Source organism: Castanea sativa, chromosome 1 (genome assembly GCF_040712315.1).
Source record: "Castanea sativa cultivar Marrone di Chiusa Pesio chromosome 1, ASM4071231v1".
Classification (NCBI taxonomy): Eukaryota; Viridiplantae; Streptophyta; class Magnoliopsida; order Fagales; family Fagaceae; genus Castanea; species Castanea sativa.
This window is the reverse complement of record NC_134013.1, coordinates 28,205,533-28,277,621: the sequence shown is the minus strand read 5'-3', so window position 1 is coordinate 28,277,621 and position 72,089 is coordinate 28,205,533. Positions and strand designations below refer to the sequence as shown.

Sequence of the window (72,089 nt, the reverse complement as noted above, 5' to 3'; positions counted from 1 at the left end):
TGAGCAGCAAAAATGTTTTGTTTTAGTAATGTCAAGACTTTAGACCTAGTCCTAAGAAGGTGATCCACTACCTTAACCTTGGTGGTACCAGGATTGTAATCCAATTGTCTTGGAGGAGGACAACCATACAATGCTTCATAAGGAGTGAATTTGGTAGAGGTGTGATAATTAGTGTTAAACCAAAATTCTGCCAAATGCAACCACTCAACCCAAGAGTTAGGCTTATCACATACAAAGGCCCTAAGATACTGCTCTAAACTCCTATTAACCACCTCAGTCTGATCGTCTATCTGAGGATGGTATGCTGAAGACATGGTTAAGGTACTACCCTGAAGTCTAAAAAGTTCCTGCCAAAATTTGGAAGTAAACACTGCATCTCTATCACTTACAATGGACTGTGGCATGCCATGAAGCCTAAAAATCTCCTTCATAAACACAGCAGCCACCTTAGAAGTAGTGTAAGGATGAGAAAGAGGCATGAAATGCACAAATTTGGTCAATTTATCCACCACCACCATAATAACCTTAAATCCATGAGACTTAGGAAGACTCTCCATAAAATCCAAGCTAATTTCAATCCAAGGCTTGGAAGGAATTGGCAAAGGCTGTAACAAACCCCCTGGCTTGGTAGTCTCAACCTTAATTCTTTGACACACTTCACAATACTTCACATGCCTTTTAACATCAGACTTCATTCCCTTCCAAAATGAGTCTTGCTTGACCCTATATAAGGTCTTCAAATAACCAGAATGACCACCAATGGGACTGTCATGCATATGCTGAAGAACCAAGGATTTCAATGGAGAGGTAGAGCTCAAGAACACCTTATCCTTATAAAGAAAAAGACCATTCTGCAGAGAAAATTTAGAGGAATTGGAAGAGCTGCCAGAAAGAAAAGTGAATAACTGCTGATATTCAGCATCCTCATTGTAGCTATCTTTCAAAATAGTCAACCAGATAGGGTAAGGAAAAGAAATAAAAAACAAGGAACCAACATCCATTGAAGAGGAAACAAAACCATCCCCTAGTTGCATAGTAGAACTCTCTTCTTTTTTAGACAAGGCATCAGCTGCCTTATTTTCCTTACCCTTCTTATACTCCACAATGAAAGAGTAACCAAGCAATTTGGTGAACCAATTTTGTTGAGCAGGTGTCCCAATCCGTTGCACTAAAAGAAATTTGAGACTTAATTGATTAGTCTTGATCACAAAGGGCCTTCCTACCAAGTATAGTCTCCATTTCTTCATAGCAGTGACCAATGCCAATAATTCCTTCTCATAAGTTGACAAAAGCAAGCTTTTGCCCTTAAGAGCTTGGCTGTGGAAAGCTAATGGCCTATGATTCTGCATGAGGACAGCCCCCAAACCAGTACCTGAGGCATCACACTCAACAACAAAAGGCTTAGTAAAGTCAGGTAAGGCTAACATTGGTGGTTGTGGCATAGCTTGCTTGTGAGTATTGAAAGCTAATTCAACCTGAGCAGACCATTGGAAGGAGTCTTTCTTCAATAGGGCAGTAAGTGGAGCTGCAATCAAGCCATAATCCTTCACAAATTTCCTATAATAGCCTGTCAACCCCAAAAACCCTCTCAAGGCCTTAATAGAAGTAGGGACAGGTCACTGCAACTTGGCTTCAGTCTTCTGCAACATAGCTTTAGTCTTCCTAGGGTCTATTCTAACTCCCTGACCAGAAATCAAATGACCACTCCACTTCCACACAACCAAAAACACACTTGCTTCTCTTTGCATACAACTTATTGTTAAGCAACACAGTAAGCACCACTCTCAAATGAGATAAGTGAGATGTCAAATCCTTACTAAACACCAAAATATCATTAAAAAAAAAAAAACAAGAGCAAACTTCATTAGGTAGGGTTTAAAAATCTAGTTCATGAGTAATTGAAAGGTTGAAAGGGCATTTGTCAAACCAAATGGCATGACCAAAATTTCATAATGGCCTTCATGGGTTCTAAAGGCAGTTTTCTCAATGTCCTCATCCTTCATTTTGATTTGGTGGTAGCCTGATTTAAGGTCCAACTTAGAAAAAATGGAAGAACCATGGAGTTCATCCAACAACTCATCCACCAGACGAATAGGATGTTTATCCTTGATTGTAGCCTTGTTAAGGGCCCTATAATCTATACACATACGCCAACTACCATCTGCCTTTCTCACTAACAACACTAATGAAGAGAAAGGACTTTGACTAGGCCTAATGGATCCAACCTCTAGGAGTTCATGCACAATTTTCTCAATTTCAGATAAAAAGGGTACCTGTAGGGCCTTTCACTGATGGCTTGAGTCCCTTCCTTAAGCAAAATATGATGCTTATGGCCTCTCAAGGGTGGCAAACCAGATGGAACAGCAAAAACTGCACTACATTCAGTCAAAAGGTCTTCAATTTCCAGCTGAATTTGTTTTGGAACTAAAGAAGGAATTGGGGAGATAACTTGAAGACACAACCCCTTCTTGACAACAGGTTTGAAGAACTTCATAGAGTCCTGAAAATCAAGACTAGAGGGCTGTAAACCCTTGAGCAAAACTGGCTTGCCATCTAAAACAAACTCCATAGTCTGGTGCTGGAAGTCCCACTGGATCGGTCCCAAAGTGTACAACCATTGAGTGCCTAAGACAACATCACACCCTCCTAAGGACAAAACATTGATATCCATAAGGAATGTATGCCCTTGAAGCTTAAGTTGGACTGCATGACAAGCACCCCTAGTCTGCACCAATGCACCATTGGCAACCTTAACCTCAAAGCTATCTTCAACAACTGTGGGAAACTTCAGCAACATCCAAATGGAGGTGTCTAAGAAGTTATGAGTGCTACCTGTATCAATTAGGATCACCAATTCTTGATGATTTATTCTTCCAAGTACTCTTAAGGTGCCTAGAGATGGACTGCCTAACAAGGCATACAATGTGATCTCAGTAGTAGAATTGATCAAGTCAAAAGACACATTAGAACCAATGAACTCCTCCACTTACTCCACATGCATCTCCTCAGAACAGACCTCTACTTCAGACACAGAAGCTTGCACCCCTTCCATCATAAAAAACTTTGGAGTCTTGTACTTATGACCAGTAACCCATTTCCCATCACAGGAAAAGCATAATCCTTTCCTTCTTCTTTCTTCAATTTTAGCAGTTGGGATCTTCTGAAATGGTGGTTTAGAAGTCTTGAAGTCAGTCTTGGAAGGTGGAGGACCAAGAATTAAGGGTCTTGCTACCTGAGCTTCACCCTATGATTTAGTACATTTCTTGCTAGCATTGAGGTACTCTTCTTGAATTTTAGCCAATCCAAAGGTAGCACCAAGATTTGGAGGGTTGAACATCTTCACAAAAAGCCTAATCTCTTCTTTTAAGCCATTCAAGAAGCAAGAGAACTTATGCTTGTCTGGAAGTTCCTTAATACGATTGGATAAGGCTTCGAATTGCCCTTTGTAATGAGCTACTGAACTGACTTGCCTCAATTTAGACAAAGCTTCCATGGGGTCATCATAGGCTGAAGTGCCAAATCTGATATGCAAAGCCCTAATGAATGCATCCTTGCTATTGAATTGACCTGCATCCATAGCATCCTGAAACCATACCAAAGCCTCATCCCCCATGTTGTAAGAAGCCAACAAGATCCTCTGATTAAATGGTACATTGTACAAATGGAAAAATTGCTGAGCTTTGTACACCCAACCCGAACAATTTTCCCCTTTATATCTTGGAAATTCAAATTTTACAGTCCTAGTGGTTAAAATTGAATCTTGGTGTGCTTGCACTCTTGGAGACACAGCCCTTGTTGGAGAATTTGGCCTAGCTTGCCATTTGTTTCCAGCTTCAAAGAAGGTTTGGATTGTCTTTGATAAGGTCTACAACATGTTTGTCATGGCATCCATCTTTTGGCGCAAAACTTGGAATTCATTGTCATGTTGCTCTGTAGTCTTGGATAGAGCATTGAACCTTTCTGTGAGGGTAGCTATGGATCGAGTTTCTGTCATGGTTACAGAAATGGGCTCTAATACCAATTGATAAGATTCTGATAGTTCAGTGGAAGAAAGGGAAGAAGAAATTAAGAATTGGAACAAGGAACAAGGTAGAGAGAAAGAATAGGGAAGTAAAACAATGAATTCTTATCTGCACTACACCCCTTTACAATCCTTTACAATCCTTACCCTTTCTCTATAAGCACTACACCCCGTAACCAACTAACTACCTACTTGACACCCTTGCCCAACCAACTAACAGCCCATAATAGTAGTACACTAATAGAACAGTTTATCTGCAGTAGTCACTAAACACTCCCACGCACCCCCATGCAGGCACACACGCACACCCTTGCAGGTATATACGCACCACCTTGCACACACACACGCACACCCTCCTGCACACCCTTACACACTACAACTGTCACACCTACTTACAAATATCAACAATAGCATACACTGTCACAATGCCTACTTACAAATATCTACAAATATTTGCAATAGCCTACAACCACTGTCACAATACAATATCTATCATAAGTTGCCAACTTACCTGAGGTATGTTGCACGGATAATTCATGTATGATTTCCAGGAGATTCCTAGAACCACAAGAAAGTTCCAAAACATGTAAGAAGGTTGAAGATCTTTATCTCCATGGTAGTGATGGGGTTCTTACCTCACCTCTGTCGCATTAAATACATGTAAGAGTAAGACAGCCTGAACAGGCAACATGACAACATGACAGGGTGGGGAGGAATCCAATAAAGTTGAGAAAAATATCCCTAAGGCTCTAGCAGGCAACATAACAGCTGTAGTGATAAGAGCAAGGATGGAAGCTATTTAAGGGGGAGAAGAAGCAAAATAGAGGGGATTTGAAAAAGAAAGGAGGGATAACTTAGGCAAAGAAAAGAGTGCAAAGCACCACAGGTACTAGTGAGGGTAGAAAAAATTGTACTAGTGATACCATTGTAATATGTTCTTTGCTAATGAAACCAATCGTTTGAGCTTCCCATTGTAGAATGATTATTCCCTGTCATACTATTATATATAGATTGTGTGAGAACTATTAGCTCTTTTCTGTGGAGGTCCACTAGGACTAGTTTTTGTTTGGCCACAATAATAATGTTCAAACATGTAATATAATAAGTGTTGATTATAAAATAAAATAAAAAGATTAGCTTCTTTCTCAAATGCATGCATTGCTTAGAGAATTTCTCCCAACACTTGTTACAACTACTTTTGTAAAAATAAGTTTTTCAAAATTAAAATTGATAAAATATTATTTAGAATTGATTATATTACAAGAAGAAATAGTAGAGTAGCTATTAAAAATTGTAAAAAAGATGTTAGTAAAACCTTAATACAAAAGCTTAATTATTTGCATTTCAAAAAATAAGAAGAATACATTTAATTAAAAAAATTAGAAAATAAAAATTTAAATATATATTATTTAATTGGAATTTATATATATATATATATATATATATATAACAAATCATCTAAATTCATTACATTAGACTTCAAATTGTCTTCAACCAACACTGACTATGCCCGAGTTACTTTGAATTTTATTGATTGCAACACCATTGGATTAGGCTAAACTAAACTATCATTACAAAAATTGTGATGTAGAGTAGTTAAGAGTTAAGACCCAAAAAAGAAATTCAAGTAGCTAACAACCCTAGGTTCCACCAAAATAGAAGTAGTTAAGCCTTTGTCTAAATCCAAACCAACCTCCATTTGAGACTAGCCAGCTGAAACAATAGTATAATGCCTTTGATGTTCTATGGGATCACCATCATTCATGATCAATATGCTCATTTTATCATTTATAAGGGTTTTTGTTTTTTGTTTTTTTAATGTGATATGTATATTTTATCCAAGATAGAATTCTACTTTATTCTAATCTTATCTAAGTGTAGGTGTTTAAAGTTTCCTCATGAAAACTTGAAACCCGGTTCTTCCCTCTATACTCCATAAACACCTATATTTATGGAGTAGCTATCACACCAATGATGCATGATGGTAATATAATAAAAGAGTAATGCTATAAACAAACTATTTTACAACATTTTTACAAATTGCTAATGTTGTTTAAGCATTTTCTAAACAATTATTGGTAATTAAAAATGTGATATTAGTAGTGCCCCAGATTAAAACTAGTAAGAATTTGCTACATTAATAGTTTGTGAAATGTTGTAAAATAATTTGTATCTATAACATTACTCATAATTAAATTTAATCCCATGATATTCGTTCCATAATAATTGTTTTTACAAAAGATTTTACTGCTAATTAAAACTCACTTACCATTTAAATATAATTTATAAATAGATGAGTTTTATTCATTTTATTATGAAAAATGCTAAAACAAACAAACTTTTTTACAAAAATTTTCACAAATTGCGAGTGATTATTGATAAATAAAAAATTGATGTTATTGATAAACTTAAATAAAAACCAGTAGAAAATTGACCATAATAATAATTTATAAAAATATTGTAAAATAGTTTGTTTCGGTAACTTAACTTTATTAACAATGATATACTTAACAAAATAATCAATCATGAGTTAACTTACCAGACATCTCAATTCAAAATATTGAAATATTTTGTCTCGATCATTGAGCATCCATAGATGCTTTTAACTTTTAAAACTCTTAAAAAAAAAAAAAAAGGAGCATCATTAGCGAGAAGTTTCAGGACATTATATACAGTAATTTCAAACTGGGTCCCTTGATTAGAGTTAAAGAATTCATAAACGAGGACGAGAAGTTCAAAGTTCAAACTAAAGAACTTCAAAGTCAAACACCCAGTCCACACGTTGGAATATCTACTACTTTTCGGGTCAACTCGGAAAGTTCCATATTTGGTGAGGTCAACAGAATCGAAAGGACACGATTAACGGGAAAAATAAAATGGGAATACGCTACTATAGCACTCCTGTTTCAAGCTGAGCCACAAAGTTAAATTCTTTGATTGATTATTATTCTTTTTCTTTGGACGGCGCGATGATACATACAAATGATAAAAGTTTTTCTTTTAATTTGACAAAATTTAGGTATAGTATTTTAGGTGTTATTCTTTAGATTTTTCTTTTAAAGTTTAGTCATGTGGTTACCTAATTAAAAAATACATTTTCATCCTATGACAAAAAATTCACATGGCAGAATCTTAAGAGAAAAACTTAAAGAACAATATTTAAGTATTGTATTTAAGTTTTGCTCTTTTTTAATTGTCTCCAATTTCATATTTAATAATGGATTCACTGGATCTTTTTTTTTTCTTTAATTAAATTATTTTATAGAACATATCATCTATTTTATAAATAAAAAAAATACCCTTAAATTACTAGATTATTGATATATGACCCATAGTTAGTATTGTTCCATGGAAGTTCAAGCAACACCTCATTATATTTCCAATTAAGATATCGGGAATTTAAATCTCTTCTACTTATTGTAACTATTAAATATAGCATAATGTTAAAGATACATATTATAAACTGCTGATGTAATGAGTGATTATTGGTAAATGAAAAAGTGATATTAATGGTGGGTTTAAATGAAAACCAATAACAGATTGGTCATATCACATCAGCATTTTGTAAAAATATTGTAAAATAATTTGTAGCTGTAGTATTACTCTTAAATATATAAACAAGATTGCTGCTAGACGAATTTGCTAATCTCAAGCAAACCAAGCCTGTGGTAGTATCTGATGACATACAGTGATCTCTAATATTCCCTTTAGTACAAAATCAATGTTGATGGAGCTATCTTTGCCCAGCTACATGCTTCAGGTGTAGGTATTGTAATCCGAGACCATGAAGGAAGAGTAGAAGTGACTTTGACCAAGAAGTTGTATATACCATTGGGGGCCTTTGGAAGTCGAAGCTAAGGCTTTGGAGAAGCAGTAAACTTTGCTTGGGATGTTGGCATACACAATGTGATCTTTGAGCGTGACTCACAATTAGTTTTGGATGCAGAGTTAGGCACAAACCACAAACAGTCCACTAGTCTCTATTTACAACATTATCTCAGGAATGTGCAGAAGTTATTAGATTTCTGTTCTGTGCAAATCTCACATAGTCATAGGAAAATCCTAATATCAAGACACTTTGAATTTATCTTATTCTTAATAAAATTGCAATATTCTCATATAAAACTATTTAGGCAAAATTCATAAAATTTATGGAATAACTTACTAAGGTCTTAACTTTTAGTTTTAGTACCAATCTTGATGTTTCTAATTTTTTTTTTTTTTAGTTTTATATAAAAATGAATAAAGAAGTCAAAGGGCTTGAAGCTCAATTGATATTTTTTTAGTGTTTTAATGGAGATCTAAAGCTTCAATTCTATCTTTCCTAACGATTGAATAATATATATGTTTAATAAAGGCCATTTAGCTTCAGAAGTTAAATTCGAATCTTTTTTTTAAAAGAGTTTTAATCCATAGGGTATTTTTTTAATAAAAATTTCAATCTATGAGGCCTACTTCTAATAATAGTTATTTATCATTAAATTAAGATACCAATTAATTTTTGATGTAGGCGGGAATTGAACCCCATATCCCTTACTTGACGATAATATAGATTTTACTAGTTGAGATAACTGAAACCTTGAATTCAAATCATATGGTCACATTAAAAAGAACAATTACATTTAATCATGAAATGTATTAATGATGTTAGTGCTTTAGAAATTTTATTGGAAATGCTTGCAATTTTCAAAATTATTATTTTTTTACTAACAATTTCCAAGATCAATATTGTTATTATACAAATTCTTGGTATAAACTATGAAGTATGAACATATTTTTTAAAGAAAAATTAAATTTAGACAGCAGCAGTTTCATAGTTATTACTTATTACTTATTAGAGGCATTGCAAGTAAAATTAGGATGAACAATGATCCCTCAACAAACATGGATGTATGATTGTCATTGGATTTAGTAGTAAATTTTTTATGGTGACTACAATTCAAATTACCATATTTATAAATAGAGAAAATGAGCCCAGGGCTTTTTAAGCTCAACTGGTTGGTACTTACAGATATTTTCAATAGAAATATCTAAGAATTTATTCTCTTTCATTACTTTCGAATCATTTATAAAAAATAAATGAGTTTGTACTTTTTCAACTGAATACGTTATTTTGTTTTAAATATATAATAACAAGTAATAGTGAGTTTTAATCTCTATATTTTTATTTAGTTAGTAAAATAATGTGGTAATTTCTCATTAAAACAAAATGCAAATCCAGTTAAAATAGTATTGGAAGTAAGTCAAACCCAAAATGAACAGAGATAAAGAAGGAGGAGGTGAGGTGGAACAAAATCATAGGATGAGGTAGGTTTACTGTTTATGGAAAGCACAATGCTGAAATATATAACCAGCCCATTGTTTTCCTTTTTTTTTTTGTTTTGGAGTAACACACACACACACACACACACACATATATATATAGGGAAAAATGATGAGATAAGAGAATACAATCCCAATTGAATCTATTGTTTCACATTAAAAAATTTGAGAACAATTGTATATTTGTATTCCTAAATTGTAATCCAGACACTTGGAGATTGATTTTAGTAATCAAATAAATGATAATGAACTGTAGTATGGAATTTTAGCTTGTTTTGTAGTATAATGAATCCACGCGTTAATTGATATAAATCACGAAATTAACTTTTCTTGTAATTGTTAGGGTGTGTTTCTTACGTAAGAATTTGGGATGAGACTTATTAATTCTTGACAATTACATTATTAGTTTAACAGAATTTTCAAAAATTACAATTCTCATAATCATGTATAAAAGTCCCACTCTCTTTATTCAACAGGAAAAGGGAGGAAAGTTCTCCAAATAAATTTAACAGATCTTGAATTCTTGTTTAAATAAGTCATATTACTAAAGCACGTGAATGATCGATTCCATCGAAAGAATTCTCTCAAATCGATTTTAAAAAAATTCAATAAAAAACCAAATGGTAGAACTTAACTCTCTTTTTCTTGCGTGTGTGTTTGTTCTTCAAAAAAAAAAATCTCAACCGTGTAACTTGTACAAATAGTGGAGCACTGGAGCCTAGACTTTATACATCTTAATTTCCTTTAATCAAAGTTCCATTTCACACAAAAAAGGGGTCTCAACCATGTAAATAGTAAAGAATTTTTTTGCTTATCAAAAAAAAAAAAAAAAAAGGTAGGAATGGAATGAATTTTCTTCCCAATTAATTTAAGAAAGAAAAATAAAATACAAAAAATGGTAGTGTCTTAAGTCTTAACGAATAAAAGATAGTAGCTGTGGGGTGTGGAGGGTAAGGCTCGGGGTTGGCCTGTTTGGATGTTTAAAAAAGGAGGGGGAGTAGAGTAGAGGGAAAGGGAGTAATTCAATTACCTTGTTTAGGAGTTTTTTAAGGAAGGAGGGGGAGGGGTTTGGAGGGGTTTGAAGGGGTTTCAACTACTTCCAACCCCCTCATTTTTAATTCCCCCAAATTGGAGAGATTTGGAGGGAGAGTAGAGCACATAAAATTATTGATAAAGTAAATTACCTAATTTACCCTTATTATATTTATAAAATTACAATGTTAAAAACAAGGGGAATGGCTAATTAATTCATTCCCCTTTACTAATTATAAAAACATCCAAACAAGGTGGAGGGTAATCATTCTTCTCTACTCTCCTCCCCACTACTCCCCTCTACTCTCCTCCTTCTCTAAACTCCCAAACAGGCCTAAAGTCTTGAAGAGGTAGTTTTATATACATATACACTTAGATTAAGCTAGAATAGAAATTCTATCTTGTATATATAAAAAAAAAATATATATAATAATATAGTAGCTGAAACTGAAAGGTGAAATCAAAACAGGCAATGGGCAAGTAAATGACAAAATATCATTCGTTGTATTGTTAGTCAAACAAATTAAGGGTGACAAACCAACCACAGAAACTTTTGTAAACGCAATCCAGGCTAAATGAGTTTTCTTCTGCAACTTGTCTTTGTTTGGATAAGTTTAGTTTCACTTTAATTGAACTTTCTTCTGCAACTTGGCTTTGTTTGGATAGGTTTAGTTTCACCTGCTTTCAAAAGATAATATTGAACTTTTTAAAGCATTGCAATTTTTTTCTTTGGCTAAAATTTTAAAGCATTACATTTTCTGCAGTATAACTATATCTTTTTATTAGTAAATTTAGAAATAGTTAGAAATTTTATTTACAATCTTAAATGATTTTACATTATTGGTTAAAACTACAACAAAACAAGAGGGTATGTCTTCTAATCAAACATTACATTACAACAACATCTACCATGTGAAGCCATAACCTAAGTGCTCTATTCTAACACACACACACACACACATACACACACACACACACACAAATTGAAAGACAATTTCAACCTATTATGTTCGCTTCACCGATGATTACTTTTTATCATTAAATTAAGACATCAATTGATTTTTGGTATAGAAGGAAATCGAATTTCATATTTTTTATTTAATGACAAGAAACTTTACCAGTTGAGTTAACTAAAACTCACTCTATTTTCAATTATATGCACAAAAACAAACTTTAGGAATAAAATCCGTAAAAAAAAAAAAAAAAACTTGATTTTAATGAAGGGAAAAAAAAATACGAAAAACATACCTCCTTAATAAATTAATCTGAAGAAAAACTCACATTTTGCTAATCTTGCATATATAAATAAACTATTTTGTATATGGCTATGTTGAAAAAATAATACAGAAAAGATGTTAACCAAGACAAAGAAGAAATGACAAAACTTAGATACAATACCTTAAATTTCCCTCTTAAGATTCAACCATGTGACTACTTAACTAAAAACTACACTTTCAATCCATGAGAAAAAAGTCACATAGCAGAATCGTAAGAGGAGAACCTAAGGAACAATACTTAAGTACTGTACTTAAGTCTTGCTTAAAGAAAAATGAATTTGGAAGAAAACTCAAAAGAACGAAATCACAAAATTTGTTACTTACCAATGGGTATTGAAAGGAAGAGACTTGCATGCATGACAAGATAAATGTCTTTCTTTATATATAAGCCTATACTTTTACTTAATGAATACAATATAACTTATAAAAATAGAATAATCCAAATACTAACTTTTTTTTTTTTGAGAAGAATGGTCCAAATACCAACTAAATCAACATCCAATAAATAATAGTCTTGAAAGTTGAAACATAATTGATATATATATATATATATATATATATATATATATATATATATATATATATATATATATATTGTGTTTCTAAAGGAGAAGTCTGGAATTCAAATTCTCTTTCTTTCATTGTAATTATCAAAATTAAAAAAAAAACTTCTAATAAAAATTTATAATCTTAAAGATTACCTTTTTATATATATATAAAATTACAATGATTACCTAAAAAAGTAAAGCCACCTACACATCCAAGTAAATGATGAAACACCCATGGTTGGATATATAGATATATATATATTTAAAAAAAAAAAATTATTATTACAAAAGTTAGAAAGATTGGTTGGACATGAATGGTCCAACCTAAGTGGCGAATATAAATCCTCTATACTATTTTTTGTATTCTATTTTATATTTCACCAATCACGACTTATCATGTATATGTTTACCTTTTCTTATAAAATAGTCAAAGTTTAAAATAGAAAAAAAATTAACACATGACAAGTTGTGATTAGTAGAATATAAAATGAAATGCAAAATATTGTACAAAAAATTTGTATTCGTAAGTTGCAATATTCTTAAAAAGAAAAAAAGAATCAAAAGAGTAAAGGGGTTGTTTAATACTAGATTTTAAACAACAGTTCCAGTATTTAAACCATGAAATACGTATTTTCATAATAATTTTAAATCCATACGTACTTTCATAAAATTTAAATAACGATATTAGAAATTTCAATCCAAACATGCCCTAATCATTTTCATAAAAAAAAAAAAATCAAAAAAAGCATAGCCATCCAATCCAATGAGGAAACAATTATTAAAAAAAAAAAACAATTAGGAAACAAGGACCTATTTGCCAAAAAAAAAAAAAAAAACGTAAAGAGAGAGAGAGAGACAACAAAACACAAACTCGAAGCACCTTCCGCTCTTGGACCGTGCCTCTTCTTCGTACTAACTCTCATACCGAGGCAATTTTTGCCTTTTTTTTTCACTTTTATTTTATTATTTATATTCTTATTTAGTTTTTAGTTTCTTTTAGTATTTTCTATTATTCTTTGCCTCCCCAAGTGGAAACTCTTGTGGATGAGAGAGAGAGAGAGAGAGAGAGAGAGAGATAGTGCAGAGCAAAAGTGAAAATCCCTATGGTTGGAGTGGATTTTTGGGGTTTGACCAAGATTACATCGTGACCCAGGTGAGCAAAACTCTTCCTTTTTGGTTGCAGTTGTGATTTTTAGCTTGATTTCTGTGTTTAATGGAAGCAAATCTATTTGGGTTTTATTAAAATGGTATGTTCTTGAAGTTAATGACTTTATAAGAGAGCAAATGATAGCTGTTACTGTACATGGTATTTGTCATCTATTTTTTGGAGTGTATGGATTTGGTTGGTGCAAGATCTTTGTTGGGATTTTTCTGTTGGATTTGATGGTCTGAGTGGCATTAGATTTTAGGTTTTATTTATTTATTTTTTTTGGTTTAATCCTTCAAATATTTTTACCATATAAATGAGAATTTAGAACATGATTGAGAATCTGATTTATTTTTATTTTTTGTTTTTGGTAGGGATTAGGATGTAACTAATGGGTTGAAACTTGAAAGCAAAAAAAAAAAAATGATGGGGAGTTATAGTGAAGAGGAAGAGGATCAATTTTTTGATTCACGAGAGGAGATATCTTCTGTGTCTGATTTGGGTTCAGATTGCTCCGACGACTGTAGTTCTAGTAATGGCCACTATGACAGTGTTTTGAATAGATTTTGCAATGAAATTTGGACTAAGAACCCAGAAAGTGTACATGATCGCCGCAGTAGGTTTCTAAAATGGATGGGCTTAAGTTTGGATTTGAACTTGGTTATGAGAGAGGAGGATGGATCGTGTGACAAAATTGAAATGGCTATTGACAGAATCATGGAAAGTAGTGGGGCCGTGCTGAGAACTCAGGGTTTTGAAGAGGGATTTTCTTTTAGTACCCTGTCAGATGAAGTGCCAGAATCCTTAGAAAATGGTGCTTCAGAGGATAATTTTGTGTGTAAAATCAAGAATTTGGATGATGGAACTGAGTTTGTTGTGGATGAATTGGGGCAGGATGGAAAACATAGTAGACTACGTGAAGTGGGTTCCAATCAATCCATTAGTTTTCAAGAGTTTCATAGAAATTTTGGGCCTTCTCCTTTGGTTCATCATCACTTGCGGAGAGAAATTGATGAGGCAAGGTATTTGGTAGATGCAAAAAAGAAAGTGAGGAGGGGTTGGCTAAGGTCATTAGGTGCTGCAGCATGTATTGTTGATACTGCTGCTCTACAGACCAGTGATCTTGAATCAGCATTAGGGACGGGGATGCGAAGAGTCCGGGTTCATCCCTATAGTAAGAGGTCCAAAGAACTGTCCTCCCTTTATGTTTGCCAGGAATTTGTAGCACATGAGGGGCCAATATTGACAATGAAGTTTAGTCTTGATGGAAGATACTTGGCAAGTGCTGGCAAAGATGGAATTGTGCGTGTGTGGAAGGTGATTGAGGAAGAGAGCTCAGACACTCTTGAAAATCTAGAAATTGATCCTTCATGTGTGTACTTCACAGTGAATCATCTTTCCAAATTGTCTCCTCTTGATGTTGACAAAGGGAAATCTGGTAAGATGGAGAAATTGAGGAAATCTTCTGACTCAGTTTGTGCCATTCTCCCTACAAAGGTTTTCCGGATATGGGAGAAGCCTCTACATGAGTTTCAGGGACATAGCGGTGACATCTTGGATCTCTCATGGTCCATGAAGGGGGTTAGTATTTGGAATCAAGCAAGGTTTTTATTTTTATTTTTATTTTATTGCTTCCTGAATTTGATGAGTATTGATGCCATTTTCGTTTTTTGGGTACTTGCCTCAGTTTCTGCTGTCATCCTCTGTTGATAAGACGGTTCGTTTATGGCAAGTGGGATGTGACAGATGCCTAAGAGTTTTCTCCCATAATAATTATGGTGAGCCTGCTGATTGTTCATATTAATCTCTAATATCTACCTGTTCAATGCTTTGTTTTATGTTAGTTGATCTATGTTGGTTTATTTCTAACTCTGTTCTCCCATTTTGTTTCAAGTCATTTCACACTGATTCTTATATTGCTATTATTTATGCAGTGACGTGTGTTAATTTTAACCCTGTGGATGGAAATTACTTCATCAGCGGTTCAATTGATGGAAAAGTTCGAATCTGGGAAATTGTTGGTTGTAAGGTTGTTGATTATATTGATACCAGAGAGATAGTCACTGCTGTGTGTTATCGGCCTGATGGAAAGGTATGGCAACTTTTATGGGTTTAGCTTCTGCCATGAAACGTTTAGCATGATATACTGAATTAATCAACTTTTGCAGGGAGGAATTGTTGGTACCATGACCGGGAACTGCCGATTTTATGATATCATAGGTATGCATATCTTCCTAGAACAACCAAACGAATTTATGTTTTTGGTTAATCTCTGCAGCATGTTAATCTTTACAATTCGAGAGAGAGAGAGCCTGATTTAACTTGCTAATGAGCTATAGCTAAACTTCATTCTCCTATAATAATGGGATGGAGGGTGAGGTTGTGTGTGTGTGACTTACAAATAATTACAAAGAATTATAATAATTAGTTGGTTAACTGGTATTTACTTTTTGACCACTGACTTCTTGACAGGATGGAATTCTCTTGTCTGCATATTGGCTTGAGGATATGTTTATATCTGTACTGATTTCTCTAGGTTTTTTTTTTTTTGGTGTGTTGTGTGTGTGTGTGTATGTGTGTGGCTTAAGTGGTCTTAGTGATCCATGATAGAATTGCTGAATAACAGGAATGGCAGAGTTGATGTTAATATGAATAGGTGCATTATGGAGTTGCATTGATGGAAACATGTTCACACGTTTATGCGGAAACAAATGGATAATATATCTGGCTGTTGTGATGATTTTAGATACATTTGTTTAACATGGTTTTTGAAATTTTATAAGAGGCTGTCAAATTTCAGGTATCAGCCTCTAATAAATTGGGGCAAGGCTGCTTACCATGTCCTCACCTAGACCCCACTAAAAGTGGAAGCTTTATGCACTGGGTATAACGATAAGAGGCTGTCATATTGATTAATCTATATATGGTTTTATATATTGTCTTTTATTGCCCATCTATTCTGTAGAGATAGGATAACTTGTTGACAAGTGTTGAAGACAGAAAATGCCTCATGTTGAGTTTATGATATCATAGTATCTGATGCTCTATTTTATTCTTACATGTTCTATTCATGAAAATTTAAAAGCTCAAAACTTTTTTTAAAATAAATTTTTATGGATCAACTTTTTTATTTTAGAAATTCTTTGCACATTAGATTTTCTAATTCTGATTTAATACAAATATGCTTACATGGTTTATTGCTAACTTTTAGTGTTTTGTTTGTTTCAGATAATCATCTGCAACTGGATGCTCAAATATGCTTACAGGGAAAAAGGAAGTCACCAGGCAAGAGGATAACTGGCTTTCAGGTTGTTAAATTATATCCACTATTCTGTTCTATATGTGCTCTATTTAGTTTTTACTAAACTAATTTAGTGGAAAAGACTAACTTAATATGGCTTTACTCTTTAGTTTTCTCAAAGTGATGCGAACAAAGTAATGGTCACTTCTGCTGATTCAGTAGTCCGTATTCTTATGGGGGTTGATGTCATATGCAAATTCAAGGGTATGTTTTTGTGAATCATAATTCTCATTTTTCTGTTCTGCAATTTAAAAAGGTTCTTTTAGTTGCATGGCGAACAATTATTTTTAATAATTTTGCATATGCAGTCTCCATTTGTTAAAATCTACCAGAACTGTTAATAAATTTTAGGTAAAATTACAATTTTACCCCCCAGGGTTTGTTCCTTTCACAATTTAATCTATAAACTTTCAATTGTTACATTTGACCTTCTGAAGTTTGGATTAAAATGAAATCATAGGGTTCCATCTAAATTAACAGATTTTGCATCTTGTGGACAAACTTTTTCAATTACAGCTTACCTTCTTGTGGTTTAACCATATCACAATATAGTCCCCAAACTATTCAATTGTGAAATTTTGGCCCCCTAAAGTTTAGTTTAAAAATGAAGTCTTTTAACGGGTATTTGGATGGAACCCTAACGATATCGTATAATTCCAAACTGTTAGGGGTCAAATATAGCAATTGAAAATTTGTGGACTAAGATGTGATAGGACCAAATCACAGGAGGCTAAATTGTAATTCCCTTGGTGGGTTCCAGTTAATTCAACTGGTAGTCCTTTATTGTCAAATAAGAGACTTGGGTTCGAATCTTGCTTACACCAAAACCAATTAGTGTCTTAGTTTGATGATAACGAGCAATTATCATGGAGCAGACATTATAGGTTCAAATCCTATCATATCTATCCCCCACAAAAAATTGTATTTCTCCCCAAATTTGATGAAGTTTATGTTCATTTTATTGTTAATTGTTAACTCTCTATGTCTTCCATTTTCAGGTGTTAAAAATGCGGGAAGCCAGATGTCTGCGTCTTTTACCTTGGATGGGAAACATATTGTCTCTGCAAGTGACGATTCAAATGTCCACATCTGGAACTATGCAAGCCAGGACAAGGTTTCTTCTCGGACAAAGACTGTTTGGTCTAGTGAGAGTTTCCTGTCCCACAATGCATCAATTGCTATACCTTGGTGTGGCATGCAAGCATTGTCAGAAACACTTCTTCCCCCAACATTGAGCGCAGATGTACGGGGTAGTAGTGTCAAAACTGGATCAAAACATCACAATTTTGATGAGAATTCCAACCAAAAAATGCCTTTATCTTCACCTGATTGTTTCTCTCTAAGCCGCGGGTTTTTGTTGGAGTCTTTGCCAAAGGGATCTGCAACTTGGCCTGAGGAGAAACTTTCTGATTCAAGCCCAATAGCTATTCCACCTTTGATATGTAAATCTGAGTACAAAATTTTGAAGAATGCTTGTCAGAGCTTGTTCAGTTCTCCTCAAATGTGGGGTCTTGTGGTTGTGACTGCAGGCTGGGATGGGCGGATTAGAACATACCACAACTATGGGTTACCCGTTCATATTTGAAAATATAGGTCTTACTTTCAGATTTGCAATATGTCATTGCAGATCTGAGTACAAGATTTTGAAGAGTCCTTGCCACAGCTCACTTCTCACATCCTTGTGGTCATGACAGCAGGCTGGGATGGACAGATTAGAATGTACTGCAATTATAGATTACCTATTCCTCTTTGAAATCCTGTGTTTGGGAAGATCATCAGACCTTAGTTTCAGTTGTATGGAACTTTAAAGACATTGATTCTCGTCATAGCAGGATGCAAGGGGTTTAGATTCAAATGATTCTCTGTGAATGTGCAGTATGGTATTCCGTATACATGACAGTTCTGTTGGTTGTGAGGAAAAAAAAGGGTTGGGGGCAGGGGGGGGATCTAGTGTGGATCCCTTATAGATTACAAAGTGTATTATACTTCAGTCTGGGCATGCCAATTGGCAGTCTTTTTTTTTTATATTTTTTTTACTGCAGTCCAGCCAGGTCTCAAAAGGAGCCTTTGGATTGCTCTTGTATTGGATTCTCATAATACAGGTTTAATTATATGATTCTTTTATTTGTTTAAGACTTAAGGACTGTCAGCTCAAAGGTATGGAGTTTCATGTGATTATGGTCTCCCTTTGTGCGTATTTAAATTGCTAGTATTAGAAGTTAGAACCAACATCTATGGGGTTTTCTTTTAGGGGCCTATTAGAGAGCTTGGCTGAAATTTTATTTATGAAAAGTAAGTTTTGTGTGAAATGGGGAGTACCACTCTCAGCTGGTTCTATTTTATATGTTGTGTGATAGGTGCCAATGCCAATGCCAATGCATAGATAATAGCCTTTCTGAGTAGCTGAAATTTCTTTTGAATTTCATGCCACTTCTTACTTACTGGGACTAAAGTAGCATATTGCTTGTGTCGAGGTGTCTGTAGTATAAAGTTTCAGAATCTCTAAAAAGGATAACCAAAATTGAACGTTTCACCATTTATGTGGGGAGTAGGGAGTTGGGGTTTGGTGCTGGTGAGAGCCATCAGCTTCCTTCTTAAGAAGCAGAGTGGATTTCTGAGGTGAGGCCAATGAACCCAATCTGAGTTGCTATACAATTTGGCAAACGCTTATGACATGTAACTATCCCTATTTAACAACAAACAATTGCATATGTTTTTTCTATGTCCAAGTGGTAACTTGTTCAAGGTCATAATGGATGACCCCCTACTGTCAACCCCTGCTGGCGACACCATTTTTGAGGAGGCCGACAACTCTACTCAGTTAGAGCGGGACCCAAAAAATGGTGTAATTCTTGCTCAACTGGCTGTGGAGAAGCCTTTCTCTCCTTTGATCCTGTCCACCAAAGATCCTCCTCATGACCCCGAAAACTCTTCTTCTCAGGACGCCCAGAACCCTCCTAAAGACAACGAGAATCCTCCAGTTCAGGACGTCGAGAACCCTATAGTTTAGCTTTTTATTTGTAGTAACAATTTATGTAAGTCCTATTTTCAGACAAGTGCCCTGATGTTTTTGGGGTTTGTTTGTAAACACTTTACTTTATTTATGACGTGTTATCGTACATCCGTTGATGTTTTTGGGGTTTGTTTGTAAACACTTTACTTTATTTATGACGTGTTATCGTACATCCGTTGCTTAAGTGTGTTGATCTTTATCTTTTGATATGCATGTTCATCCATCCTCATGCCTATATGTTAGGATGTACTTGTCTCTTAAAGGACTTGACAAGTTACTAGGACGAACTTGTCTACTTTGATGTACTCGCCCACCTATAGACTGATTAATGAACTCGTCCATTTGGACTACATGGTGAACTCGTCCACTTGTGGACTTGAATAATTTCGAGGCATCCCCATGAAATGAACTCTTCCACTTGTGGACTTAGTGGTGAACTCGTCCACTTATGGACTTAATGACGAACTTGTCCACTTGTGGGAAATGTTGAGGCATCCCCATGGGATGAACTCTTCCACTTGTGGACTTAGTGGTGAACTCGTCCACTTGTGGACTTAATGACGAACTTGTCCACTTGTGGGAAATGTTGAGGCATCCCCATGGGATAAACTCGTCCACTTTGTGGACTTAATAATGATAAACTCGTCCATTTGTGGATTTGATAATTTTCAAGGCATCCTCATGGGGTGAACTCGTCCACTTTACGGACTTAATAATGAACTCGTCCATATGTGGACTTAATAATAAACTCGTCCAATTGTGGACTTGATAATTTTGAAGGCATCCTCATGGGATGAACTCGTCCAGTTTGCAGACTTAATAATAAACTCGTCCACTTCTGGACTTGATAATTTTCAAAGCATCCTCATGGGATGAACTCGTCCACTTGTGGACTTAATAATAAATTTGTCCACTTGTGGACTTGATCACAAATGTAGTTTTGTACAGAAACATATACACAGGTCATATCTGAATAACTCCTCTTATTGTGATAAATGTGTGCATAGGTAGAAAATTGTTCTTAAAGAATAAAACCCTGCCATTTGGACTTAAAAAGTACTGTAGATAAAAGTTAACTAAAAGAAATTAACTGGAAATGAGGAGTTGCACCCTTCATGTTGTTTTCTCCTGGTAGTATTTCTTGAGATGCTCAACGTTCCATGGATGGGGTAACTTCTACCCATCTAATGTCTCCAAGTGGTAAGTGTTAGGATATATGTGATTCATGTTAGGAACATATGTCATCATGTATTGACTAATCCTTTGACAAAATGCACTTTACTTATAATTGGGTAGATCTAGAATGTGTTTAATGGTTCAAGAAATAAGGTTTCAAGTTCAAGTGTTAAAGCCATGCAAGTCTGCCCAAGAATCAAGTGATAAAGTGTTGGATTTTAAATCTCAATAGCTAGTATCTATTGAGGTTTAAAAAACTGTTTAAGCCCGATGCTCGACAACTACTCGATAGATAGGGTATCTATCGAGATTTATGAAAATCAGATTTTCAGTTCTGATTTCATTCCAATTCGTGAATATGTTTAGGCATTCTTTTCTCACAACCCTAAACATATATAAGGATTATTTTAAGGGCCGTCACAGGGAGCACCGTTGCGTGAGTGTGAAGCAAAGTGTTGTTCATGCAAATTGTGACCGAAAACCTAATTTGCCCTAGTTCTTCTTTCTCTTGAAGAAGTTGCTGTGTTTGTACACCGTAGGGTTTTGTAACCAAGGAGCTTTGTGATCTTCATTGTGTAATGAACTGAAGAACTTTGTAACCAACATCCTTCTCAAGTTGGTGATTAAGTCGTATACTGGGATCCGTGCATCTATTGGTTAGTCACGTATTGGGACCCGTGCATTAAAAGGAGAGATTGTCACTACAGAACAAGTTCAATTGGGTATTGGGTTAAAGGTTCAACTGTAGGTTGGTATAAGGTACTGAGATTTCTTTACTTGTAACCGCTTAATGTGATAATAGTGAATTCCCGAAAGTGGTGCCCTTAAAATCACCTGGTGGGGTTTTTGCCTTGGAGGTTTTCCCCATTCGTAAATAAATCACCTTGTCAACTTTATTTTTCACTGCATTTTATTTTAGTTGGTGATTTGTTTGTGCTGCCATGTATATTGCATGTTAATTTGATTAATTAATAAACTTGGCTAATTAATCAATTAATTCATTACAAGGGGTCAATACATTCTTGGCTTATAAGTAAGTACCTTTCCTTCGCCATGACGTGGCTCTATAGGGTCCTTCCCAATTAGGTCCGAGCTTGCCCTAAGAGGGATCTCTTGTGGCACCTGTCACCTTCTTCAAGACGAGATCTCCAACTTAGAAGTCTTTGTGCCTAACCTTGGAGTTGTAGTGCTTGGCCATGAGGTCCTGGTACCATGCTAGCCTTTGTTCAGCTGTCGCCCTAACTTCGTCCACTAGGTCAAGCTGTAGACGAATGGCCTCGTCATTCTTCCTCTCATCGTGATTGCCCACCTTGTAGCTTGTGAGTCCGACCTTAGCTGGAATAACTGCCTCGCTTCTGTATGCCAGTCAAAATGGTGTTTCTCCTGTAGGAGTTCTAGCTATCGTCCTGTATGCCCATAGTACACTCGGCAGCTCTTCTGGCCATATACCTTTTGCCCCCTCGAGCAGATTCTTGATGATCTTAAGCAAGGATCGGTTTGTGACTTCCGCTTGTTTGTTGGCTTGAGTGTGGGCGGGGGAGGAGTAGTGTTTCTTGATCCCCAATTGTGAGAAAAAGTCTCTAAAGGAGTCGTTGTCAAAATGCTTCCCGTTATTTGAGACCAAGACTTTAAGGATCCCATACCTGTAGATGATGTTCCTCCAGATGAAGCTTCGTACGCACTTTTTTGTAATGATGGCCAGGGCTTCAGCTTCTACCCGTTTGGTAAAATAGTCCATACCGACTATTAGGAACTTCAACTATCTCATTTCTATTGGGAATGAGCATATGATGTCCAGTCCCCATTGAGCGAAAAGCCATGGGGCCGTTATTGAGGTGAGCTCTTCTATCGGCTGTCTAATCACATTGTTGAACCTCTGACATTTGTTGCAAGCTTTAACATAAACTTAGGCATTCTTCTGCATAGTAAACCAGTAGTATCCAGCCCGAATCAGTTTGTGCACCAATGATCGCGACCCTAAGTGGTTCTTGCAGATGCCTTCATAGACTTCTCTCATGACATAGTCCGCTTCTTCAGGGCATAAGCATCTTAGGTACAGGCGGGAGAAGCCTCTCTTGTATAGGACATCCTTTATTAGGATGAACCATGTTGCTTGGACCTTCAGCTTTCTCGCGACCTCCTTATCGTTAGGTAGTGTACCATTTTTCAAATAGGAAACTATCGGTGTAATCCAGTTGCTTCCCGAGTCTATCTCCTGCACATCGACGTCATTTATCAAGGGTAAGAGCTGAACAAAAGAGAGTACCTTACTAGGGACAAGCATGTGTTATGCTGAGGCGGCTTTGGCAAGGCGATCAGCTTTCTCATTCTCTTCTCTAGGGACTTGGATGAACTTGGCTTGAAACTCGTCTACTCATGCCTGCACCTGCTCCAAGTACCTCTTCATCTTCTCCCCTTTGCATTCAAAGTCCCTGTTCACCTAACTGGTGACGACCTGTGAGTCGCAATATATAACCACACTTGTTGCCCCTACGGCTTCTAGTCCTGTCACTAAAGCCTCGTACTTTGCTTCGTTGTTGGTCATTGGGAAGTCCAAACGAACCATACATTCGATCTTGTCCCCTTCTGGGGAACGGAGCGCCATGCCGACCCCGCCAGCCAGCCTGCTCGACGATCCATCCGTATGGACGCTCCATTGAGGATGTTCTTCTGCCCCTTGGCCTTCCATGCTGGTGAACTCTGTAATAAAGTCAGCGACTACTTGTCCCTTTATGGCGGTTCTGGGGCAGTATTGTACATTAAATTCACTTAGTTCTATCGCCCACAGCGCCATTCGTCCGGCAACTTCAAGACTGCTCATTGCTCTTCGTAGAGGCTTGTCTGTCAGGACGACCACAGTGTGGGCTTGGAAGTATGGCTTGAGCTTACGAGCTGCGGTGACTAAAGCAAATGCGAGCTTCTCCATTGGCGGGTATCTTTCCTCCGTGCCTCGGAGTGCTTGGCTAGTGTAGTAGACAAACTTCTGCACCCTGTCTTCTTCCCTGACTAAGGCTGCACTGACGGCAGCCGAAGATACAGCCAAGTAGAGAAATAGTTCTTCCCCTAGTTTGGAGGGACTTAGCAATGGCGTTGAAAAGAGGTAGGCCTTCAATTCTTCAAATGCTTGCTGACACTTGGCTGTCCACTCAAAAGACTTTTTCAGCGTGCGGAAGAAAGGTAGGCACTTGTCCGTTGCCCTTGATACAAACCTATTCAGTGCGGCTATCTTGCCGTTGAGGCTTTGTACTTCTTTCGTGTTCCTTGGTGGTGACATCTCCATTATGGCCCGGATCTTGCCTAGGTTGACTTTGATACCTCTCTGGGACACCATGAACCTCAGGAATTTTCCTGCCATCACCCTAAATGCACACTTACTTGGATTGAGCTTCATGTTGTAAGAGTGGAGGGTGGCGAAGGTCTCCTTGAGGTCGTCCAAGTGGTCGTCCTTCCTTCGGCTTTTTACCAGCATGTCATCAACATAGACTCGGACGATTCTTCCAATCTGATGTGCAAAAATCTTGTTCATTAGCCTTTAATATGTTACGCCTGCGTTCTTGAGGCCGAATGACATTACTTTGTAACAGAAAATGCCTTGGCTGGTGACGAACGAAGTCTTCTCTTGATCAGCTTCGTTTAGTCTGATATGATTGTAGCTAGAAAAAGCGTCCATGAAGCTCAGTAACAGATGTCGGGCTGTAGAGTCTACTAAAACATCAACCCGTAGGAGGGGGTAGCTATCCTTGGGGCATGCCTTGTTCAAATCCCTGAAGTCTACGCACATCCTCCATTTCCTGTTGGCTTTCTTAACCATCACTATGTTGGCCAGCCAATTGGGGTAGTATACTTTTCTGATGAAGTCTGCATCTTATAACTTGTGAACTTCCTCCGCTATAGCTCGGTCTCGTTCCTGGGCGAATACTCGTTTCTTCTAACGGATAGGGGGAAAAGTAGGCTACACATTCAACTTATGCACCATGACTAAAGTTTCGATCTTGGGCATGTTTTCATGGCTCCAGGCAAAGACGTCTTGGTTTTCTTTTAGAAACGTTGTGAGCGCTTGACGAATTGACTGACTAGCGAGAGTGCCAATCCTAGGCGTTCGCTAGGGCCTGGAGTTGTCGAGTGGTATCTCTTCCAATCCCTTAACGAGTTCTGCAATCGTCCATTGCTTTTCTATGCTCACGGTCTGTAAATGGTCACCCATCTCTAATATTGCTATGTAACACTTGCGTGCCGCCACTTGATCTCCTCGTACTTCTCCAACCCCATACTCGGTGGGAAACTTAATCATCAGGTGATAAGTTGAAGTCACAGCCTTCCATGAGTTGAGGGTAGGTCGTCCAAGGATGGCATTGTATGCAGACGAGTAGTTGACCACAAGGAATGTTGCATCCTTTGTGATTTGTTGTGGGTAATCACCGACCGTTACGGGTTATGTGACTGCACCGAGGGGATATACTTTTGTTCCTCTGAATCCAACGAGTGGGGCGTTGGTTGGGACTAGCCGTTCCCTTTCAATCCTCATCTGCTGGAACGCCGGGTAGTAAAGGATGTCAGCAGAGCTTCTATTGTCAACCAGGAATCGGTGTATGTTATAGTCCCCTACTCGTATGCTAACGATAAGTGCATCGTCATGCGGGTGGTGGAGATTTCGGGCATCTTCCTCTAAGAATTCGATAATAGAATTGTCGATCTGCGCCATCTTTGGGACAACCCGTCAGCTAGACGTTCTGAACCATCCTTAGGTAGGTTTTACGGGCCTTTTTTCATGATCCAGAAGTTGTAGATCCTCCCACAATCATCCTTATGTCTCCTAGGGGCGGCCTAGGACACTCGTTCTCCCTTCGGGCAGCTTGTTCTTGCGGCACATCCGTCCTTTCTTTGCTGACGAACCTCCGTAACTTTCCTTGTCTGATAAAAGCCTCTATTTGTTGCTTCAAGTTGTAGCAGTCAGATGTGTCATGACCGTGATCTTGGTGAAAGCAACAGTACTTGTCTCTAGATCTCTTATTGGGATCTCCCTTCAGCTTGCCGGGAAATGTCAGGGATCCTTCGTCCTTGATCTGCATCAGGACTTGGTTGATCGGGGCAGTTAGCGGGGTGAAGCTTGTGAACCTCCTAGTGGAGGGTTTAGAGCGTCTATCCTCCCATCGGTCTCTAGGCCTTATTGTCTTTCGCCCCTTGTCCTGTCGTGTTTCCTCTTATCTTTTCCTTTTCTTAGGCTTCTCTTCTTGGGTCAGCAGCGTGTCTTTCGCGTTCATGTACTTTGTTGCCTTGTAGTGTACATCTGACATAGTCTTTGGGTCATTTTTGTATAAGGAAAATAAAAACTTACCCTTCTGCAACCTATTTGTAAATGCAACCACAAGTATCTTGTCGTCAACTTCATTAATCGAGAGGGCCTCATTGTTGAAGTGGGTAATGTTAGACCTCAGTGTTTCGTCCTCTCGTTTCTTGATGTTCATTAGGCAGGTGATGGACTTCTTATATCTGTCTCCCCCGATAAAGTGCGAGGCAAACTAGGTGCTCAACTCCTTGAAGGTGCTAATAAAGTTAGGCATCAACCTGCTGAACCAAACCCTTGCGGGTCCTTTCAACGTAGTGGGGAAAGCCCTGCACATGATCTCGTCTGCCACTCCTTGCAAATGCATCAGGGTCTTGAAAGTATCCAAGTGATCTAAGGGATCCTTAGATCCGTCATAGGCTTCTACTTGTGGCATACGGAACTTCGGTGGAAGGGGGAACGAAGTGACAGATGTGGGGAATGGTGAGTCAGTTCGATGGACCAACTCATCGAAGTCGTTGAACACCTGTCCTCTGAAGGCGTTCATCATGAAGTCCATCCGTTCCTTCATCATCTGCATCTTTGCGACCATGTGTGGTGGAGCCGTGTCTGTGGCGGATGGACGGCTTGTATCCTGTCACTTTTGCCTTGTTGGGGCATTGCTGCCCTTTGGCCCATCTTGGTTCCCTTTGTCAGCACTGGTGTTTTCTTGGTCCTCCTCCTGAGTGTTGAGTCCTAAGTTTATTTGGCACAGCTGTTCCTCTAGATCGTGATTTTGCTTGGTGAGGTGTTCCACGGCTGCAGTGAGTGTTTGCACTTGTCTCTCGAGGGCGGTGGTATGTGGTTCGTCCCCTTGATTGTTGGTGGTGGTTGCTATTGAGCGAGTAAGTACCATGCAACTCTTTATCGGGGAAGCGGTAGTATGGCTTACTTCCTATTTCCCATAGACGGTGCCAATTGATGATGTTAAAAATCTTCAGTAAACTACACGGCCCTCACGTGCTCTAGACAAGGCCTGCACAACACAAAAAGAAGAAGAAGACCCTATGAAAAGTATCGGTGTCGTACCAGCCAAATACTCTCTGAAGGTCAAGTTAAAATCTTTCACAACTCTAGAGTGCCAGAGTTAGGATGAATTATCCGTACCTTGTTTTGTGAGGGCTCTGGGTTTTTATAGTAGTGCAGAGTTGACATTCATTCCTTGGCGGAGAGGGTCTTTCCTTTGGGGAAGATTGTTATTAATGCTTGTATCTTATGAGATTCTTTCCTTGTAGAGGTCCTCTTGATCAGGGTTATTCGTAGGGCACAAGATATTTCCATATATACTCATTCGTGGAGTCCAAACAAAGCCATGCTGGGCCCCGTCAAGGGCTTCTTTATTCCCGTCAGCTTACTCTCGTAAGCTTCCTATCTCGTTCTAGTTGTCAAGTCCCAAATGCCGTATGTTTGGAAGTGGAGTCGTTGGCTTCTTCATTTAATGTATAGTATGGCTGATGAGTTTCTTTAGACTGTTGGCTTCGTCTAATGTAGAAGAGCCTTAATAACTTTTTGTAATTACCCTTATCAAATCTCCATCTCTTTACCCAATAAAAATAAACTTGTAATATATATTTTTTTTCTTTCAGTTTTTGGGTTGCCAAACACATCTAAAACTACTTACAATTGCCAACCACCATGATTTACCTACAAAACTACACATCTAAATCTAATACTCAAAACAAAACACCATTGTTTCAATCAACCCAAAAGCCCATTTTCCAAACTCAGCCACCGTGATGAACCACCACTGATGATGATTAACTAGAAGAGCAGATCAACGTTCATCTTAAGAACAACCTTTGTAGCTCGGTCTTTTCCGCATTAGCTTTGCCTCAACGACATTAGATCTATTGCAAAGAAGAGAAAATCGCCAACCACCATTTGAACTTTATTGTTTTTTTCCAAAATTTTTTTTTTCTTCCGGGATTCGATTTATTTGTATAAACTAGATTTTTCTATTTTTGTGTTTTGAGTTTGGGAGATCTAAAAATTTTGCAGTTTTAAGTGAAATGTTTGATTGGAAAACGGTGGATTTTCTTGGTATATTTTGAGTTCTCTATTTTTTTTAGATTAAATCTTTTTTATAGTGTTTGGTTGTCACGAAAGTGATGTAAAATTGAAGAAAATATCTCCATGTTTCTTGTTGTAATTGAGATTTTCTTTGATTATTATTGTGTTTGGTTTCTTAGAAAATGAAAGAAAAGAAAAAGATGTCTTGGTCTTAGGTATTTTATATCACGTGCAGATTTTAATTTCTATTTTTTTTTAATAATATCAGTTGGCAGTTGACTTGTCATAGAAAATAATTTTTTATTGTTCCATTTGACACGTCAGCTTTTTCCATTCAAAGATAATAGCAAAGACTAAATCAACACGGCACTAAAAAGGTTGACCAAATTGACCCAATCAAAAGATTAGGGATCAAATTGAAATATAATATAAAGGATAGGGACTTACTTTGTAATTTACCCTAAAAAATTTAAATTGAGAAGGAAAAAAATAACATTTAAATTAAGGGGGAAGAAAACATTTATGAATTAGCCCACTGTGATACATGATCATGTAACATTGATATAGATTGATGGCATAGTAAAATTTTGTAATTCCCTAGATTTCAGTCATTATGCTAACAAGGAGGTTTATCAAATATAGTGTAAAGAATACAAATTTTTTGTCTCATTTTTTTGTGTTTCACTTTATGTTTCATCAAAATACAACTTGTTATGTACTTTGGAAAGTGGTGGAACATAAAATAAAATACAAAAAAATAAGACATAATATTTGTATTCGGAAGCAGGAATAGAAAGTAATTAATAAGCTAATCAATTATTTTAAATAAAAAGGGGAAATAGTATGAAATTATTTATGGTCCACCTAGTGGATGATTTTGTTTAATTCCAATTGCCAAATATGATAAGGAATGGATTGGTTGGGAATTGTATGAATTGTCACGTAGCACAATTATATTCCTATTATAATTATTTATTTAGCATGATTGTCGCGTAGCATGATTTTATTTAGTATTTTCGGCTGCTTCTGGCGCTTTTGAAAAAAATGCCAATTAAGCTTTCCAGTATGAGATTGAGAAGGCTGAAAGAATAAATGCTCTAGCTCTACCCCCTAAAGAAATTTGGTATACAAGATGAATACTTTGAAGCAAATCGGATTGTGAAAACTGATACAAGCATGAATTAATATGGGTTCAGTGGGCTCCACCAATTAATCAAGCCCTTCGACATTGATGTTGTGCTACTTAAATGATGAAAGGTCGAAAAATAAAGTAAAGGATGCACTAAAATGACCCAAAGGACAAAGCTTGAATAATGAATATGGTTCTCACAATTATAGTTATTGTAACTCAACTAGTACTTCTTAAAAACATTTAGGTTTAATTAGAATTTATCACTTTTATAAATGAAAACATAACATTCTTCTCTGTAGGAATTTATAGTTTTTAACGATTGAGTTTGTCACTCTATTGTTTTTTCTTTTTGAGAATACTAAGTTTAACACATATACACACAGGGAGAGAGAATAAGGACTTAAAGAAACTGACAGCAGTGTATATTTAAAATGACATTCATTTTATTGTTTGATTATGTTTAAGCACAACTACAAGAAAAGAGTCTACTAACAAGGGTAAAATGCCCTTAAAAAATGTCAAATATCGTCGCAAAAAGGTTATTAGCGAGGACATATGACCCTCAAAAGCCGTCATATTTGCTCTTGTTGCTAAAAGAGATTTTAGCGACCATACCTTCCCCTTCGCTAATAGATAATTTATGAGGGCAATTCACTATCGTTATTGAACAAATCCGCATTCACAAATATATTACCAAATAATGAGAAAAGTCGACGATTTATTTTTAGTGAAGAGAAGCAGTCATCGTTAACAATTATTTGTGAAGACTTTTATACCATTGCATTTAGTTATTTGCAAATTTCAAATTGATGATATATTTTTTAGAGACAAATAATGGCGTCGCTAAAATTTATTTGAAATGGCCTTTATGCCCTCACCAACAGTTATGATTGATGAAATATAAAGTAAAATTAAAAAAAAAAAAAAGTATAAAAAAAGCCTTCTCAACCTACTTTATTGACCTAAGCCAAAAGACAATTTCATCCCAAGGAATTTTTCAGTCTAGAGGCTATGAGAATTGAAATCCAAATTTCCTAAATTCACCATTCCTAAAATTTGTCGATTTTTAAACCGAACTTACCAGATTCCAAACTCAAGCCACTTCAATGTAAGAATACTAGTCGCTAACCCATGCGATACACCAGATACTCAGCAAATGTTAAATATCTTTAAAAAAAAAAAAAGTATTCAATGCTACAATTAGATAAAACTGAATGAAAATCAATAATTCTAAACTTGATAAACCATTCTACAAAAAAAAAATTGGGATTAAATCCTAAACTTGAAAAAAGGAGGTAAAGAGACAATTAAAAATAAACAATCGAAGAAAGAAAGAGAGGATGATCTGTTAAGAGGATATAGTGTGACCATAGTCATAAAAAATTGTTAAGAGTTGAATATTTGAATTATTCTAAGTCCATGAAAATTTCGATTTCTTTAACCCATTGCAAAGTATAACTTTTGATATATGTGGAATATTTGATCTTACCTACATGTACTATTTTGTGAATTGGAATTTTGATCAATATTTGCATAATCCAATCTATTCCAAGCTTATTGTGTGTAAAATTTCAACTAAAAATTTTCTCAAATTTGATTCACATAAAACCCCAAATATTCTTTCAATGGCAAAGTTTAGGTTCAGTGTAACCCATCACAAAAAATCAGCTAGGTACACCCAATTCAAAAGAAATCAATACCTATATTAATTGACCCGTATTTGGGGTACCATGTCAACTATTGTTTATTTATAATTCTAAAAAAAATATTTATTTATTTTTCAGCAAAATACAAACCTAATTATGAAATTAGAGATAGAAATTTAAACACAACAAAAGTTGCAATATCGTCTCTCTTTTTTTCTTTTCTTTTTTTTTTTTTTTCTTATAAAAGATGCAATTACAGTAGCATGGTGCACTTAGAGGGGGAAAGAGAAAGAAATTGAGACAACAAAATTATTTAAGCAAACTTTCACCCAAAAAGATGTCAACCTCACCATAAAGCTTCTCTAAATAAACAAATATATATATATATATATAGGTTGGGAATTGTTTAGGTTTGTATTTCTCTAATTTCATAATTTAGGTTTATAATAAATGATTTTGTTTAATTCCAATTGCCAAATATGATAAGGAATGGTTGGTTGGGAATTGTTTAAATTGTCACGTAGCATAATCATATTCCTATTATTTAGTATTTTTGGCTGCTTCTGGCGCTTTTGAAAAAAATGCCAAGCTTACCAGCATGAGATTGAGAAGGCTGAAAGAATACATGCTCTAGCTCTACCCCCTAAAGAAATTTGGTATACAAGATGGATACTTTGAAGCAAATCGGATTGTGAAAACTGATACAAGCATGAATATGGGTTCAGTGGGCACCACCAATCAAGCCCTTCAACATTTATGATGTGCTACTTAAATGATGAAAGGTTGAAAAATAAAGTAAAGGGATGCATTAAAATGTACCAAAACACAAACTTAGAATAATGAATATGGTTCTCACAGTTAGAAGTACATGGTTAAATTATTAAATTTACCATATTTTAAAAGCTTAAATTTTTGAGAGAATTAGTAATTTAACATGGTATCAGAGCATAAGATTCTGAGTTTGATCATTGTCTCCTCCACTCTACCTCCATTTAAATTCTCATTTGTTGGGTCTCACTTATGAAAAAGTAATTTCGGCCCATACGTGAGGGAATTGTTAGAAATATGTGGTTAAATGATGAAATTTACCATATCTCAATAGTTTAAACTTTTGAGAAAATCGGTAATTTAACACATAATTCCTGGGACCTGGTTTCTAAGTACAGTGAGCTTGCATAGGGGACTTCAAGATCAGTGTATTCCATAACTCAGTTCGGTTATGTAAAAGCACAATATAGTTAGATCATATTCTAAGAGATAACGATCTATTTATATTAAGAGGTTTGTAACTCAACTAACACTTCTTAAAAACATTTAGGATTTAATGAGAATTTATCACTTTTAGAAATGAAAACAAAACATTCTTCTCTGTAGGAATTTATAGTTTTTAACAATCGAATTTGTCATTCTATTGTTTGGTTATGTAAAAGTACAACATAGATCTTTATTCCTCAGAATGTATAATTAAATAAACTTTCTAAGTTTCATAGAATTCAATTGATTTTTTTTTTTTTTTGTGTGTTTCTAATGAAGACTTCCAGAGTTTGAATTCTCATCTCCTGTTGTAACTATCAAATAATTTCTAGTGCAAATCACTTATTTTATGCACTAATTAGTAATTACATGTCAATGGTTACAACCAAAAAAAAATGTATCCCAAAAATGATTATTCTTGAAAACAACAGCCTACCAAACGCGACAATTTTCTATAATTTCTAAAATAATTTAATGATTATTTCCAAAATCACTCCCCCATTTTAATCTAAACGATTGAGTGTGCATGTAGCCCATATATTGACCCAAGCACCATAAGTATAAACACATTGCCGTAGAAACAATAGGCAAGGGACGTGGTCAATGGTCAATGTTTGGAGGAAGGGCAGATCGTAGGGAAGAATGGCAGTTGAGTTTTCTTTTGAATTGTCATCAATTTTGGCAACATATATAATCTACCCATTTAGTTTTAGACATCGTAGTGAACTGATATACCCCACACTAACACTATATCATTTGTGTACGACACTTCATTTGTTTTTGTTACTTTATTTACATTATACTAATTAAGTGATCTAATAGTTGTGTTTTTAAGATGCTCTACGTGTTTACTCTAGAGTGTTCATCACTGTTCAAGCTCAAACCAACTATAAAAGAGTAGAAAAGCTGGTTCTCATCTTTGTGTTCTTTTTCCCTCTCTCTCGCTCTCTCTCTCTCATTCATTTACATGCACATGATTCTATGATATCCTAGGAGAGAAGAGAGAAATGGGAAGAGCCCCATGTTGTTCAAAAATTGGTATGAATAGGGGTCCATGGACTCCCAAAGAAGACACATTGCTCATGAACTATATTAAGGCTCATGGTGAGGGCCACTGGAGATCTTTGCCTAAAAATGCAGGTACTTCGTTTACTACTACAATAATGTATGACTAATTGCATTCTGTTTCTTAATATATAGAGATAAATTGTTTGTTATTATTAGAAAGATAAAAATAACATGTTAAAAAAAATCTCAACATAACTTTGATAATATGATTTTAAGTATATGAGATATTAAGCAAAACAAGTTGAATTTTTGTTTTTACTCTAGATTTGGTGTTCTTTTGTGCTTGAAGGGTTACTTAGATGTGGTAAGAGCTGCAGGCTAAGATGGCTGAACTATCTTCGACCTGATATAAAGCGAGGAAACATTGGTCCTGATGAAGAAGACCTAATTATTAGGCTTCACTCACTTCTTGGCAACCGTTGGTCTCTTATTGCTGCAAGGTTGCCTGGCCGAACTGACAATGAGATAAAGAATTATTGGAATTCTCATCTAAGCAAAAAGGTCAAGAACTCAGCAAAGAATGTCCAAAACAACCACAAAGGAGCATCAAAATGTGTTCAAGTTCCAAACAGGCGAAAGAAGAAGAATGATGATCAAGATAGTTCTAATGGAGAGATGGTAATAAAGACAAAAGTTCATCAACCAAAGGCTGTGAGGGTTTCACCTTTTTCAATTACAAGGAATAATAGTATTGAAAGCATGGTAAGTGGTTCATCTAGTAATGCAGATGGAAACAATAATAATAATGGACTCGATCATGCAGAGGCTCTGAATTGTCCTTGGTTTTGGTCTGATCACAAAGATGCTGATATCAATGGTGGAGAGGCTCTGGTTTGTGAGAATAACTATAGTGATTTTGTCAATGATTATGATGATGCATGTTACTTTTCATGCCAAAACTACTCTGAGACCACAGAAAATATGCTCGACAAGATTTATGAGGAATATCAGCAGCTTCTAGAGGATGAAAATGAACTCCCTTTGGACTCATTTGTAAAATCCTTGTTGATTTGATTGTGTACTAATTAATAAAAAAGTTCCATTGTATGAATGGAAGTAGCTATCTAGTCAGGTTTGTTATGAATTTGGCTGTACTAAAAATAAGAGCAACATTACTTGTTTATTAAGTTATTAGCTCATGGATTATGTGGATTATGGTGTGTACTCTTTAGTTATTGTATTTTTATATCATTCACGTGCTTACCTTCCTCTTTTACTCGCCACCCTCTCGTTCTACATGCGCATAAATACCCGTGCCGACTACCCAGCTCTTTCTACCAAATAGTACTATTTTAGTTTGATTAATATTACAGACAATCATTTAAAAAAGAATTAACATCAGTCAAGTTTATTAATAGTGGTTTTTATTGGTTCTCGTGTCATTATTAATATCATATTTTGATCTATTAATAACATCTTGTCACTTCAATGGTTGTAAAAAAATTTATGCTCTAAATTTATTGTAGTTTTTGAGCACTAGCAATGGGGTGTAAAAACTCTCCTGTTGCTATTTTGGCTACCAATTGGTGGTGGTTTCACTTTTGATTGTTGGTGGTGGTGGTGGTGGTGGTGGCGGCGGCTGAGTTTTGGTGGTTGGATTGATTTGGGTTGTTTTATTCTGTGTTTGAGTTTGTGAATAATGAAAAGAGACCGATAGAGTAAAAAGACGAGAGAAAAGAGAGAGAGGGGGTAGTTTTATATTTATTTTATTATGAAATTTATATTATTTTATTATAATAAATGTAAAAATAGAAACTAAGAAGAGTTGTAAGATGAGATGTTAAAATAGATAAAATAAGTTTTAAAGATGTAAAATAGAACTTTTATTGCAACTTAGCTGCTGGTTCTCTTAGTTTTACTGTGAAAGTTGAGTGTACACTTGAAGGAAAAGGGAATTACTATAAATGGCAACTAATCAACTTACAGAAATTGTTGTTTCTCTTAATTTGGTGATATATAGAAAAACTTGATTGGCATAGCACTTGAAAGTTGAAACTTTGAAAGAGCAAGTTGTACCATCGTCCACACAAGTTCGTGCACAGTACATACACTTTGTACTATTTATACAGTGCTTTGTACTTTGTACAAGTGGAACCACTATTTATGCAATTATGTACTTCGCTTATCACAAAAAGTCACAAAATTAATCATAATTAGCTTTGGAATCGGCTTGGGACTTCTTGAGACGTGTACATGTGACATTTATCACATTGGATGAAGGGCATAGGAGTAGTAGATTTAAGTCTAACCCCTGCCCAATTAGATTAACAACCGTGCAATGAGCTGTAATTCCAATGAATGATGAGATTTTGTCTTTATTGAAAGGTGGTGACAAATGACATTCTTTTATAGGACAATTTTTAGAACTATTTTTTCAAAAAAATTTACAACCTTTTTAAATAGCTCATTATTAAAAAGTTTATTTATTTTTATTTTCTTTAAGTTATCCAAACAGATGACTGAACTAATATACACGTGAAATTGAAATACACCAACAAAATTAGCATCATCAAACATAGTTTTGATAAAAGTAAAGGTAGAAATTGCAAACCATCTACCCTAAACTATCAATCGAGTTGCAATATCTCCCTAAAATTTAAAATAAGGCAAATTAATACCTTAATTTTGTTTGCAAATTCCATATAGCTAGCCTTCTATGGTGCAAACTCTCCTAACATGAATGTTCTATATGTGCAAGTGCAAGCATGCTCGTTGATTTACTCTCAATTTGATACCAATCGGAATGAAAATGGGTTTGTTAACTAGGCATTTTGAGTGACTACTAAAGCATGGATTATTGTGTTTTTCTTAGGGAGATAATTACAATACGTTGTTAATCTTGTAGTTTGAACTATTTTCCCCTCCTCTAAACCTCCAAGTACTTTGTACATGGAGAGATGTCAATTCAGCTATAAGATCTTTGACATGGATTATTGAGCTTAAACAAGCACGGTTGACCAACACTTAATAATAATAGTAGCAACCGTTTCTTTTTTATAGTCGCAATAATTATAAAGTCAGAACTCGAGCTGGGACCATGGTCCATGGGCAATCCAAGCATGAACGAAAGGGACTTTTTCATCTCGTCAATGGTAGTGTGTGTGTGTGTGCGCGCGCGCAAGTTATAGTAGCTAGGATGATTTGAAAGTAATGTGTGTGTTAGTCTTATAGACTAAACTTGAATTTTGAGCTTGAGCTCGATGTGAGCTTAATCAAACAAATCAACTTGGTTTGTCAAAGATCTATTCGAATTTGAGCATGTTCCTGTGTCTATTTGAATTATCAACCTTCTTAAACATCTAATCTAACGCACTACATGCCAATACACTTACTTAAAACTAGTGCAATTTTTCAAAGGCTGCTTATTTATTAACATTACTTTATCTCACTTGTCAAACTTCAATATTTTTGTCAAAAGCGATGTTTTGTAAAATGCTTACTTGAGAAATGTTCAGAGATTTTCTTTTTTATTTTTAAAATATAAATACTACGTCAACAAGAATAATAATATAGAAATACACTATCTTCTCAAAATAAAAGAAAAAAGAAATACACTAATCCTATTAATATAGAAAAAATTTGGATTAATTTATGTTCATGAGATTTGTGAGAGTATTTAGTATAATTATAATTTGTTGACATTGCGTGTGAATGTAGGCATAGAGTTTGTTTAGCTAAATTAATGTTTTGCATAATTTTCAGAACTAAGAGCATCTCGAACAGATGCTCTATCTCTAATTTTTGGAGATAAAATACTACTGTTTACCTACTATTCACACTCCAACAGGTTCTCTAAACACAAAACTTTTTCAATTTTTTTTTTGAAGTTGCTACAGTAATTCTCTTAATTTAGAGAACACTGTAGCAACTCCAAATGAATTTTTACACTTAAAAAATTCATTCATCTCAATAAAAAAAAAAAAAAAAATCTCTCTCCTCTCACAGCTACAAACACAATAGCTACAATCACAAAAATATTTCTCTCAAACATCGCATAATCAGATTATCAGAATAAAAACTCAAAAACACAATTTTAAAATTAATCAAATCATAACAATAAAAGCAAAAAAAGAAAAGAAAAGAAGAAGACAGAAGCCATCTGACCCATCTAGACTGCGTTGGGGACAAAGATGAGCGATGGCTCCAGGCTGGGCCAATGGCTTTGGGATGAAGATGATCCATCTGGATTGCATTGGGGATGAACTGGAATCAAGTAAAAAAAAAGAGTGAGAGAGCTGGAAAAAAAAAAAAAAAAAAAGAATGATGAGAGCTGCTGGAATGTTCTCAGAGAAAAAGAAAATAAAAGAGGGGGGGAGGGGGTAGAGATAGTACAACATGTGTGGAGGAGAAAAACAAGAAATAAAAAAGAAATAAAGCGTATGGATGAAATGAAATGAGAGAAAGGAGATATAATATAAAGAATAAAAAATCCTAATTGAGAAATGTTACCACAATATTTTCACAATAAATTTTAAGTAACAGATTGTTATTAGTTAATGTTGGTGAGTAAAAAAATAATTTCAGTGGTGGGTTCAAATTAGAATTAGTAACAACTTTTCACATAAATTTTGTTGTGAAAGTATTGCGAAAAATGTTGTGAATTTAACACTTTTCATTGGAAAATATAATTGTTGGGAATGAATATAGGAAGAATAAACGATGATAAAAAAAGAATAAAGAATGAATGAAGAAATAATATTTAAATGAGATAGAGAATAGGATAAAGAATATGTTGGAAAGTGTATTTGAAAAAATAGGTAGCTAAAAGGTAAAAGTCACTGTTCATTCTCCAAACAGTACAAAAATTTAAAGAATTTGCTGAAAATGCTCTAATTGGTATTCATATTTCATAGCCTCCTCTTAATCACAAAATTAAAGTAATGTAGCCTGTGAACGTGTGGGCCGATTGGTCAAGGTAGCAGACAAACCTCACTCCAGTTGGAGTGCCTTGGTTCAAATCCCATATAACACACCCTCACTTGGTACTTGTGATTTAAGGGTGATTACATTTACACGTATCTAGGGTTCACTATCCGGGGTAAGTTCAAAGGGCATTGCTTTGGCGAGATTCTTCATTATAAGAATAAATTAAAGTAATGTCCTTATAGACATTATTTTGGTTCAAAAACTCTTATCAACATTTTAGGGCCACCCTAAGGGATTCCTCCCTATAATAACCTGATGTATGTGAGTGAGAAGATTGCATACATTTGAGGGAATAGTCAAATACTCAAGAGATTTGAATACCTTCATTTGGAAAAAAAAAAAATGTCATCACAAATATGAAATTTAATGTGGAATATGTTGTGACCTTTAAACTTATTGATATTGAAAAACATAGAATCCCAATGGGCCTCGGAAATTCACAGATGGTGACCCCTCATTTCAATTTGGATACCCTTATTTGTCAAAAAAAAAAATTGTCATATTCACAAATATGAAATTTAGAATGTGTTTGGATTCAGCTTCCACGTCCAGCGTCCACGTCTGGCTTCCTTTTTTTTTTTTTTTTTTCAACGTGTCTGTCACTGTTCATTGGCCATGAACAGTGATTCTAGGCCAATGAACAATTATTTTTGGCATGAACAGTACTTTTTACACATTTAAAAATTATTTTGCTACAGTATTTTCAGTTTTCAGCAATAAGTTCTATCCAAACAGACTCTTAATGTGAAATATGTTGTGACTTTAAAATTACTGATTTTTGAAAAGTAAAAAAATCCTAGTAGGCCTTGAAAATTCACATGGTGATCCCTTAATTTGGGATTTGATATTTTCCTTCACCCATTTTTCCCCGAACGGTAACACTAATTTTTGCTGATGTTAAGTACTTGCAAAGTCCAAAAAACAACGGACCAATGGAAAATAATACCATCAATTTCATCTTGTACTGCTCCTTCGATATTAGCCAGTAGCCACCCATAGCTACAATCTTTTACACAACACTAGGAGAAAATGGGCTTTTGCCCCTTTCAGCAAAAATTTCTAGCGTTCTGCCCCTTTTCTCAAACTATATAAGGAAATGCCACTGTTTTAAAACTCGACATTGTAATAATCGAGTTATGCATAAAACTCGATGATCTTATAGTCGAGTTTTTACAATATTTGTGCCACGCTAGCTCACCAGCGTGGCATTTTCATTTTTTTAATCCATACATAACTCAATTACTTGAGAACCAAGTTATACCATTACTTGACTTCAAAATTATCGAGTTATACATAACCCAACTATGAAGTTATCGAGTTATAAAGCAAAATTGATATACCCAGAATCGAGATATGCTTATGTTATACCGTTACTGTTAGGTTCTAAAACTTTAGGAACTAATGTATTAGAACTTTAATTTGTATATGTTGGCAAACCATGATCAAAACATTTAGTCTAGGTTTAGACTTTCTCAAAGTTTGAATTACGTTTGGAATTGAGTAATTGCAGGAAATTGCGATTCAATTTCTGCAAGGCTCAATCGATCGAAAATTAGATTCGATCCATCGAAAGTCGCAGATCAGCAAAAATCAGCAAACGTAAAAAGCCCATAACTTGATTGTTTGAAGCCCAAATCGCGAGTTGTTTTTTCCAGTATTTAAAGGACATTATAAGCTAACCCTAGAGAGGGTTTTCAGAGTATTTTAGAGAAATTAGAGTGCATCTTGTGCCTCTTTAGTAGATCTAGGGTTTTTACCCAAAAGCTCTCTAAGGTTGTTGTTTATGCTGTATGTGTGAATCTCTTGTAAGATCTAGAGGTGTTTGCCTTCATACATACTTAGGGTTATCAAGATCGAGATTGATGTCGAGAGCTTGGTGATCAATTCAGTTGCTGCATAAAGAACTTTCAAGAAATACAAGTGGTGTACTTGTGGATGCTGTGGATCTGAGAAAGAAGTAGTCTGTGGACTCGGAGCTGTCATGTGGTCGTGATAGCAAGTTTTCTACTCGAGGTAGCAATAGATGTTAGTGGTCTAAGTCGCTATTGTGTAAACTTCAATTCTTTCATAGTGTATTTGTTTTACCTTGAGGATAGCTAGGTTAAATCCTCCCCAAGTTTTTTACCGATTTAGTTTTTCTGAGTTATCATATCATTGTGTTATTTATTTTCTGCACTGTTTCAATGATATGATTTATATATGTTAATCTAGATTTACATAATTTACGTAAGTTAATCACTTGACTAAATAACTAGGTTAATCTGGTTGTGTTTAAGGGGTCTAAAACCGTACAGTTGCATCTGCTCCCATTCAGATGGTCTTGCTTTGAGTCTGAAGTTATCCACTATTGCTCCTCAAATCAACGGCTGCTTCTGGATTGAACTGAAATTTGTATCACCTCAGGTAAAAAACCCATACCATAATTTTATGGCAATGGTATTTTAATTTGATATTGTACTGAATTTTATTTTATTTTGGTTGAATGAGTGTTATGTGAGTACATTGGTGTGATTTTGGTTGTTTGTTGTAGTAAATTTAATCACAAGAGAATGAGAATTTTTATCATAGCAAGAAGTAATCAACTATATACCTTATATTTCTTAGATTGTTATAAGATGATTAGTGAAATGAAGGATAACACATAATTATAAGAATATGATAAGTAGCATTTACAGTCATGTTGATAACTCTAAAAGGCTTTTATTAACAAATTAGCAATGCAAAAACAATAAAGTTGGTTACTATAGATGAAATTGTATGTTGGTCTCCCTATCTATTATTTGTTAATATGCGTCCATAGGTGGTGGGGCTCGCATATCATGCATTAACGCATTCCATACTTTAGTTGAACATACATAATCATCATTGTTAAACATTGACAACAACACTACGTCTTACACAGAATGTCTAGACATTAACAACAACGTCTAATCTTTGTAGATAGGAATTTTTGGAAATTATCATTGCTTGAATTTGAGAAGTCTGAAATATCTTTATCATCGTCTAAAGTAGTAATTTCATTTAATAGACTTGATGGCTCGCTCTTGCACCTTCCTTGATAGATGTTTCCTAGCCTTTTGGACTGCATGAAAATGGTCTAGTCACCTTTGCATTTGATTGTTCTCTTGTTCAAGACGAGCAAGTATGTTGGTAGGTTTTGTCTCTAGGTAACTCGGCTGACTGTGCCTTAGGAACCCGTAACCCATGCCATCGACAGTACACTTCCAACTCACACCTCTTCTCGTATAGCTCTGACCATGGTTGTTCTGCTGTGGAACTCTGTTATGGTGGTATCTGTACTCAGTTGTGCAAGTCTGCCAACCATGATGTGTCCGACACTTCCTAAACTCTTGTACGTGTATCTTGGAATATTAACGAAATCTATTTTCTTTCCAATCCATTTCCCTTCATAGTGGTCTGTGTATGCCTATAGTTGTTGCTTTGTTGGAACTTGTGATGATGCATTTGTTGAAGTAGATCCAAACTTGTTTTGCACCATACGTTTTGAGCTTGAGGCGTTGCGACTCATAGCTTCATCAGTTGAAGGAGTTAGTGGAATAGAAATAATCCATTCAGTATTATGGTGCATTTATAAGCTCATCTCATGGTCCAAATATCATAAAAAGTTTATATATGAGTATCAGAGCTTGTCGTGTCAGTACAGGCTGGAAAAACAGTACACGAATGGGAGTACCCATGCTCCCATTGTTACAGTGTGTTTCCACATGTGTACAGTAGTATAAGTCAATTATATTTGCATAGTTGCAATGTGCTTGACCAGATCCTCGTCTCTGATTCACACAGTGCCATGCATTATGCATCCTTGTATGATTATTCTTTTGTTTATGTTACGAGCCACATGATAGATCTAGCATGTAAAACCACATCAATTTAGAAATGTCTTAGTCGTGTACCATGTTATGCAGCTACACATTATTTACTAACAGTTGATGCACATTATTAACTCGATCTTTTGATGTTATTGTAGTTTGCGTCAATGGGTGACCCTTATCGCTACAGGCCATGCGATGTGTTCATCATAATGGGTCGTTGCTGGGTACTATGATAAGCCAAAAACGTATTAACCCCTTGTGATGGATTAATTGATTAATTAACCAAGTTCAATTAATTAACCAATTTAACATGCAAACGCGTGGCAGCACAAACAAATCACCAATAAACTAAAGTGCAGAGGAAAATAAATTGACACGGTGATTTGTTTACGAATGGGGAAAACCTCCAAGGCAAAAACCCCACCGGATGATTTTAAAGTCACCACTCCCGAGAATCTACTATTATCACAATAAGGGGTTACAAGTAAAGGAATCCCAGTACCTTATACCAACCTACAGTTGAACCCTTACTCTAATACTCAATTGGACTTGTTCTGTAGTGACAATCTCTCCTTTTGATGCACGGCTCCTAGTATGTGACTAACCAATTGTGCGGATCCCAGTACGTAACTTCAATCACCAACTTTAAAAGGATATTGACTGCACAATTCTTCAGTTCATCCTTACAATGTAGAACAAGAAGATGCTTGGTTACAAAACCCTACGGTGTACAAACACAATAGCTTCTTCACAAAGAGATGAACTAGGGCAAACTTTGTCTCCGGTCACAAATTGCTTGAACAGACTTTGCTTAATGCTTGTGCAACTTGTGTCTATTTTGACGGCCCTTAAAATAATCATTTTATATGTCTAGGATTATGAGAAAAAAAGGTCCAAAGACATATACATGGATTGGAATCAAAACAGATCTGGAATTCTGTTTTTCTTAAACCTCGACAGCTAGAGGCAAGGAAGTCTATACCATACCCGAGGCTGTACCGGTTTGGCCAGCGGTACGATATATTTCGGATACCGGTCAACCAATGTACCATTTCAGGTTTACCACTATTTTATATAATGAATACACACACACACACACACACACACACACACAAACACATCTTTGGAAATGCCCCTCATTTAAATTTATATTATATTTTAAATTATATTTTATTATTTATCTTATAAATTAAAGTTAATTTTAAAAAAAATGGTAGCACACAAAATCCCACCCCTCTTGTTATTTCTCAAAAAGCAGAGGGATAGCGACGTCAAAATCCCACCCCTTATCCCAGAATCCAGTTTCTCAAAAAAAAAAAAAAAAAATCCCAAAATCCCACCCTAACCCGACTTCAAACTCATTTGTATCTCCCTTCCATTTCTTCTTCTTGGTTGATGGGACCGAGTTCAACCAAGACCACCACCACCAACCCCAGATCATCGAAGTGAAGCCCGATGTGATGACCCTGAATTCGAAGCGAACTGGGTTATTTGCGCTTCAGTGTGGGATGAGTGCTCTTTGGGTTCTCACCATTGTCCTCTGGAGAGAGAGAGAGAGAGAGAGAGAGAGAGAGAGAGAGAGAGCTGCCTTCGGCCACTCCTTAAACCCAGAAAGAAATCATTTTCGGGCGGCGGCTCCAAAGAGGTTTTTTCGGTGTCTCCAGCCACTACCCAGCCTACTCTGGGCAATTCTCGGTTGGGTAAGTTCACAAATCTTTGGATTTTTCAATTTCAATGTTCTTTTGGGTATTAGCTTTATTTTGGAATCCAATTCCCTTGTGATTGTGAAACCAGAAAATGACAACATCACATTTCGGCCCGGTATCCATTTACCGACCGGAACAGCTGGATTTCGCTGGTACGGACGGTATGACCGATATTTTTTTCGGTACAAAACAAGGGATGTACTTGTACCGGTGCACTAGCCGGTACGATATATATCGGTCATACCGGCTGGTACGGTTTGAGATCACCCACACTGGTTAGAGGTGTCAAGATGCTGTCGAGCCTCAGGGCTGGAACAGCTTCTTAAGCTCGATAGATGCTAGCTGTCGAGCTTTAATGACAGGCATTTCTTCAACTTGTTTCTTGAACAGACTTGCATGGCTTTAACACTTGATCTTGAAACCTTGTTTCATGAAGTATTAAAAACATCCTAGATCTACCCAAATACAAGCAAAGTATGTTTTGTCAAGGGCTTAGCCAATTACATAAAAGACCGACATATGTTCTTAACAAGTGAACCACATATATCCTAACAATCTCCCTCTTTGGCAATCCGTGACAAAACCACCACAAACAAATGAACATATGAGAGAAGTCATAAAACACTCAACTCATGCTCACTTGTTGAATACAATAAAATCTATCCTAACACAAACTCTTTAAAAACTTTGCAAGAAGAGAGTTTATGACAAGTAGACTTTGACAACCTGTATTTCTAAAACACTTTAAACAAAACACATCAAGGCATCTTTATGTGAAGCAGAAATAATAGATTGCATACAAAAATAAGAAACATGTGTATAAAGAAAGAAAAGAAACAACACATGAAGAGATAGGTGAATAAAACATACATCATCACATATATATCTAAGATAAGCATCATGTATGTAAAATTGGTCACAAGACCTCGGTACAAGAACAATGTATCTCTAACAAAGAAAGAAAAGAAAAGATACATGTAATCCTTACTACATCCCTAAAAAACAAACAAACACTCCCCCTAAAAAAAATCTCCTATATCCTAACTCTCCCCCTAAGAAATACTACTCTTATATCCAAAACTACTCCTTCTTTTTGTCACAAGTGACAAAGGGTAAGAGTGTTAAGTAGACATCTCGTCAAAACTAGAAGATCTAGCATCTCCATCCTCATCATGATCATCATCGCCGGAACCATCATCAGGTATCTCGAATGCCTCAAGAGGAGGAGAAGGAGACTCCACAAAAGCACCAAGGCGAGCCTGCCGTCTAGCAATACGGCCAACATGGGTGTTCACCTGATACAACTTAGTAGAAACTGTATCAAGACGAGCATCCATGCGTTGAAGCTGCGCCATAATCGCATCCAAAGTCACACCTCCTGCTAAAGAAGAGGGAGTAGAGGTAGAAGGAGTGGGAGGAGCTGCTGAACCGGACCGCCTTGAACGAAACTGCGCCTCGTTCACGGTACCGTAGTCAATGGCACACAACTAAATGCATGATAATACAGTTATAATGCTCATGAAATACAATGTATGAGATTTGAAACTCAGTTAAGCAAAAACCCATCCCAAAAATTTCACAAAACTCAACAATTTTGAAAAACCCTAAAAAAAATTCAAAAACTCAAAACCTAGATATGAATGCATGAAAAGATCATGAAGAAGGAGAGAATGAGAGATCAGATCGCACTGACACGAATAAAAGAAGCTCGATCGATCCACCAGCTGTCGAGAAGCTATCGAGAGGCTAGGAGATTTCTCGATCGATCCACCAGCTATCGATAAGCTATCGAGATTGTGATAAGAAACAGCTTAAGATCTCGACAGATAAGCCAGGTGTCGAGAAGGCTTAAAACCAGTTTTTCAAAAAGGAAAAAACACAGATATGAATGCAATCACACATGCAACTCAGCCAAAGATCCAACCAACATTGTAACCTCTCAAAATCATCTCTCAACAATAAAAGTGTTAATCATTTAGATCCCAAAAACACACACACACACACACACACACTAAACAAGTCTAACAGATTTTATATTTCAAAAACAAGTTAAGACAGTTTAGTGAGCATACATCAATACATGTAAACCTTGTGATGGCCAAATCACATTGTACCTGCACATGTATCAAGAGTAGCAAAGAATATTGCGTGTTGTGTGTGAAAAATATTGCAAGATTGCATAAGTGTCTCAATGTTATGACGATTTGAGATATGAGAAAATTACTTTAACTCACACACAATCATAACTGTTTGATGGGGATTGTCACCTTCGAGGTACATCCTATAACTCCCACATCTCCTAGAAAACACGCTTGCAACCATGTTTTAAAGCATTTTGTTCTTTTTTTTTTTTTGCTTTTTTTTTCTTTGCATATTTTCTTTTTATTAAGCAGACCATGCATGGGTATACAAAGGAAAGAAAAGAAATACCCAATTATGTTAAGCTTTCAGAAATTGCACTTTTGCTATGCCAAAGCATACAGATGTCATTGACATTGCACTTTTGCTATGCCGAAGTATACAGATGTCATTGTCATGATTGACGGGTAGCAGTGGTGAGATGATTATTTATGTCTTTCTCTTAGGATTTTCTAGTCATTCCTGTCAAAAAGAGTAATACGAGTGTTAAGTACAAGAGATCACTTAACCTTACTCATCACAAACAAAGAGCCACAAAGCTCACTTGCTTAGTTGTGCATAAGGATGCTCATCTAAGCTACAAACGATACAAAGTTTAGAAAACTCTATTTCAATGGCCATTTAAAGGTTCACAAGAACCAATGTACACATACACACACTGTTTTTGTATTTTTCTGAATTTTTCAATTTTTATTTTTATTTTTGAAACAAAACAAAATAACTAAAATATAAAAACTAACAACCAAAAACATGTAATGCAAAACAAAGCAATGCATAAAACTAGACTGATTCAAAACATTAAAGCAAAATACACAAGTAATGCAAAAACAAAAAAAAAACAAACGGAGAGAGAGAAAAAGTGATTGAATCACTTGGAACCCTTTTCCTTCCACACCTTGGAAGACCATTTCCTTTTCGCAAACCCTTGAACCGACGATGAGGGGGAAGAATTGATACCGTTCAAGTTCCAAAGGAACATAAGGGTTTTGAGAAGATCTCCTAGATGAGCAAACGAGGACGGAAACTATTTCTAGTTTCCCGACGCCATCATGCTGTTGCTATTTTGAGTGGCTAACCACTTATAGCAATTTGGTCGAGTATGACCAGCTACTCCACAATGATGACAGAGATACTGCTTCTTTTGTTTAGGCCTTTGAGAGTTAGCCTTCTTAGCCCTAGTTTTTTTAACTTCCTTCTTATCCTGCTTAGGGGGTGCTCCTAAGATAGATTTACCCTTGTCTATGTTCTCACTAGCTGATTCAGTTTTAACATTAGTGTTCTCAATTTCAACATTATTGTTAAGAGGAAAAAAAAAACTAGTACTAGAAGAAGTAATATTTGAGGAAGAAAAATCATACCCTAAGCCTGTTCGATTTGAAGTAGATTTCTGAAAATTGAGCATCTCATCGAGCTTAGCACTTGAAGTCCTTTCCAACTGAGCTTTGACTTGGAATAGTTCTACCTCAAGCTTCTTAGTCTTCTCAGCCAAGAAGTTATTCTCAAACCTCAGTGCTCCAATAGTTTGATTTGCTTCATCAAACTTTGTGGAAAGCTCTTCATGTTCAAGCTCCACATCACTAAGCTTCTTGGTGGTCAACCTATACAGCTTCTCGTGCTTTTTTGAGACCTTGTATAACTTAGCATAGGCTGTGTGAATGTCATCTTGATCATCCATCTTCTCAAACTTGGATTTCACCAATTCCTCTTCTTCATCCACATCTTCAATAATCCCCTCAGTAGGATTAACTGTGGCAGTGAAGGCATTCAAGATTTCTTCATCCTCATTGTCGGAATCATCTTCAGGCTCAGTGTCGCTTAGCGTAATAGCAAGTGCCATGCTTTTCCTAATTGTCTTGAGATATGTTGGGCACTCCTGTTTCATGTGTCCGAAGCCTTGGCACCTAAAGCACTTAAGTCCTGTAGGAACAGTGTACTGACCGCCATCCTTAGCATCCTTCTTCCCTTTGTCTTGGCCCTTGAACTGAGAAGAACTGGATTGCCTACGATCCTTGTTGAAGCCTTTCCCATTGGCATTCTTCATAAACTTCTTGAATTGCCTGGTGATGTAGGACTGCATCTTAGAATCTTCATCGTCTAAAGACTCTTCTGTCTCACTGCTCTTAGCTTTCAGTGTCATACTCTTGCTCTTGCTAGACTTTCTGATTCTAGACAAACCCAACTCATAGGTCTGTAGATTTTCAACCAGCTCTGTCATAGGAATTTACCAATATCCTTTGATTCCTCAATCACAGTGATCTTGGCATGGAATCTTTTGGGCAGAGATCTAAGCACCTTTCTCACAATCTTGGGTTTTGGGATAGTTTCTCCAAGATTAAAGGCAGAATTCACTATGTCTTTGAGTTTAGCATAGAACTCATCAAATGACTCATCCTCCTCCATCCTTATTTCTTCGAAGCTTGTAGTGAGCCTCTGTAGCTTCGAATCCTTAATAGCCTTTGTTCCCTCATAGGTTGTTTGGAGGATGGTCCATGCTTCCTTTGCAGTTTCAATGGAGAATATCTTCTTGAACTCCTCATTCGTGATTGCACTGAACAATACATTCAATGCCCTGCTATTGAAGTTTGCCACCTTGATCTTAGCCTCATCCCAATCGGTCGGCGCTTCCTTCGGCTTGGTCCAACCAATCTTTACACCTTGCCACACCTTCTCATCTAAAGACTACAAAAAAACTCTCATGCGTACTTTCCAATATGCATAGTTAGTTCCATCAAATAAAGGAGGGATAATAAGAGATTTTCCTCTATCCATGACAAACAGGGGTCAATGGATCACACACAAGGATTAAACCCTAATCAGAGTGTGTCTGCTCTGATACCACTTGATAGGCTAAAAACGTATTGACCCTTTGTGATGGATTAATTGATTAATTAGCCAAGTTCAATTAATTAATCAATTTAACATGCAAACGTGTGGTAGCACAAAAAAATCACCAATAAACTAAAGTGCAGCGGAAGATAAATTGACACGGTAATTTTTTTACGAATGGGAAAAACCTCCAAGGCAAAAACTGGGTGATTTTAAGGTCACCACTCCCGAGAATCCACTATTATCACAACAAGCAGTTACAAGTAAAGGAATCCTAGTACCTTATACCAACCTACAGTTGAACCCTTACCCCAATACCCAATTGGACTTATTCTGTTGTGACAATCTCTCCTTTTGATGCACGACTCCCAGTACGTGACTAACCAATTGCGCAGATCCCAGTACGCGACTTCAATCACCAATTTTAGAAGGATGTTGGCTGTAAAATTCTTCAGTTCATCCTCACGATGAAGAACAAGAAGATGCTTGGTTACAAAACCCTACGGTGTACAAACACAGCAGCTTCTTCACAAAGAGATGAACTAGGGCAAACTTTGTCTTTGATCACAAATTGCTTAAACAGACTTTGCTCAATACTTGTGCAACTTGTGTCTACTTTGACGGCCCTTAAAATAATCCTTTTATATGTCTAGGGTTATGAGAAAATAATGCCCGAAGACATATCCATGGATTGGAATCAAAACAGATCTGAAATTCTGTTTTTCTTAAACCTCGACAGCTAGAGGTGGCGAGATGCTGTCGAGCCTCGGGGCTGGAACAGCTTCTTAAGCTCGATAGATGCTAGCTGTCGAGCCAGTTGTCGAGCTTTAATGACAGGCACTTCTTCAACTTGTTTCTTGAACATACTTGCATGGCTTTAACACTAGATCTTGAAACCTTGTCAAAGGATTAGCCAATTACATAAAAGAACAACATATGTTCTTAACAAGTGAACCACATATGTCCTAACATACTAGAAGATGAATTCAGCTATCCAACCAATCCCAACTTGCGAAATAGTGAATAGGTCCACAATACCATGAGGGCAGAGTGGGACTGGTTACTTCATGAAAAGGAGATGTTTTATGATAAAATGGTCGGTTATAAGTTGCCAATGCCTCGGCAATTCGCATCGCAGATGCCAAGAGACACTATAGACGAACTTCGTAAAGCATTGTGCCGCATAAGAAAAGAAAATAATCGAATGAAAATACATCTCAATTGATATCGGATCCATGTGGAGATTCGAGAATTAGTGGAGTGTAAGTTGTATGAGCATGCACGATACATGCAATCACTTCTTGCAGCAAACATTTATTAGTCGGACATGAATATGTCAGATGAAAAGTAATCGTGTTATGGTCCACTCGCACTTTGATCTATAACTATTATCCTTAATTATGTTTTAGATGTATGTGTGTCACTGTTTTTGTATTCGTACTATGTAGGGAACAGTGTTTATGTTAAGAGGACAATGTAAACCTTATCCTCATTTGCACAAATATGCACGTCTAATGCATAATCTTGAATGACTACTTATAGCAAAGAAGTAAGCAATTTATTAGATGCATAACACATAATACTTAAATTTTCCTACACAGGATGTCATCAATATGCATGACTTATCTATCGACCAACTGGCATTACCAACATTGATAACATAATTCTAGAGATAGTACGTACCCCACATAGAACCTAGCTAGATGATGTAGTACATAGATATTCATTCTGACAGATAGTCCTCGTAGCTGAGGACACTATTACGCTCTGCTAGGGTGTGCTGCCTGTTGGTTGCAGCGGCTTGCTCTTCTGCAATCTATAGTAGGTGATACCTGCACCTATGAAGGAACATCAAGTCGTTCTCCTTTCGGATTTTAGTCACGACCCGCCTACATTGGTCCATGTTTCCCCTTGGCATTGTGAGCGAGACTCGGTTCACCAAAGGTGCCCCGAGTAGAAGGAGATCATTATGTAGAGATCTGGGCTCGTTCATGTGGTACTCCCATTCTCATCGCAGTCTTGCATAATATTCGCTCTCATCGTTGTCTCTCTCCCTCCTATAGTTATCAGGGAAACGGGGAAGGAGCTAGTTGCGCATCGGCATTGCAAAAGGTGAATTTGACTGAGGTGTATCTAGATGTGATGCTTACACAACTATATATAGAAGGATAGCATGGGCAACTGTATGATGTGGTAGTGTCGGCCATGTGCAAGTTGTTCAGTTAATAGTAATTGGTACATGAGTCAGCTTGATTAATTGATATGACTAGACTGGGTGCAGCAGTTCATTATTGGTACAAGAGTAAGCTCAACTGCATAATAGTAATTGGTACATGTAGGTTGTTCACTTGATATGACTAGACTTGGTGCAGCAATTCCAAGCTGATCTAGTGAAGTGCAGCAGGTTGTGAGAGCGATAGTAGGGCAAAACAGTGATGGGATGTCAAACAGTATACACATAATTGAGAAAATGACTCAACTCAACCATAACACTTGTTGGCGTGTGTGGTGTGTCTGATGTGGTTGACATGACTGGTCTTGGTGTAACAGTGATAGGTCTATGTAGTGTAGTGCAAAAGCATGCGTAATGAATCACATGAATGTTTTTATATCTCAGTAAGCATGGTGAAACTGTCAAAAGTTGTCGCGTAGCAGTGGAAAAGTTGGCCGCATTAATCATTTTAACTGTATTCACGTGATTCAGTTTGATATAACTGGAATCGGGGCAATAGTAATGGGCTTATGAGAAAGTTGGCCGCATTAGTCATTTTAATTGTATTCACGTGAGAAAGTTTGCGTACATATTCACAACATGTAGAGATTATTCACGTGAAGTAGTTTGATAGGACTAGACTTGGTGCAAAAGTAGCCGGTGGATCAAGTTACTCTTTTTTTTTTTTTAATGACTAATACTGTTTCTGCTCTTTAAGGTTCGGTGGGAATTTAAAGTTATCTTGTGCTTTCACAAACCTTCAATTTGTATTAATAATTACTATAATCTAATAACACGTGAACGCTGTAAAGAATTATGAAATAAATCTTATTTACATTTTTTAATCTACTTGATATTATATAGAAACACTTAATAACATAAAAAATTCTTACAGTTAGAACCATTTCAATAATACTAATAATAATAATGATCGGCATGAAACTAAACTAACCATCATATTAATATATCAAAGTACTTTCCACAAATACCATGTTCTTCAAATTGCCACTAAATTAACAAAATATACAACTGGCTGAAAGTCACTACACAAAACTATCATACAATTCTCCAAATATGCTACAGCAACTACAAAAACTTCATCTCCCCCTTGGGTACAATGGCCAATAGCAATCATTAAGAGTCAGATGGTGGTGAAGGTGGAACAAGATGTCTATAGTCAACTAAGTCCGCTCGCAGAGCTGCAACCTTGGCAAGAAGACCATCTAAAAGCTGCCCATGGGCTGCTTGAGTCGTCATAACGATCTCCATCATAGCTCGAAGAGAGGGAGGAGGAGGGCCTGTATGCACTGCAGCAGCAGTGTGAACATCTACCTCATCATCACCATCCTCGACAACAACAGCTGTGGGATCCTCATGCATGTCCTCATTTCGAACATCTCCAGCAATAGACCGTAGTTGTGGTCTCTTTGATGAACCAACACTGGGGTTGACAAACTTCTTTTGGACACTCCGTTGTTTCATAAATTTGGCTCCTACGGAGACCAAGATGTGGACTAAATCTTGGGAAGGAAAGTTCTGTAATCCTAAGTATTTGAGGACCCTATGAATGAAAACTAGAAAGAACATACCATGCCTATTATACTTTCTCCTATGCACCTCCACAATGGTTTTAATGAAAAGGGAAGGAAAACAAATGGAACTATCAGTGACGAGGGCATAAAGAAAGAAACACCTGTCTATAGGGATTGTATAGACATGAGAGATAGGGAAGATGTTGTGACAAGCTATCCTAAAGAAGATATAATTAAGCTTAGTTAACTCACTTGAGCTAATACTTGGGTCAGAACCCTAAGTGACTGATCTTCTACAAAGAAAATTCATAACATCATCAATAAGAGGAGACTCAGAGTATGGATAAGTAGGTTTACAAACACAAGGTACATCAAGAGCATTAAATACTTCATCCGTAGTTATTGTAAATGTTACACCACATATCCACAATGTCAAGTAATAACCATTGCGAACATCCTCGTACACCGAGAGATTCGTATAGAATTCTCTAATCAAGTTAGCTGGAGGGGGTTGTATATTTGTACACAGAGATAGCCAATGCCTAGACTGTAGATTCCCACAAACAAAAGGATGCAATTTATCTAGATTAATGTGCCTTTCTCCCTAAATAGACCTATTCTTAATCAAGGTTTCAAATGTTTGCTCCTTTCTGTGCGTTTCAAACCTTAATTGATCAAACACCACTTCAGGTTCGGATGCAGCCCCTTGTACTACTCTGGCTTTGGATTTTCCCCTCTTAGCCCTCTTAGGAGCCATAACTAACTGATGGTCAGCAATGGAAACATGATCAGCTCACAAAACTACACCCAAGTTAAATAAACAAAAAAAAAAAAAAAAATTAAAAAACAAACCCAAAAACCGCATTACGAAGAGATAAACACAACACCCATATTCTAATCCTCCTACTGCACAAGATGCATAGAAACTCATTATGCATGAAGTACTACTTCAATAAACCCTAAATATATTTGGCTATCATCTTGATTAGGAAACAATACTAATCAAAGTCTTAAACAATTATTAAGAATAGCTTAAAGGGGAAAAACTACTTTCAAAAATACTCATCAAAGTAACTGTAAGGACACAATTCGAGCCCCTGGCCCACAATCAGAAGGGAAAGGGCCTGAAAGGCCTTTTTACAATAAATTTGTAGAGAGTGGGCTTGAAATCTAGGTTCTAAAGATGGTTAAACAACAAAGAAAGATCGGCTTTGGGCCCAATGGCACAATTAAGGAGTTGTTTATATGAATATGAATGAAAACTCCTCCTCGGACACAATCAGAGGATAGTTTATAATACTGCTTCTCAAGATAGATTACAATTGTGAATAGTCAAGTCTACAATCTCCTCTTTCTTCTTTTCTTTCCTCTTTTTCTCCTTGTTACCGAAGGTCCCTTCTTTCTTTTATACTCTCTCCTTCTTCCCCTTCTCATCTTCCACCTCATGGTTAGATCGCTGGTTTAGATACTTGTCCCATCCATTTTCCCTGAAGTCTCTAGAGACAGGGGCCAAGTTTCAAACCTGATGTTCAGGTCCCATTTCTCCATTAATGCGGTCAGAATATCAGTTGCAGAGTCTTTAATGCAGGGGCGGTGGTAGCAGCTTTATCTTAGATATTCCACCACCCTTTCTCTTATCCTCTACGTGTATCATGTCTTCCCTAAACCATAGGAATTTATATAACATAGCCTGGGGATATCAAACAACCCTTCTCTTACCTCGGCTTCACTAGCCGAGGACACAATCTTCCTCGGACATATTTATTCAAACATTATCACTTCTTTACCTAGTATTTTCTTTATGAGTTAACATTCACACACCCTCGGATCACTTGATGTCCTCGGATTGGGCTTGTAGCCCAAAAGATATTCTTGGGCTACCCCTCATAAATTACTGGGCCCAATGACCCTACAATAGCCCCTCAAGATTCTTATTTCTCTATTTCGAGATGAAAGGAGGATCTCGACATTTGTCCCCTTTTGAACTGCGGATATTTGCAATCTTGCTGACAGGGATGATGATTTTTGAACTGCCCATCGCATGTTCCCAACATTTCAGCATGCGAAGCGTCCCTAAATTAAACTCTGGCGTCTTTATGTCCCCCACGTTCAGCGATGTGACACGCATCCAACGGTTGAGGATTTTCTTTGGGCAGAGGTGGGAATTCTCCCACTTCTTAATTCCCAATGATATATAAATACCAATTTTTTCAAACCTTCTCACACATCACAACGCTCGTATAACGTATCTAACACACTTTGCAATCTACACGTGCTTTCTCATTTTACCAAATATCTGGCTGAGGTGACTGTGTCATTTTTTGTTAAAGTAAGTTCTCCCATACTCTCTCCCTTTCTTATTAGCTCTTTTTTTTTTCTCCCTTCTTTTTTCTTGTACTCCTTTATCCTCGGCTCATCTATTTTCTTAGTTCTTCTAATATACCTACACCTTGTTTCCTAAAAATGGGTAGATTTGCATCCCTAGTGGATTCAAATGAAAAAATAGAATAATTTAAGGCTAAATACCAAATTCCCTCGGGGGTATCTGTTACGTATTGTACAGAAGAGGAGTATTTCGTAAAGAGAAAAACAGGAGAGGTAGTAATCCCGATGTTGCATTCATCGAAGAAGGGATGAGAATTCCCATGGGGACCATTACTAGGGATTATCTTAGGGCTTTTAGACTAGCTCCTACCCGATGTGCCCCAAATGTGTTTAGGATTCTAGGTTCCATAGATGCCCTAAATGAGAAGATGAACCTAGGACACACTCATCACGATGTGAACTAGGTTTATAACCTCCACTACCTAACGAAAAAAGAAGAATATTACTTAAAATCTAGGCATCCAGCAGTTAGGTTAATTCAATGCCTCCCTGAATCCAATAAGGGTCTAAAAAATGACTTCCTGATCATATCAGGAGATTGGCACGATGGCGTACCCTGTCTGACAAGGGAGGGGACCCCAGGTGAAGTCTTGGATCTATCTAAAACCCTTTAAAACCATCCCTTTTACCTTTTTATCTATTCTTACCTCATTTTTCTTTCTTTTGGTCAATTTTGCAGACCCACACGCAGTGGATTGTCACCCTCTCCTCGTTGATTTTGGGAGTTTAAACAGAATTTTACAAGCTGAAGTCTTTGTGCATACAGACGGCCAACTCCGAGCGGCTCATTTAATCCTCAGTTACGATCCCATTTCCAAAGCTTTTCAGGCGCCGAAGTGTGTGATCAAAGCCAAGGGCCCACGTCTTCCCCGGATAAGCATTGTTGTTGAACGTTTTCTGCTACCTAAGGGGGCTTCTATTCCTCAAGGTACCTTGGTTACCCAACCCATACAACCCCCACAACCCGTTCCGGACGGTATTCCCCTAATCCCTCTTTCAACACAACACACATCTGGTGAAGCAACCTCTTCCCAACCCGGCATAAAGGAAGAAGAAGACATTGTTGAAGTATCCGATTCGAGGACGAGTTCGAGGTTTTTAATCAACCTCACTCCCCCGAAGACCAAGTTTCTGTCCTCGGCATATCCTCTCTAACCCTACAAGACATCACCCAACAACCTGATACCATGGGCATCCAACGCAAGCCAAAGCCGAGTCTCAAAGATATACTGGAAGCTCAAGTAGGGACTCAAGAGCTTCCTAAGGTACCTCGCACCAAGGTCCAAGATAAAGGCACTGAAAAAGGCCCTGAATCCAGGCTCCCTCCTCCTCCCCCTCCTACCCAATCTCAGCATACCAACCAGGCTGACCACAAAAGAAAACGGGACCAGCAAAAAGGGAAAGAAGTGATGGAAGGAGGGAAAGACTCTCTTCCTAAGGAGTTTGAGCTCGAAAAAGGAGGAAAATAGGCCCGCACCGTGCAAACGAGGTCAGATAGACGGACCGAATCTCACGCAGCTATACATGCTCCAATCTGGGTCCCTGATATGACTTTGGATGACCATGCAGTCACTGTTGACGCATCCATCAGGAATTCTGATAAGGGAACAGCTGCTTGCATAGCAGACGCATTGGAGCAAGCTTTGCTGTTACCCGAGGATATGGGTGAGCTCAGAAAAATGAGAGATCAAAATGTCTTCATGATTTTGAAGAAGGAGCTTGCCATGGTAAGCATCTCGTCCAAGTCTTGTTTACTTCTATTTCTGTTACTTTATAAAAATTTTAACTTTGCCTTATTATTTTGCTTTATTATTTTGCTGTCTTTCACGCATAGGCTGTTCAGTCTGATCATAGGGCAGAAGAGATCGCTATTAGCTCGTACAAGTCCTTAAAGGCTGAAGAATCAAGGCGTGAAAATGCCCAAAGGATCCTTGACCTACAAAAGAAAAAACTACAAGAGGTCACGGATAAACTTACCAAGGCAGAGAGTGAGAAGTCCAGCTTGGATGTCGCTCTTAAAACAAACGCGAAACAAACCGAGGACCAAAGACTGCTGCTCAGGCAAACTAATGAGAACCTTGCTGCCGCGAGAAAGCTGATTGAGGATCTTAAAAAAGACTTAAAGGAGTCTGAGAGGGCAAAGGAGGAGGCCATCAAAGTTAAAGAGGAGGCCATCAAGGCTAAAGAGGAGGCTGAGAAGGCAAAGGATCAAGCTGAGCAGGAGGGTTATGAGGTCGGGGTGGCAGAGACCACTGAAACCTTCAAAGCCCAAGTCCCTGAGATGTGTAGGGATTACTGCCTTCAAGTATGGAATGAGGCACTCTCCCGAGCTGGGATTAATGCCTCTTCCACTCTTTGGAAGGCAGAAAATGTCTACTTCGCCCCAGCCATCTGAACCTCTGCTCCTCCCCAAATCAAGGATGGTGCTATTGCTCAAGGAGTCGAGGATAAACAAAGTGATGTAGCTGAAAAACCTATCTCTATTGAAAGTCAGTTTCCAACGCGTGCTGAACCAATAAAAGGGGTGGCATCTGAGGATATACAGCCCCCAAGTGATCCCAAGGAATCCTCCAAGGACAAACAGACTGGCCAAACAATGGAGCTTGTGCTAGCAACAATTCCTGTAACCTTGAAGGAAGATCCAAAAGGAAAAGGGATAGCTGCTGACTCCTCGACGCAATCTCAGCTTCCAAAAGATCCTAAAGGGCCTTTAAAGTTAAAGCTGAAGCCATAATTGCTCTACTTTTCTCCATCTTTTTCTTTATCTCTATTAATGTAATTTCTGGCAACTTGCGAGCAAATGTATCTCTTAAGAATTACAAATCAATGAAAAAGAGCAAGTTATTTCTACCACAGATTCCAAATTTATTGCCCTTCTTTATATTTATACTTGTTATCCTTTTCATCTTACCTCAAGTTTGTTTGTTATATTAAAACAATAGTCTATTTTTCTTTTCAGAAATCTATTAATACATCCAAGGAAACAATCTGTAATGAATTAGGCAACAAATATATCCAATATACTTGCAAATGCTTTAAGTGATGCTCATGGGCTTCTACCCTTTTATCACTATCTTGGGGGTCTTCAAAATTTAAACGTACTTAAATTTTAACCAATGCTCAATCAGAATATCAACATACCTGATATATATTGATGGCAAGAAGTGTTAATTTTTCCAAAGTAGATGATCTGAGGACCAGACATAACTAAGGTTCTGTTTGACACTTGATAAGATATCAATTTAGACGAGGTATGTGGTCCGAGGATTCAGGCATGACCAAGTTTCAGTTTGATACTTAGAAAAGTGAACTGAAGTGTCAATTTCCCCAAAGTAGATGGTCCGAGGACCAGACATAACTAAGGTTCTGTTCAACACTTAATAAAATATCAATTTAGACGAGGTATGTGGTCCGAGTAGCCAGGCATGACCAAGTTTCAGTTTGATACTTAGAAAAATGAACTGAAGTGTCAATTTCTCCAAAGTAGATGGTCCGAGGACCAGACATAACTAAGGTTCTGTTCAACACTTAATAAAATATCAATTTGAACGAGGTATGTGGTCTAAGAATCCAAGCATGACCAAGTTTCAGTTTGATACTTAGAAAAGTGAACTGAAGTGTCAATTTTCCCAAAGTAGATGGTCCGAGGACCAGACATAACTAAGGTTCTATTCAACATTTAATAAAATAGCAATTTAGACGAGGTATGTGGTCCGAGGAGCCAAGCATGACCAAGTTTCAGTTTGATACTTAGAAAAATGAACTAAAGTGTCAATTTCCCCAAAGTAGATGGTCCGAGGACCAGACATAACTAAGGTTCTGTTCAACACTTAATAAAATATCAATTTAGACGAGGTATGTGGTCCGAGGATCTAGGCATAACCAAGTTTCAGTTTGATACTTAGAAAAATGAACTGAAGTGTCAATTTCCCCAAAGTAAATGGTTCGAGGATCAGACATAACTAAGGTTCTGTTCAACACTTAATAAAATATCAATTTAGACGAGGTATGTGGTCTGAGGAGCCAAGCATGGCCAAGTTTCAGATTGATACTTAGAAAAGTGAACTGAAGTATCAATTTCCCCAAAGTAGATGGTCTGAGGACCAGACATAACTAAGGTTCTGTTCAACACTTAATAAAATATCAATTTAGACGAGGTATGTGGTCCGAGGCGCCAGGCATGACTAAGTTTCAGTTTGATGTTTAGAAAAAGATGATAATCAACGAAATACAGTGTCAATAAAAATAAAAATGGCAGAAGTGCCTTTCACTTAATAATAATACATTTGTAGGTTATTTACATTCCAGGGACGTTGTACAGCATATTCATCTAGATCTTCAAGATTATAAGCCCCTATGCCCGCGACTGAGGTAATACGATAAGGTCCTTCCCAGTTGGGCCCTAGTTTTCCCTATGCTGGGTTCTTTGTAGTACCCAAAACTTTCCTCAGCACCAAGTCTCCAGGTGCAAGAGGCCGTAGCTTTACATGAGAATCATACCCCTGCTTGAGTTTGTGTCGATAATAAGCTAGCTGAACCATGGCATTCTCTCGTCGTTCTTCAACTAAGTCTAGACTTCTCTCCAATAGATTATCATTGCTGCTTGGAGTGAAGGAGCTCGTCCTTAGTGTTGGGAACCCAGCTTCTAGAGGTATTACTGCCTCGACTCCATAAGTCATGGAGAAGGGTGTTTCTCCTGTGGACCTTCGTGGTGTAGTTCGATATGTCCACAAGACGTGTGGCAGTTCTTCCACCCATCTTCCCTTAGCATCATCTAACCTTTTCTTGAGCCCATTGACTATCACTTTATTGACCGCCTCGGCTTGCCCATTCCCTTGAGGATAAGCTGGAGTGGAATATCTATTCGTGATGCCCAGATCACAACAGTATCTTCTAAAGGCCTTACTATCAAATTGTAGACCGTTATCTGAAATGAGAGTATGAGGGATTCCAAACCTAGTGACAATGTTCTTCCATACAAACTTTTTTGCTTCCATGTCTTTGATATTTGATAATGGCTCAGCTTCAACTCATTTGGTGAAATAGTCCGTTCCAACGAGTAGCCACCTCTTATTCCCTACTATTTTTGGGAAAGGCCCAACAATGTCCAAGCCCCATTGAGCAAAAGGCCAAGGACTAGATAGAGGATTAAGAACATCCCCTGGTTGATGTATGTTAGGAGCGAATCTTTGACATTGGTCACATTTCTTCGCATAATCCTGTGCTTCTCTCTGCATATTGGGCCACCAATATCCTTGAGTAAGAGCTCTATGAGCTAAAGACCTTCCTCCAGTGTGGCTTCCGTAAATTCCTTCATGCAACTCTTCTAAAAGTAACTCTGTTGCTTCTGGGTGGATAGATAGCAAATATGGTCTTGAATAAGAGCGCTTATATAATTTCTGGTCCTCGGACAGCCAGAACCGAGGTGCTTTCCTGCGTACCTTATCTGCTTCGGACCTTTCCCTGGGCAAGACATCATCTTTGAGGAATGTCACAATTGGATCCATCCAACTAGGCCCCATCCTAATTTGATGAATTCGGATAGCGTCATTACTCGTCCCCGTGGGTTTCCACAAATCTTCAACAAGGATAACCCGAGGTAGGCTTTGCGTAAAGGATGTTGCGAGTGTGGCCAAGGAATCAACATGGGTATTCCCACACCTGGATACATGTAATAAAGAAAAAGACTCAAATTTGGATTGTATATACTTGACCTGGGTTAGGTATCCTTGCATTCTTGAATCTCTTGCCTCTAACTTCCCTTCCACTTAGCCTACCACCAATTGTGAATCCGAGAACATTTGTACCATCTTTCCTCCCATTTTATGAACCATGTTCATTCCGGCGAGGAGAGCTTCATATTTTGCCTCATTATTGGTGGCCAAGAACCCCAATCTCAAGGATTTCTCAAAAGTAATTCCCTCAGGGGATACCAAAACTAGCCCCACACCAGGTCCTTTTTTATTTGCTGCTCCATCAACGTACACCTTCCATAACGGAGGCACTTTGCACGAATTCATGACAACTGATTTTTCATCCATGCCTGATCCCTTAATATATTCTTCTAAGGAGGGCTCAGCAAACTCCGCCACCAGACCCGCAATGACTTGCCCCTTTACAGAGGTGCGAGGCATATATTTGATATCAAAAGCCCCTAGAATAGTGCCCCATTTGGCAATCCTTCCCGTGTAGTCTGCACTCCGAAGTATAGACTTAAGAGGGAGTTGAGTTAGGACAACAACTGTATGAGACTGAAAGTAATGGGGAAGCCTTCGCGTAGCGTGCACCACTGCCAGGATTGCGTTCTCCAACGGTAAATAATTCACCTCGGCCTCATGTAGAGACTTGCTTAAGTAATAAACTGGCCTTTGTACATTATCATCATCCCGTATAAGAACCAAACTAACTGCATGATTAGCTACTGCAATATACGCAAACAACACTTCATCAATTTCTGGTCGAGACATAACGGGTGGTCGTGAGAGATATTCTTTAAGCTGTTGAAAAGCCACTGCACACTCCTCGGTCCATTCAAATCCCTTCCACTTATTCAACAACTGAAAGAAAGGCCTACACTTGTCCACGGACCAAGAAATAAATCAGTTGAGGGCAGCAGTCATTCTTGTCAGCCTCTGAACCTCTTTAGGATTCCGAAGTGGGTGTAAGTTGCTAATGGCTTTGACCTGGGCAGGATTAACCTCAATTCCCCAGTGAGTTACCATATAGCCTAGAAATTTGCCCGACCCTACACCAAAAGAACATTTAGAGGCATTGAGTCATAATTTGTACTTTCTTAGCGTTTGAAAAGTGTTGCTCAGATCTTCCAGATGCGTGGAAACCACTTTACTCTTCACCACCATGTCATCCACATATACCTCAATAGTTTTTCCCAGCTGTGGCTCAAACATCCTAGTCTTCATCCTTTGATAGGTAGCTCCTGCGTTCTTCAAACCGAAGGGCATTACCTTATAATGATAATTTCCAGTGGGAGTGACAAATGCAGTCTTTTCCTGGTCCTCCACAGCTAAAGGTATTTGGTAATAACCTTGGAAAGCATCCAAAAAACTCATCCGAGGATGCCCAACAGTAGCATCCACCAATTGATCAATCCGAGGCATTGAGAAAGAATCTTTGGGACAAGCCTTGTTTAAATCTGTGAAGTTCACACAAACTCTCTACTTCCCATTTTTCTTTTTTACCACCACTGTATGAGCTAATCATTCAGGATAAAAAACTTCTTTGATAGCACCCGCCTTCTTGAGTTTGAGCACCTCCTCCTTAACAGCCTCAAAATGCTCTTTGGAGGAGCGCCGAGGTGGTTGCCTCCTCGGTATCACAGCTGGATTGACATTTAAATGATGACAAATAAAACTCGGATCAACCCCAAGGGCTTCGTAAGCATTCCATGCGAATACATCCACATTTTTCTTCAAAAACATAATCAGCTCTGTCTTCTCCTCCTGTGGCAATTAAACTCCCACCTGAAAGAATTTCTCAGGGCCATCGTCTATAAAAACCCTTTCTAGTTCTTCACATGCAGGTTCTTCTACCGATGGTACCTCGGTTGTGGCTAGAGACTTTGATTGCTACGACTTTCCGTTAGCCGAGGCCGAGGACTCCGGTTCAGGCTGACGCAGAATTGCAGCCGTGACACACTGTCGAGCCACAGATTGACTTCCAAGCAGTTCCACCACCTAATCCCCAAAAGGAAATTTAACCTTGACATGCAAGGTTGAGGAAACGGTACCCAAAGCATGCAACCAAGGTCTTGCCACAATAGTTGTATAGGGAGAATAGGCGTCTACCACAATGAAATCTACGTTTACCACTTCTAGGCCTGATTGAACAGGCAGCCTAATTTGCCCCTTTGGTATGACAGTCTTTCCCTTAAAGCTTATCAAGGGTGAATCATAAGCTGTAAGATCTTCAAGCTTTAAGTTTAACCCTTTAAACAGGTCAAGGTACATGATATCTGCGCCACTCCCCTGATCGACCATCACCCTCCTCACATTGTATTCCCCTATCCTTAGGGTAACAACCAAGGCATCATCATGTGGTTGGATAGTCCTGATTTTGTCCTCTTCCGAGAAATCCAAAACTGGTAGGACATTCGCCTTAATCCTCTTCGGCTGATCCCTTGATTCCTCAGCCAAGGTCCGAGCTACAGACATCACTCTGGAAGGATTTGAGCCAGTCCTTCCAGGTGCAGCGAAAATAACATTGATTGTACCCAAAGGAGGCCTTTATGAAGTTCCATTATGGTTCGCCGCCCCTAAGTGGTTTCCTTGCCCATTAGGCTGATACAAGAATTGTCTTAACTTTCCCTCCTTAACCAATTGCTCTTAATGGTTCCACAGAGTCCGACAATCCTCAATGGTATGACCCCTCTCCTGGTGATAATGGCAATGGAGGTTTTGGTTGCGTCTCAAAGGGTCCCCTGCCATTTTATTGGGCCATTTGAAGTATGACTCATGCCTGATTTTCTCCAATAGTTGTTGCACTAGTTCCTTGAAAACGGTGTTGACCACCTGTGGGACAGTAGGACCAACTTGTCTGGAAAAATCTCTCCCAGGCCTGTTGTTGTTGTATCTATCCGACCTGAAATCCCTCCTCTCTTGAGGGATAACATTCGCCTTACCCTTTCCTTGCTGCTGATCTTCCTCAACCCTTTTGTACTCATCGATGCGATCCATGAGTCAAGGCACGCTCCTGACCGGCTTTTTGGTCAAAGATTTTCTTAAGTCATGCTCCGTAGGTAGGCCGACCTTGAAGGTCCTTATCGCCACATCATCGAAGTCTCCGTCAATCTCATTGAATATCTCCCAATACCTGTCTAAATACGTTCTCAGGGTTTCCCCTTCTCTCATGGCCATGGACAATAATGAATCCAAAGGCCGAGGAACTCTACTGCATGTGATGAAACGAAAGCCAAATGCCCTAGTAAGTTCCTTGAAAGAATTGATAGAGCCTGACCTCAAGCCATCAAACCACCTCATCGCCACGGGTCCCAGGCTGGAGGGAAATATCTTGCATATCAAAGTCTCATTCTTGGAATGTACTACCATTCTTTGGTTGAAATGACTCACATGCTTCACAGGATCCGTTCGGCCATTGTCAATAGTGAAGGCCGGTTGTGTGAAGCACTGAGGTAGCCTCCCTTCCTCCAACTTGCGTGTGAAGGGTGACCTGGAGATTTGATGCAACGCCCTACCCATAGCATCATTTCCCAAGCCCCTAGAGGAATAGTTCTTACCCTGCCGCCCATGCAGTTTGTCTTCCTCGTAAGAGAAAGATTCATCTAGGGGAGTTCTGGACCTCTGCCTGTAATTGTCATCCCCGGAACCTTCTGAAGAGGGATCGGAGACAGAAGGAATTTGCCTTCGCCTTTCGTGACGCAACTTCCTTTTTAGGCTGTCAATTTCTTTCTGCATGGCTTTGGTATTTTCCTCGTGAGGAACTTTGCTTCCCCCTCGTGAATGACTCCTACTTCTGGTAGTGTGCATAGTATGTACACTACCCTCCCGGTCTTCTTCGTGCTCAAGATGCAAGGAGTGATCCTCATGCTGGGACCCCACAGACTCCGCACGGTGCTGTGGTCCTGAGGCCGCCATGATGTTAAACCTGTTCAAACACTAGACTTCCCATAGACGGCACCAATTGTAAGGACATAATTCGAGCCCCTGACCCACAATCAAAAGGGAAAGGGCCTGAAAAACCTTTTTACAATAAATTTGTAGAGAGTGTGCTTGAAATCTACGTTCTAAAGATGGTTAAACAACAAAAAAAGATGGGCTTTGGGCCCAATGGCACAAATAAAGAGTTGTTTATATGAATATGAATAAAAACTCCTCCTCGGACACAATCCGAGGATAGTTTATAATACTTCTTCTCAAGATAGATTACAATTGTGAATAGTCAAGTCTACAATCTCCTCTTTCTTCTTTTCTTTCCTCTTTTTCTCCTTGTTACCGAAAGTCCCTTCTTTCTTTTATACTCCCTCCTTCTTCCCCTTCTCATCTTCCACCTCATAGTTAGACCGCTGGTTTAGATACTTGTCCCATCCATTTTCCCTGAAGTCTCTAGAGACAGGGGTCAAGTTTCAAACCTGATGTTCAGGTCCCATTTCTCCATTAATGCGGCCAGAATATCAGTTGCAGAGTCTTTAATGCGGGGGCGGTGGTAGCAGTTTTATCTTAGATATTCCACTGCCCTTTCTCTTATCCTCTACGTGTACCGTGTCTTCCCTAAACCATAGGAATTTCTATAACATAGCCTAGGGATATCAAACAACTCTTCTCTTACCTCGGCTTCACTAGCCTCGGACACAATCTTCCTCGGACATATTTATTCAGACATTATCACTTCTTTACCTAGTATTTTTTTTATGAGTTAACATTCACACACCCTCGAATCACTTGATGTCCTCGGATTGGGCTTTTAGCCCAAAAGATATTCTTGGGCTACCCTTCATAAATTACTGGGCCCAATGACCTTACAGTAACGATGAATGTTTCAATACTAAATACTCATTTCCCAACTTCGTTTAAATTTTTTCTTACTTTCTCACTAGGAAACAATACTAATTAAAGTCTTAAACAATTATTAAGAATAGCTTACAGGGGAAAAACTACTTCCAAAAATACTCATCAAAGTAACGATGAATGTTTCAGTACTAAATACTTATTTCCCAACTTCGTTTAAATTTTTTCATACTTTCTCACCCACCAACACACAAGCAGCCACGGGGACAAATATATACACACAAACACGTACTCATTTCCCAGCTGTACCTTCATATATTATATTTTTTATTTTTGTCTTGGTTTTCCTAATCCATCAACAGTACATAATATGATGAACCAAACCCAACTATTAAAGCCATGAAAGGTATAGAACCTATCAACAACTAAATTTGCAATGACCAGTATAGAACAAAACACCCACGTTCATGAAAATCCCCAATTTCGCATGCAAATCCCCAAATCCGCAACTTCTATATTTCATCAGAGACCATGACACTTTTCTTTAAGATGTATAAAACCTGTCAACAAAATGCATACACAAGGACCCGTTAACCAGTTCTGACATTTGCACCCACAATCATGAAATCTCCAAATTGCCAAGCATGTATCAGCCCTAAATTTTTAGTTTTCAACAAAATCTAATGTACTTTTTGCCACTACAGAGTATTAAACAGGCAAACAACATTCATACTACCTAACCCATTATGCATTTCAGAGCCAAACACCCAATTTCATCACAATCTACATAGACAATGAAGTTCAAAAATTGAGAACAAAACTTGGAGAATAATGCACCACCAGGTGTAATTTTAAAGAAAATAACAGTTCAAAGAGTCTTACTGGATAAAATCTTCGAAGAATTGGCGTGGGAAATTGTCGATTCTAGCCATATGTATCGAGAGCAATCAAGCATGGCACCTCAACTATTGTAAATTCTGCAGAAATGGTGATTTTCTAATCGTTTGAACGATACTCGATGTTTAAATAATCGAGTTACTTATAGTAACTCGATGTTTAGATAATCAAGTTACTATAAGTAACTCGATTATTAAAGAATCGAGTTATGCAGTCCAGAACTTTGGACAGATCCAGATGCAATCCAGGAAGAATCCAAGTGTCCAAGTGGACATTGTGAATAACTTGATTTCTGTATAATCGAGGTATGCCTTTTGGATCTAGATGCAGTCCAAAACTTTGGGCAGATCCAGATGCAATCTAGGAGGAATCCAAGTGTCTAGGTGGACATCATGAATAACTCGATTTCTGTATAATTGAGTTACATGGAACATAACTCGATAACATGAAAATTGAGTTATGTCTTTTGGATCCAGATGCAGTCTTGAACTTTGGACAGATTCAGATGCAATCCAGGAGGAATCCAAGTGTCCAGGTGGACATTGTGAATAACTCAGTTTCTGTATAATCGAGTTACATGGAACGTAACTCGATAACACGAAAATGGTGTCAAACATACTAATATATACACCACTCTTTAATTTAGAAGATATTGGATGACACCTCATTCTTTTTTTATTTTGAATGTCTTATTATTATTATTGGCCAACAAGAATATTACTAATGAAGCATGTGTTAATGGGATAAATCCAAAGCCCAAAGTGTTGTTGGCACTTCTCTCTTCCATGGCAACAATTTTAATAAAATTTAGTTTCTAATTTATTTTATACTTTTGTGAGAGATAAATGCAAGATTTTATTGTCAAATGCACAACCCCTAAGCCCTATAACACACACAACCCCACATAAGATCAAGGAGGGTAAAATTTCACCCCCTATGGGCACCGATATGGGCACTAGTAATTGTAACTACATTAATTAGATCCTCCATACATTCCTCAATTAAATCCCCAATTGGTCACAACCTGCAACAGATTGTGTAATGAGCAAAGCAAGAGTACATTAAAATGTATCCTAAAACATAAACATCTCAACTTAAACCACATTGTATATATTACAACACAAAATAACTAATAGCATGATTTGTCCATGGACCACATTGTCTTGTTACTATGACAATGTAGAGAGTGGGGGAGAGTGAATAGGGAGAGTGAGGCTGATGGAGACTGGGGCAGAGTGAAGAAGAGTGATGTCGGACAACGGCCCTCTTCTTCTACCAGATATGATCCAGTCCACTGTCAGCATCCCCTTGCAATCAAAAATAAAAGAAATTAGAAGAGTGAAATACCTAAACATATGAATGCATAATGTCTGCACAATGTATGGATTACTAAACGCAATTCTCAATGGCAGTGTTCATGCAAAGGCTAAACTAGAATTAGGAAAACCAATAGATGAAGAAAAATAACAAGACTAATTGACAACAGATGATGAGAATAACTTATGATATATCCTCCCTTTGTTACTATGACTTGTAATTGTTAATTGTTATGTAGCACCACAGCTTGTTGATTCCACATTTCGAGTCGAACATGTACGACGATTATGCCCCTCTTGGTGACACAAACCATACCTCAATTTCAGTCTGTTCTCAATCCACAAAGAGGTTGGCAACTCCCTATCCTCCTCATCCATCTCATTGTGGATTCTCGTGGATTTAGGCCGACCTTTCTCTCAGATCAACTGCAGGTTTGGCATCATTGTTCTCCTTTCTTCTAGATCCGGCCATTCTAACCTATCTTCCAATGGCTGGAATTTCGGCTCATAGCTATGGTACCATTACACGCAGTAGAAAGGATCCATAAACTCCGTCGCATCGTGTTTATACTTAGCACAAATTGCTATTAAGTGTGAACAAGGGATCTTGTATGCTTCCCATTTCCCACATGTGCACATCATCTCCATGAGATCAACCCTATGGGTGTGATCTCTCCCACCAATAGCCAAAATATTAGACTATTTCTCCACTGTATATAAGCGTTGTTGCGCGCTCATCCTTCTAACGATATGGAGCTTCGCCTTCTCTTGATTTGTCTCAAACTTGTCATACACATATTTGAACCATTCTTGCCTCTCTTCCATCTGCTCTAGGGTTTTGTTGCGACAATCATCAAAGTATGAGTTCACCTTGTAAAATGTGAACTTCACCATTGCGTTTATGGGCAATCTACATGCTCCCTTTAGTATCCCATTGAAGCACTTTGACAGGTTGGTTGTCATTGCCCCATATCGGTGCCTATGGTCATGTGCAAGTGTCCATTTTTCCTTGTCTTCAGCCTTAAGATAGTCACCTCCTGCCGGATTGACATTCTTGATTAAATCCATTGTGTTTTCAAACTTCCTAACTTGCTTCGTAGTTGCTGCCTTCTATACCAAGTTCAACAACACCTGATTATTGAACCTAGTGTTGACATTGCTTACTAAATAGTGAAGGCAATAGCGGTGATGGGTTAAGGGCAACTGCAAATAGCCCCTAGTGATGTCATCAAAGCATGATTTTATCCCATGATGCCTGTCGGAGATTATACACAGATTGGTCTGATCCATAACATAGGTCAGCAGGCATGCCAAGAACCATCCCTATGTCTCTGTGCTCTCGCTTTCAACAACGGCAAACGCGACTGGATAAACCTCGTTTTTACCATCTGTTGCCATTGCTATCAACAACTTTCCTTTGTACTTGCCAAAGAGGTGCGTTGCATCTATGCTTATCACCGGCCTACAATGCCTGAACCCTCTAATACATAGACCAAAAGCCCAAAATGCGGAGCTGAATATGCAAGTTCCCGAGACATGGGGGTCACACTTTAACAAAGTTACAATGTTTGGATCTACATCGTTCAATATCGCTAGAAACTGTGGCACTTTCGCTTCCCAAACCTTGTACATAGTTACTTCATGCTCATGCTTCGCATGCAGCATACTACGTAGGTCCTTTATGGATCTTGCAATGTCCTCCCATATATATTGCTCAAGTGCAATATTAATGAACCTCGAATCCATCATACGTCCATCGGTCGCTACCTAGAGGGATGTGCAATTGTGGGGACCCTCACATCTAGTGATCAGCCACATCTTGTGCTTCTTGCTGCAAATAGCCCGAACTGACCCTGGATATGCATCATGTATGCACCACACTACCAGCCTATTGGAGTCAAACTTGATGTACTTGTATTGCTTATTATTTTCCACAAAGGCCAGGGTTAACACATACTGAACATAGGCTTTATTCTTGAATAGCATCCCCTTCGCCAGCTGGTCACCTTTATGCCCACTTGTAAGATGTCCTGTATCCATAGAAGGTGATGGGTCATGAATATTTTCCCATGTGTTTGATGTGAACCATTCTGGGATAGGAACTGTATTAGGGCAAGCCTCCTCGTTGTGTTCGACCTGTAATTCATCTAAGACCTCCGGATTGTCCATCGATCCATCATTATCAATCAACTCTTCGTACACATCTTGGCTGGCATCAATATCAAATCCCCCATCCATATAGGCTTGGACATGTTCATATGCGTGACTAGACCCTTCCACATCAAGTTTTTGGGTGGCGCCTAACACTTTGCCTTCTTTAGTGTTGTCTAAACCATCAACCGTACTACATGGTTGAGTGTTGTAGGGCAAATGTGTGGCATCGGCAATGGAAGGATACACCCCATTGACATGTTGCGAACTTGCACCAACATGGAACCCAATAGTCTCAACAGTTACATACAATTCGGACATTATGAACCGGGGGGTCCGCTTAATCACTACCCACATCATGTCCACGTCATCATCGCAAAGCAACGGATGTGAGTTGTAGAAAACCTGAGTATTCACAAATAGTTGAAGAGCATGGTACACGATGGATATCTTATGTGACTCCTTGTCCAACCCTAGAGTTGCCATTATCTTCTGGTGCATTTTTCTCAAGTGTGCTCCGCATATCAACCAAATCAACTTCTGCTTCAGTGACTAGCCTCTATAGGACAGCCCATGCAAGTCATGGTAATATGCCTTCCAATTGTAGTAAACGTAGATGTGATGATGACCCATGGTAGACTTGGATAAGGATAATTAATTGTGGTTATCATGCAGAAGATAGGGGTTATGTTAACACAACTGTAATTAATCTTTATGCACGTGAAAGTATAATGAAACTTTTACAGACGCACTATAATGATGTCCTAAGTATTGTTAAAAAACTTGTTTCATTTGTACACAAACATGCACTCAAACCAGACAATTTAAACCCATAATTTTTTGTTACATCATTGTTGTAATAAGTACATGTAAACACTATTATACATATGTAGGAATGCAAAAGTGTATATATAAATATATGTATGTATACACACACACACACACACACAATGTCACAATCATATATATATATGTGTGTGTGTGTGTGTGTGTGTGTACATATATATATATATATATGATCATATATGTGTAGGTATGTTTGTTTATATATAGATATATCTATACATACATATATATATACACACACACACAGTGTCATAATCATACTAAAGTGTAATCAGAAGCATACTAACATGTAATCACATCCATACTAAACTGCCACAGTAAGTGTAATCACATTTTTTTAAAAAGTCAAGATATAGTTGCAGTCTCATATATTTACAGCTCTGTACCTGTCAGGGAAGATGTGCCACAACAAAGAAGAAGGGGACCACAGCTGTAGTATGCTTGGTGAAGATGCAATTGTGAGAAGGAAAATGTCAACATGCTCAGTCCACCCAGACCACTCTCAAGCTTTTCAGAACAACCAGAACCGTGCATGGGTTCTGATATGTGGTCCCCGGGTAACAAATCATAACTCGACTTCTTCAAAGTCAAGTTATTACACAACTGGATTTTTAGTGGCCAAGTATCATTTACAAAAAGTTGATGATGTGATGGCAATTTCAGATACTCAGTAAATAAGGAATCGAGTTGTGTGTAACTCGATTATTCAATAATCGAGTTATTAAGTTACTCGATTATTGCGGAATCGAGTTATGCCCTTTGGATCCAGATGCAGTCCAGAACTTTGGACAGATCCAGCTGCAATCCAGGAGGAATCCAAGTGCCCAAGGGGATATTGTGCATAACTTGATTTCTGTATAATCGAGTTATGTGACTCGATTCTTAAAATATCGAGTTACTCTTCCCAGGTTCTCTATAAACACCCCGACCTATTCTGTTATTAAGAAGGTATGAATCCACCATTCTGGTGCAAGGACTTCGCAGGATAGCGCATTCGGAGACGGAGAAGTACTACTTCTAATTGATTTCTGAATGTAAGACTCTCATGTCATATATGATTGATCTGTCTAGGTTTTTAATGCATACAGAGTATCTACATAGTATTCAATACTTATGCATGTGTTGAAAGGAATGCTTACTGTCTAGGCAACTACAATTTGTCAATTGTCATTGGGTATTACATGGTAGGTGTCCATTGCATGTGCTTGAAGCATTTGAACCTATACAACCTCTAGTCATTTAAACTACCCCCCAATGTCAATAGGTGCAACGTCTAGCATTATCAATGCAGCAGTGCGTGTTTGTAGAGCAGGATGGGACGTAGCTACGTTGTGTTTAATGGTCATGTTCCAAGCATATATGACAGTTGGCTAGATGCGAGCAGACAAGTTCATAAGTTCCCAAATGACAATCACAAATCATATAAAGATCGAAGGGAAGCAAAAGCCACATACATGGAGTATTTGCATCGTAATGGTATGGACATGCAGTGTAGTGCGTCCGCATCGTGGGCAACTCCGAAGATGTCGACCTAAAGTCCACCGAGCACGTCTCCAAGTAAAGGAACCA

General features: G+C 37.6%; 3 protein-coding genes across 3 annotated transcripts; 2 read left to right on the top strand and 1 right to left on the bottom strand.

The window, feature by feature from the left end:
• Positions 1-13,004: 13,004 nt before the first annotated feature.
• Positions 13,005-18,781, top strand: LOC142621538 (uncharacterized). Its single transcript, XM_075794818.1, has 8 exons — positions 13,005-13,353; positions 13,722-14,928; positions 15,035-15,125; positions 15,282-15,439; positions 15,516-15,567; positions 16,576-16,655; positions 16,759-16,852; positions 17,647-18,781. The coding sequence occupies exons 2-8, from the start codon at positions 13,771-13,773 to the stop codon at positions 18,231-18,233; spliced, it is 2,220 nt and encodes a 739-aa protein (XP_075650933.1). The 5' UTR covers positions 13,005-13,353; positions 13,722-13,770; the 3' UTR covers positions 18,234-18,781.
• Positions 18,782-33,154: 14,373 nt separating this feature from the next.
• On the top strand, positions 33,155-34,420 carry LOC142621582 (transcription factor MYB14-like). Its single transcript, XM_075794877.1, has 2 exons — positions 33,155-33,342; positions 33,560-34,420. Exons 1-2 carry the CDS (start codon positions 33,210-33,212, stop codon positions 34,282-34,284), a joined length of 858 nt encoding a protein of 285 aa, XP_075650992.1. The 5' UTR covers positions 33,155-33,209; the 3' UTR covers positions 34,285-34,420.
• Positions 34,421-68,846: 34,426 nt separating this feature from the next.
• Positions 68,847-69,269, bottom strand: LOC142624198 (uncharacterized). The gene has a single exon (XM_075797738.1). It carries the CDS (start codon positions 69,267-69,269, stop codon positions 68,847-68,849), a length of 423 nt encoding a protein of 140 aa, XP_075653853.1.
• Between the last annotated feature and the right edge of the window lie 2,820 nt (positions 69,270-72,089).

What these genes read in the sequence shown, in the direction of transcription:
- LOC142621582 (XM_075794877.1), top strand. Translation starts at nt 33,210, where the DNA reads ATGGGAAGAGCCCCATGTTGTTCAAAAATTGGTATGAATAGGGGTCCA. An exon ending in ATCTTTGCCTAAAAATGCAG is followed by an intron (nt 33,343 to 33,559) that starts GTACTTCGTTTA and finishes TTGTGCTTGAAG; the next exon opens with GGTTACTTAGATGTGGTAAG.
- LOC142624198 (XM_075797738.1), bottom strand. Translation starts at nt 69,269, where the DNA reads ATGGATTCGAGGTTCATTAATATTGCACTTGAGCAATATATATGGGAG.
- LOC142621538 (XM_075794818.1), top strand. Translation starts at nt 13,771, where the DNA reads ATGATGGGGAGTTATAGTGAAGAGGAAGAGGATCAATTTTTTGATTCA. An exon ending in TCTCATGGTCCATGAAGGGG is followed by an intron (nt 14,929 to 15,034) that starts GTTAGTATTTGG and finishes TACTTGCCTCAG; the next exon opens with TTTCTGCTGTCATCCTCTGT. An exon ending in CCGATTTTATGATATCATAG is followed by an intron (nt 15,568 to 16,575) that starts GTATGCATATCT and finishes TGTTTGTTTCAG; the next exon opens with ATAATCATCTGCAACTGGAT.